Source organism: Balaenoptera physalus (genome assembly GCF_965194825.1).
Source record: "Balaenoptera physalus genome assembly, chromosome: 2".
In the NCBI taxonomy this organism is placed as follows: Eukaryota; Metazoa; Chordata; class Mammalia; order Artiodactyla; family Balaenopteridae; genus Balaenoptera; species Balaenoptera physalus.
In genome coordinates this window covers 63367865-63439592 of record NC_138883.1, presented here as the reverse complement: position 1 = coordinate 63439592, position 71728 = coordinate 63367865, and the positions used below count along the sequence as shown (strand labels likewise).

At 43.1% G+C, this 71728-nt stretch overlaps 1 protein-coding gene and 1 pseudogene across 2 annotated transcripts; both read right to left on the bottom strand.

Moving 5' to 3' along the window:
- Positions 1–15829: 15829 nt before the first annotated feature.
- NFKBIA (NFKB inhibitor alpha) lies at positions 15830–19142 on the bottom strand. The gene is made up of 6 exons (XM_082449917.1): positions 18786–19142; positions 18083–18191; positions 17535–17745; positions 17161–17249; positions 16772–17032; positions 15830–16407 (listed from the first exon to the last, which is right to left on the bottom strand). Exons 1-6 carry the CDS (start codon positions 19010–19012, stop codon positions 16360–16362), a joined length of 945 nt encoding a protein of 314 aa, XP_082306043.1. The 5' UTR covers positions 19013–19142; the 3' UTR covers positions 15830–16359.
- Positions 19143–22074: 2932 nt separating this feature from the next.
- On the bottom strand, positions 22075–37687 carry LOC309655080 (ferritin heavy chain pseudogene; annotated as a pseudogene). Its single transcript has one exon. The product of its transcript is annotated as a ferritin heavy chain pseudogene (transcript).
- Between the last annotated feature and the right edge of the window lie 34041 nt (positions 37688–71728).

Genomic DNA, 71728 nt, shown 5'->3' with positions numbered 1-71728 from the left:
AGGAGCCACGATAGACTTTTTGAAATTCCTTGCAACACTTTCAAAAAATATATATACTTAAAAAGTAACTGAAGGTGGGACTTCCATGGTGGTGCAGTGGTTGGGGGTCCAGCTGCCAATGCAGGGGACACGGGTTCAATCCCTGGTCCGGGAGGATCCCACATGCCGCGGAGCAGCTAGGCCCGTGTGCTGCGACTGCTGAGCCTGCGCTCTGGTGCCCACAAGTCATGACTGCTGAGCCTGCGTGCCACAGCTGCTGAGGCCCACGTGCCTAGAGCCCGTGCTCCGCAACTGGGAGAGTCCCCTGCGATGAGAAGCCCGCACACCACATTGAAGATTGGCCCCCGCTCGCCGCAGCTAGAGGAGACCCACATGCAGCAACGAGGACTCAACGCAGCCAAGGATAAATAAATAAATGAATAAGTTAATTAAAAAAAAAAGTAACTGAAGGAACTCCAAACATTTTCTATACTTTTAAAGTGTCTCCCAATCTTGGTTCATGATATAGTCATGTATTTTTAAAATAAATTTATTTATTTATTTATTTTTGGCTGCGTTGGGTCTTCGTTGCTGCGTGTGGGCTTTCTTTAGTTGCGGCGAGCAGTGGCTACCCTTCGTTGCGGTGCGCAGGGCTCTAGGCGCACGGGCTTCAGTAGTTGTGGCACGTGGGTTCATTAGTTGTGGCTCGCGAGCTCTAGAGTGCAGGCGCAGTAGTTGTGGTGCACAGGCTTAGTTGCTCCACGGCATGTGGGATCTTCCCGGACCAGGGCTTGAACCCATGTCCCCTGCATTGGCAGGTGGATTCTTAACCACTGCGCCACCAGGGAAGCCCTAGTCATGTATTTTCATATAGACTCGATCCTGTGTTTCTTTTTTGTTTTACTTTCTGTCTTAACATCCTACAGTATACACTGCATACATTTCCATGTGTTTCAGTTATTTGTTACTGTGTAACGAACTACTCCAACATTTAGTGGCTTAAAACAATCTTGATTTATTATTTCTCATGATCCTGTGGGTTGGCTGGGCGGTTCTTCTGCTCCATGTGGTATTACTCAGGTGGCTGCATTCAGCTGGGAGTTCAGCTGGGCACCTCTGTTCCTCTTTTTGAGCTGCCTCTTTCTTCCAGGTGTCTCCTTACTCCCACTGGCTACTCAGGGCTTCCTTAAAGCATGGCAGCTGGGTCCTGAGAGGGAGCCTTCCAAGAGGACAAATCTAAAGCACAAGCACTTATCTAGGCTGCTCTTGTATCATGCCTCCTTGAAGTCTCCTTGGCCAAAGTCAGGCACATGGCCAAGGCCAGAGAGGATGTGAGTGGGACTACACAAGGGCATAGATTCTAGGCGACGGGCTTCCTGGGAGGGCACAGTCTACCACAATGTAATAGTCTACCACAACTTCCTTCTTCTTCCAGAAGACTAGTAATAGTTATGGATTTGACATTTTCAGGCTCAATTATTTGAGAGTAAACCTGAAGTTGGCATTGTGATTTTGCAAGGATGACATTAGAATTGTGCCTCCAGGCTAGTGCTGAAGTGAGAATCACTTACTGGTGAGTGAGCCTGGCTATCTACAGAGCACCTGACTCTTACCAAGGCTTGGATGGCCTCCAGTCATCTTGGCTACAGGGTAGCTCTTGTAAAGTTGTGAGGGGCACAACTTTACAAGTTATGGGGGAGAAATCAATACTTTTTCTTTGTGGGGGAACAACAAAGGACATCATGTGAGAGACAAAAGTAGTGATGGTTGAAAAGATGCAAGAATAAGCACAAGACACACAGGGGCTCTCTGTGACGACATGATTCCGGGGGTGAGGCACTGGGTATTTCCTAACGTGCAGATCTGGAGATTAGCAAACGTCTTGAAACATATCCATTGCAAATGTCATGTGGCTACTGTCTTAATGTAATAGATCTTTTGCTGGGGGGAGGGATAAATTAGGAGTATGGGATTAACAGATATATACTACTATATATAGAATAGATAAACAACAAGGATTTACTGTGTAGCACAGAGAACTATATTCAATATCTTATAATAATCTATAATGGAAAAGAATCTGAAAAAGTGTATATATGTGTGTGTGTATATATATATATATTATATATATGTATACATATATATAACTGAATCACTTTGCTGTACACCTGAAACTAACATAGTATTGTAAATCAATTATACTTCAATAATAAATAAATAAATCTTTTGCTGATATCAATACAATTTAAATATAAAAGGAAAATAATTCACCCAGGGGCAACCCTCCCATCTCCAGATCGCCTTTCTGAATACCTTTCGAGAAAGGTACACATAGCCAGGGGCCACTCACCTGCCCAGCAGCACTCAGTGATTTACTCACAACCTTGCCATTTGTATTTTTTCCCCAGGCTGTGGTCATACTCCTACATGAATTATTGTAAGTGTAAATACAGGGTAGGCACATTTTGTATTCTCTTAAAACTTCATCATACACACCTTTCTTTTTCCTATTCCATGTCACAGTTTGCTTAACTCTTCCTCAGTAGGTGAACATCTGGGCTTTCTACACTGTTGCTATTATACATAGTACTGCTAAAACATCTTTGCAGGTCTTTTATTGTGGATTATTTCCTTGAAGGTAATACATTTATACTCCCTGACCCACATTTCTCTAAAGTGGGTCAGGAAGTATATATATACAGCTCTTTTTGCATATTTCCAAACTGTTCCTAGATCCATGCCACCAAAATACATTCCAGATGGACTGGAGTTAGATATTAAAAAATAAGCAAACAACCCCCCCATAAAATCTAAAGGAAAACAAAACAGAAAATAATATAATCGTTGGAGATGAAAAGACTTTCTAAGTTTAAAAGGGAAATAATTATGTAAGAAAAGGTTGCGAGAGCTGATTAGAAAATATTTTAAGCCACACCGAGCTGGGTAAAGACTATTTCCTGTGGCAATGAGGGAAGTACACCTCTAAACAAAGGCCGATGGCCTCTACATCCCATTGAAATCTAGGCGATGCAATCCGTTCCCAGGAATATCACAGAAGTAGTATGTACTATGTAGGACAAAATATACTCTGCTTGGAAACCAGCATGAGAATACACATGGTTTGCCTGAAATGAACAGCATGATGAAACATTCAACTAAGTCTGATGCTGTGATTATAAAGTTTTTAAAAATTCAAAGAAAACCTGGTAAAAGATGTCGATAGACAAGGTGACAATGTATTAAAATTCTTATGGTATCATTAAATGGAAAAGAAAAACAATATTATGTCAAGATAAATAAAAGATATGAGTAGACAAATCACAAATAAAAGCACAATTGATTATTAACTAACTGAAAAATAGATAATAATCAAATAAATGCACATTTAAAAGAAGACATACTTTTCCATCTATCAAATTAGCTGACTTTAAAAATGTATAACATCCAGGATTAGAACAAAGTACTGCTGTAGAATAAGTGTTCTTACTAGCCCACTGCCTGGGGGGAGGGAGGCTTGCTCTCTGAAAGGGCACTGATGCAGCAATATGTGTAAGAACTTAGCAAGCACATGCCCTTTGACCTAGTACATGCTCTTTTGAAACACCATCCCAAGTATATAACCTGAAATGCGTAAGACACTCGATATTCAACATTATTTCAAGTACTAAAAAAAAAGGAAATTAAATATCTAATATTAGAGATGTGTTAGGTAAATTACAATATTCACTTATTGAATATTAGGCCACACACTCTGCTGATTGCGATGACTCTGAGTAGGAGAAATGAAGGTATGGAGCAATGCCTAGAGCATGATGACCCTTATGTAAATGAGAATGAAGTCAACTCTTCCAAAGACTGGTACCAAGCGCTGGTTACGTTACATATAAGTATATGAAAGTTGCACAATGGTTTGGGAGCCAGAGGTGTCAGTTAAAGGGGATTTCTGTTTTACGTCCAAAGTCCCATTTCTTTCTGAAAGGAAAAAAGTACTGCAAGTAAATATCACAAAATGTGATATTCCTGGAGGGGAAATGATTTGACTGAGATGTACGAATGTAATGGAATCAAAGGAGGTGTGCTTAGGAATCCTGGGGAGGGTGGGGAAGGGGTTCTGCAGGCTGAAGAGGAGTTGGCCAGCCTCAGCCAGATGTGTGGGCTGGTGGGTGGGGGACAGAGGCCTTTCGGGTGGAGGAATCAGCAGAAGCAAGGGTGCACAGAGAGACTGAGAGGTTGGGCAGGCAGGGCCAGCTCATAAAGGGTCTTGTGCGCACCAAAAGACCTTAAGCTTCACCTCGAGGGTGCTGGAAGGCTCACTCTGTGGCTTTATGAAGGTGAACTGAGGAGGGGGGAGGGAGGGACCCAAGGAGCCAGGGACCATCCTGAGGAGTCCTAGAAGCTCAGTGGTCAGCCCACCACTCACTCACCTGGCCACTGGCAGGCTCTCCCTGTCATCTGCAAGAACATCAAATCCAGCGCAAAAGTCACAGAGCACAGAGATCCCTGGGAGACCCTTATAGGGCAGTCACATGGGAAAGCAGTATCAGGAGAGGAATAGTGGTGGTCAGAGATCTCAGCAAACTGCAGAATCAGTGGGATGGAGACGTGGGCCAAGTGGAAGCTAGGTGTCATTTTGGGGGTGTCCAGTGCCCAATCGTAAGAGCACTCTGACCTCCTTTTAGGAGATTGCCTCATCCCTACTTCCCTCAAAAAGAGCCAAGGGGGCCAAATCCTTCCAGCTCCACCCCCATCCCAGCCCAGTGGTGACAACACGGCCTCTGCCTGGCCAATTGGATGTTCTTGCCTAGGGCTTCAGATCCTGAGCCAGTGAGCTGAGGACAGTGGGTGGTTAGAAGTCATTTACAAAAGCTGGTACAGCAGGGGTGGCTGCAGCTTTGGTGTCCTGGCCGTGACCTTCTGGCTGTCTAGAGCCCTCAATTCCTGATTTCCAGAGCCTGGTCTTCCCAGTCTCTTGTCCGTTTTGTGAGCGCTTCATCCCCTGTGGGCTTCCATTAAATTCTCCTTTGCTTAAAATTAGCAAGAGCTGGTTAATGGCTCATGGACGCAAGCATGGGGCTTGAGTCAACCACTCATCCGATGAGTCGGCAGTCGGGAGCCAGCCAGAGTGCCCCACCTTCTCTCTTCACGGTACATCTCATACCTAATTCATCCCCGATGATCTCCATCCAGATCTGTGTTTCCTCACTCCTGGGCAACTACAGCAGCTTCCTAGCTGGGTTCCCTTACAGCTCAGTCTGCACCCTAAGCTCTGCGAAGTAGCACTGTTGCACTTTATCATGTGGCTTCCCTGCTCAGGGATCTAGTGTGGCTCCCTGTTGCCCATAGGTCGAGTCCAGATGTCCATAGCCTTCTGTAATCTGGTCCTGCCCATACCATCTGACAATAGGAGCCCTGTGTTTTCCTTGAGGGGCGTCAGGTGCACATCCACCTTGGCACGTCCTGCTGCTGGAAAGCCTTGTCCTTACACATCTGTCCAAACCCTGGCAAGAATTTGGGGCTGAGGGTTGGCTCTCTGGATCTGATTCAGTGCTCCCAGGAAGTTGCCTGGGTTTGGAGTGGTCCCTGACCCTCCCTGGGGGCCGCTGCTGCCATTCCTTCTGTAGAAGGCCTGGGATGGGTCAGGTGGTCATTGGTGGTTCCTCACAGTTCCAGACTGAACCAATACTATGCAAGGCCCCCTCCGCTGCCCCTTTTGTTCACCCCTTTCCTTCTTGAGGCCCCAGCCCGGTAGAGGTCATTGAGGGACCACCCAAAGGCCCTGCTTTCTCTGCCCCCTTCCTTCGTCATCACAGTCCTGTGAGCCAAGTGGACAGTTGGGCTTGTGCTGTTGGGCCTCAGAAAAAAGGAGGCAGCCATTGATCCCAGGCCCACGAAAGGCAGAGAACTCCAGCCGCGTGAGACGAGACCTGTCCGTTGTGCAGAGTCTGGGATTTGGTGGTGCTGTAGCCCACAGGACCTTCCCCCACCCTGACCCTATGTCGTGCCTCTCCATATGGTTTTCTAACTGTTGTCAGCACCCAGGTCTTCTCCCCCAAACCAAGCTCTCTGGCGGCACAGACTCGTGTGAGGTGGGCACCCACTGGGCTGGCTTTCCAGCTCACAATGGCCCTCCTTTCTGGTCATCGTCTTTGATCTTCATAGACCCTTCCAGAGTTCAGGGCAGGGCTCTCAGGGTCAGACAGGTCAAAAACATGCCCTGCTTCTCAGAATATAATTAGACCCGTCTGAGTCCTTTCCCTGGGAGTGTGTGTGTATACGTGTGTGTGTGTGTGTGTGTGTGTGTGTGAGAGAGAGAGAGAGAGAGAGAGAGAGAGAGAGGGATGAGTGCTGATTGAGAGGTAGGCTTGTCTTCATTCTGTGCCCGTCACCTGTGAGCTTGGCAGCCACAGCCAAGCAGGCTCTCCTGCTATGTGACACAGAGAGAAAAGAGGCAAAGCTCCTCCTCAGAGAGGAGCACAGGTGTTGACCCAGGTGACTTCTGATGGCCCCTGGGCCTCACCACTTCCTGAGCCTCCAGAGCCCCCGCTCCAGGGGCTTCTGTTATTTGTGACTCAGACGATGCCCATGGTCACTCTGGGTTTTATATTTGCGTCCCCTGACCCACCTTTCTCCTCAGGACTGGATTTTTGAGGCATGCTCAACTGTGGGTTAATGTTTTTGAAAACAAATTAAAAATGGGAGTAGCTTTATATTTTTTTCCTGATAATTAAAGTAATAGAGAAATGCACAAAGTAGAGAGTAAAAGAAATCTTTCTGGATTATTGTTAGTTTTTTAAGTGTGATAATGGTATTAAAGTTATGCATTTAAATATAGTCTTTGGGACTTCCCTGGTGGACCAGTGCTTAAGACTCCATGCTCCCAATGCAGGGGGCCCGGGTTCCATCCCTGGTCAGGGAACTAGATCCCGCGTGCCGCAACAAAGATTCCGCGTGCCCCAACTAAGACCCGGCACAGCCAAATAAATAAATATTTTTATAAATAAATAAATACAGTCTTTATCTTTCAGGGATAAATACTGAGGTATTTAAGGGTGGACTTATGATGACTGTGTTACTTCTAATGAGATGGAGGGAAGGAAATGAAACATAAATGAAAAATTTGCCCATGAGCTGATAACTGAAGCTGGACATGGAGGTTCCTTTTAATATTCAACATTTGTATATGTTTGAAATTCTCCATAGTAAGTTACCGAAAAACCCCCAAAAACCCAACCACCCTAGACTCCAACCACACGGAGAGAACCCCTATTAACATCTTGGGACATTTGTCACTCAAACTTGTCATCTGAACTCACTTCTAATGTTTGGGGGATGCCCTAACTTGAAGCAAAAATGCCTAGACCTTGAATCACAGGCTAATAATGGGAGGGATTGTGTGGAATCCGTTCCGGCCCCAGTGGAGTGGCCCAGGCTGTAGAGATGCGCTCACCAGCTGTTCTCTCTGACTCTCCATATTGATAGGATTACTGTGCAAACTGCTCTGTAAGGTGGTCTCTTCTTCTACTTAACAGCGTGTGGAGGCGTCCTTATGGGTATACAGACCTCCTCCCTCCTTCATTTTCTCAAACACAGTTCATGCTGCTACAGGAGCAAGGGCTCTCTCCTTCCTTGCCTTTCGCACAAGTGGGCTGGTGGAAGGAAAGAAAGGGTCTCCATGATAAAGGCTCACTTTCCTCTTAATGAGGCAGGGTGGGGACCTGGACAGCCTGCGGGTTCTCCTGATCAGCTCCCCCGCCCCCAACAGGAGGCTTCTGGCAAGGCCCAAGGAGAGGGGTGGTCCTCACGCTCTGTGGACAGGTTGTGCTTATGCCCTGAGCAGCCTGCAGCCTGGCCCACTCATGACTACCGGAGCAGAGGTGCCGCTTTCCATGGCTCCACAGGGCTGCCAGAAGTCAAGAGCCTCCAGCTCACATCCAGGCCTGGGCCCATAGCAACCTTTAGCTTCCCACCTTCGGTCAGGTGCCTCATCGATGGTGTCTCCTAGTCCAACCTTGTGGCGGCTCTTGTGGGTCAGGTCTACACCGAACCAGCTCCCCTCCCCCATCAAGGGGCCATGTCCAGAGGATGGGTGAGGGTGGAGCCCTGGGGCAAGGGACAAGGTCAGGAAGGGCACCAGGGAAGACTGGATACCCCAGTTTGTCTTTAGAGGGTCTGGTTCCTCAGGTCCTGGGTGACCCTGAGAGGCGGAGGAAGGAGGGGTGCTGCTTGGAGGGGATGCCCCGCCGTAGGCATCTTAATGTTATTGATAAGGATAATCCTAATAGCAGGAGCTGTCAGCTACTGAGCCCCTGCCACGCGTGGGGCACTTTGCCAGAGCTTTACAGACACCGTTAGTGATAGTTAAGCATCACAGCAACTCTGCGAGGCAGCTGCATCGCCCCAGTTTATAGATGAGAAACAGAAGCAGAGAGGTTAAGCACTAGCCCAGGGTCATGCGATGGTACGGATCAGGGCGCAGGGTGGGATCCGGGTTGGTATGAACCTCAAATGGCTGGGCAGTCACTCTGGAGGCTGCCTCTGCTGTGATAGCCACCAAGGGTGGTGCCTGCTGGTCCTTTGAAAAGTGCTCCTTGAAGGCCCCCTCCCCCAGGCCCCACAGACGTTCGCTCACTGTATCCATCTCCATCCCCGAGTCAGCTGGAAATGTGTTCTAAACTTAATCACAAATTGCCTTGAACAGGGTTTCCCAGCGGGCCAGGAGGAGGCGGAGTTTTCTCTCTTCTTTGCTGGTGGGTTCCTCCCATTTGCTCTCAAGAATCCTCCTGGGACAGCCCCTTAGCTGGATCAGGTGTCTGGAGCTTCTCGCACTGAAGCCCGCATGCCAAGACTGCATCCACAGCTGTGGGTGAGTTTCCTATGCACTCCATCAGTTACTTTTCAAACAGTCCTACGAGGTACCTTTCCAATTTTTCCGGTAAGGAAATTTTATAAAATAGAAGTACTAGTAGCAAATGTCTTCGCAGAGTAGAATGGGTTTATGCGGCAGCTAGAGCTACGTGAGGTTAACAACAGCAGCAGTGGACAATGGCGGTGGTTGAGGATCTTCGAACATCTTCAGCAAATGAGGAGGCTCACCCTGACCAGCCTGGTGAGAAAGAGCTTTGGAGGCAGAAGGGGTAGAGTTTGAGTCTCAGCACTGCCACTGTTCTTGGTTGCATCACCTCAGACAAGTTACTAAACTCTGAACCTCAGTTTCCTCATCTGTAAAATGGGGATAGTAATTCCACTGCCACTCTCCCCCCACCTCCCGTAGTGATCACATATGTAAAATGCCTGGCATTTAGCCACTGTTTGAGAAGTTATACCTACTATTATTAGTCACCAGTAGCTGGATTACATGGATACTTTGCAGTGGGAATTTGTGACTGTATCTAAGGCTTGTCAATCATGGGTAAAGTGATAGAACGTGTAAAACTTGCTTTTTGACCCCCCCCCCCCACGTCCTCTGGACTCCCTGTGTACAGTTTCCTCTGTAAACTCCCTGTTAGCTCGCCTACACCCCCCCACCTGTCATTGCTCATGGATTCATGTCCTGGATTTTTAATTTATCAAAATGTGCCTGTCATGTGTCCTCATATTCCTCAGGACCTTACTCTAGGCCTAATGACTAACCAATTGAGGCCAAAATTACCCCCTCCTGCCCCTAGTTTACTGTCTACATTAACATGACTTTATTCTTCCATCGTTCATTACGATAAGTAATGACATGCCAGGACACTCTTGCCCAGGCAAATAAGTTGGTTGTTCATTTCAGGAATTTCCTGAAAGACCCATCAACTCTTAATAGGAAGTATCAACAGACAATTCACGCCTGAGATACTTCAAACCCCTCACCTCAAACGCTCACCTTGCTGCTTCCAACTCCAAACTGCTATATCATGAAACTGCCCCAATCCTAATCAAGCCCCTGAATTGAAAGACCCACTTTCAGCCAAACTTGAAATTCTCATTGAGATATGTATGACCTTGCTCCTCCCCACTCAGGGTGCTGTGGGGACCACGGGTGGAGGGCCGAGTGCACAGATTCCCTGGGGACCATTGCTGCTGGACCAGGGGAGTACTGCATAGACCCCAGACAGACCCTTCCATGGTGAATCTGCCAGTGGTAGATTCCTAGTTCTAGCCTCAAAGAGGTGAAAGCTATCTATTCCATTTGACTTGTAAAATTACATGATGTTTACATATCTATAGTTTAGGCCTCGCCAAACTAGAGGTTTACTCTGTGTTTTGCGAAGAGAATAACTGAATTAAGTGCAAATACACAGAAAGGTTTCTGGAGCCCAGGCTACCTCCTTGGCTAGGCCACACGTGGCGGGCCACGTGGCGAGGTCCTGCCCTGGAGAGTCGCCTCCCAGGGATGGGGGTGGGAAGGTGTTCAAAGGAGAACTTTAAAAACCAACTTAGCAGTGAATCAACACTAGAGCATTTCACCTGAAAGAAGGTCATTCATTAATCTGTAAAAGTTGCATTTGCTTGTTTGTTTTGGGCTTCCCCGGAGATGAATATTAAATACTGCAAAGTTTTAAAAAGTCTGACCAAATGTTTAATGTGGTGACTTTGGGTAGACCTAGCCTCAATCAGAAGCAAACATAGACCACACAACTGGAAACTCCTGGAAAGAGAGACATGCCTCACTTCCTTTTATTTAGAATCATATGAAACTTGACACTGAACATCCAGAGGAGATGAATTAGGATTCGGGTCCAAGTCTGCCTGGGTCCCACGCTCTTGTTTGGTTTACTGAGGTTTCCTAAGGTCTTACATCTTGCATGCTCTGCATTATTATGTAGTTTCTACCAGACAGTCTTCCATTAAGCAGCCCGTCAGAAATTCAAACCATCCTTAGTAATATTTATCCAATTTGGAAGGATATCAGTAGCAAATGTGTAAGAAACAGATTCAGAATCGATGACTTGAAGTCATTTTAGTTAGTGGGAATCGCCATGCACATTGGAAGCTGCTTTATACCACAGATTGGGAACCTGAACCCGGAGCCCACCCAAGGCCAGAACTGGCATTTACTGGATGTGTGACCTGGGCTGAGTTTCTTAACATGGCTGTGCCTCAGCTTCCTTACAAAAGATATGAAAATAATAATAGTATTATACCTACCTCACAGGGTGGTTTGAGGATCCCCAGAGTTAATATTTGTAAACTACTTAGAATAATGTCTGGCACATAGCAAGCACTATGCACATGTGAAATACATAAAAAGTAAATTTATTCTATTATTTTATCCTATGTTATATAGTATCATAGATCAGTTAAAAGACATTTTGAATAAAATATTGTACAAAATGCAGGGACTTCCCTGGTGGTCGAATGGTAAAGAATCAACCTTACAATGTAGGGAACGCAGGTTCGATCCCCGGTCAGGGAACTAAGATCCCACATGCGGCGGGGCAACAAAGTCCGCGTGCCACAACTACTGAGCTCTTGCGCCTCAACTAGAGAGAGAAAACCCACATGCCACAACTAGAGAGAAGCCCGCTTGTTGCAACGAAGAGCCTGTGAGCTGCAACGAAAGACCCCGCATGCTTCAACAAAGATCCTGTGTGCCGCAACTAAGACCCGACGCAGCCAAAATAAAATAAAATAAATAAATAATAAATAAATCTTTAAAAAGATATATTGTACAAAATGAAAATGTGGTAACTTAGGGACTTCCCTGGCGGTCCAGTGGTTAAGACGCCACGCTTCCACTGCAGGGGGCTCGGGTTCAATCAGGGATCGTGGATTCTATCCCTGGTCAGGGAACTAAGATCCCACATGCCAGGCAGCGAGGCCAAAAAGAAAAAAAAAAAAATATGGCAACTTAAAAGCTTTTCAAAAATTTACCTTTACACAGGTGAATATTTTCCATATAGACTATATTCAATAAATTTCTAAAATTAGGAAACATGAAATGCTGGCAACATTTAAGAGGAAGTTATTCTTTATTTAAGGTCTTCCCTGATGCATTTTAGTCAGCGCTTGTTAAGGCTTCTCACATTCTCTCTTCTTTTCTTTTTTTTTTCTGTTTTTTTGGGTGGGTTTGTTTGTTTTTTGATTTTTTTTTTTTTCTTGTGAAGGCTTCTCATATTCTGATAAGGATATAGTGGGGAATTTGTCATTGGGAAGCCGACCCCTCTCCCCTCCTTCCAGGTGGAGGCCTGGTCAGGGCCCCTCCCACACGCCACAGCAACTCCATAAAAGGGAGGAATAACCTCATTTTAAAACCAGCTTTTCTTCTTAGTGAATTTTCCTTCAAATGCATTTCCTTCATGATTTTTGTCCTTTTCTTGGACCTCAGGTGATAACGCTTTTGGCCTTTGCATTGTGTCAGCTGCTTTCCTTATAACACTTACCGGGTTTGATGGCAGGTTTTTTGGCCTGGCCCCTATTTAACGTCAGTCCTCAGAATCCAGCCCTACTTTTCAAAAGACTCGCATTGCCTGATGCTGGATCATCCGCAGGAGTGGCTGCAGCAACTCTTGTCCAGGTTTGTCAGTGGTACCGAGGGGGATGGCAGAGAATGCTGGCCTTAAATAAATAGCCAACATAACATTCTCTTCAAAATGCTCCTTAGTGTTGTCCCCAGGCCAGCAGCACAGGCCTTGTCTGGGATCTTCTTAGGAATGTGAGTGTCATGCTAGCCCCAGACCAACTGAATCAGAACCTGCGTTTCAGCAAGATCTCCAGGCCACGCAAGTGCACATTCAAGTGCAGGCTGAGTTTGAGAAGCTCTGAACTAAGCCATGGACATCATTTGTCATTAATTCAGTTGCTTTCAGGCTCAGCTCTGGAATCTAGGGGCACACAGAGATGCAAAAATGAACAGCACAGCATGCTGTGGGTGCTTGGTTTAATCCCAGCCCAGACGTTAGTTTTATTCTGAGCACAGTTTTGTTTCTTGTCACTTGTTGAAAGGGGGCCATGGGTCACTTGGGATATGAGATAAGAGTTCTGGTCTGGTGGGCAAATAGCTAACTAGGGTGTAATCTCTTGGTCCCCCTCCCCTGCCGCATTCTGCATTGGGGGCCTCTGATTTGAGCTCACATCACGTCTGCGCTTTGGCTTCCCATCCTGTCTTCTAAGTGCTTGTCTTCTTCTCCACCTGAGCAAGGAGCTCTTTGAGGCAGAGGCCATGACTGGTTCCTCTTTGTGTCTCTAGGACCTGGCACAGGGGCTGGAGAATAATAGTGCTTCATCATGCGATTGAATGAATGAGACAGAGCCACTTCTCTAGGAGGGAAACACACACAGGATATCCAGCTTCAGTTTCTGTGATGCTCCCTTGAAATGGGGAAATGACCTGGGATATTCTTGTCCAGGTCCCAGAGGTTGGGGAATGGTTCTTGGGTATGTTTCTGACTACAGTTCCACTCTGACCTTTCTTGCCAAATGAAATTTCAACTACACCTAGGGCAAGCTGATGAAAATCAGGAGGAAAGGGGGCGAAGGAAGAACCCATCTCACTGACTCAGTTCTGTCACCACTTAATCACTTCCAGTAGCAATTGAACTTTCAATGCAAATGCCCCCAAGCATCCAGTTTTGACATCTTCAGGCCCCATGTGAAGGTCTTCAGATTGCTCAGACTGGAATTTATTCCCTCTTTAAAGAAAAACCCTTCCTTCTGGAAATGACTTTGGTACATGTACCTATAAAGGAAATTTATCCTGAGGATGAGTTGGGCAGAAGCAATCAAGGAACTAAATTCAAGGAAGTTGCTGATGTGACTTTTATTTCCCCCTTGTGCCACTTCCCTCTTTCCCAAGACTCCCTTACTTCTACCTGTCCTGACAGGACCTTTAGCTTCTTGGAGAAAATCAAAGTGCATAAAAGGTTCCTGGTCTGCTGAGCTGTTTTCTTTGAAAACTTTGGTTCTCATTTGCTTAGAAATTTGAAAGGAAGAAAGTCTAAGGAAGACTTTCCATGGATTAGAATGTTTGTTTTAATTCTAAAATTTTTCTTTAGGGAACTCCAGGCTCCAGCCACCCAACCAATGGCATGAAAGAAAGAGGGTAGGTTTAAAAAAAAAAAGAAAGGAGATGGAGAAACAGGAAGACAATCCAGAGAGTAAAGAAACTGGGGCCAGCGACCTCCAGGTTTAAGCAGACGATGGAATCCACCCTGAGGGTTGGGGTCCAGAAGAGCAGAAAAGCTGAATGAAGACTGGCAAGGTGGGAGGCTGGGGCCGAATGGGTCAGAAGAGGCCCCTCTGTGAGCATGGAAGGTGACACCTCTACACAAAAGCCGGTCCCCAAGGAGGCCGAGGAAGAGTGGGTCACATCCCTTTGTCCTGTTTCTCCAACCTCCAAGCACAGAACTGGAGTGACTTGTACATTCAACACCATTACAGGGGGAAAAAGAGGCATGTCTGACTGAGACGCATTAAGACACATCATTCCAAAATTGGGAGCCAATTTCCAATCTTTGTTCTTTGAGATCGGAGGTGGATATCCCTCCCCTTACCCCTCTTACCTCTTCTGTGTGTCAGTGGAGAGCTGAACCTAACATTCATGCGTTAGATCATGTAACACCTGTGTGCAGGTGCTCTGAGAGGGACAAGGAATTTTATTGAGGGTCCTGGAGCACCTGAGAGAAGCCAAGAGTGGTAGGGGACCACCACAGTGCTCAGCTCCAGATGACTGAGCTGCAGGAGGGGGACAGAACTGGCTTTGACCAGACAGTTCAGTCTACAGTGATACTCTTTATATATGAAAGACCCACGAGGTATTGGCTCCTTTTCGGTCTGAGAGGAAGGTGATCATCATATTCACTTGACTTTGACATCATTTTGTGGGTCAGGGAAAGGATAACATAATGGTAATGTTTTCTTAGGCGTAAGCCGAAGTACATGAGTTGTATTGATACCCCATTCTGCGTTTTACAGAATGCCATAAACTTCCCTGTACTCCTCTTTCTATCTAGGCAAGAGATGCATTTTAGGGATAAAAACTTTGAAAGCACCTAAACCCAAACTTCACAAGTTACTGATGTCTTGTGAAATCATCTGCTTCTGTAGAATCATTCAGTAGAATTAGACTGAGCTGATGAAAAGACTCTTCCAGCCTTTATTATCAAATTTATACTTCAACAGTAAGAGAGGTTGATTTGCAGGTGGATGGTGTTTAAAAGCTGTTAACCACCTGAAGACAAGAGTGTATCAACTAATTTAACCACCTGCCTGTCCAGCAAGGTGACCCTGAACAGGACATTCTCTCTGGACTGGTTCCTTCCCATGTGAAATATAGAATGTTGTGCAATGGCTTGTATTTTTCTTGAGTACTGTGGGCCTGGCGCTCTGCTATACTTTTTACATGGGTAGTCTTGTGCAATTTTTCAGACAGCCCAGTTTATAAACGAGGAAACAGAGGCTCAGAGGTGGGCACCTGCTAACACTTGTCAGTGCAGTCCTATTCCTAAGCCCATGTCTTCAGGAACTTCCAGTATCAGAGGGGAGATCTTTCTCAGCTCTAGAAAATGTGGATTCAGCATACTCCTCTTGGCCAAAATAATTTCCTAAAGCAGAAGTCTGGTCCTGGAATAGTTTAAATCAAGAAGATGAAAGCAGGTGACAATAAAGAACCTTCCAGCTGTAGACCAAGTGGCCCGAAAATGGTGTTTCCTATAACCATGCAACGGCCTTCCCGCCCACGCACCAGGCCCCGGCCGCCTGCAAAGCCTGACTGGGAGGCTGATGTAGACAGTGGGAGAAGCTGCTCTCTGAAAGGGTTCCGTGGCTGCCTGCGGTGAGTTCTCCCACACAACTCTCCGCCTCCACCTGGGGATCGAATGACTCTCAGTGTAGGAGGCCGACAGCAGCCCGGAGCAAGTGATCACGATAATGTTGTTTGTAAAAATCTGTTTAATAAATATACATCTTAAAAGTACCAAAATAATTACCAACAAAATACACTATGTGCACTATTTACAGGAGGGTAACACAAACCTTGACAGGTAGCGACTTTTAACCTCACCCCACTGACAGGTTTAACAACACACCTGTTACACGTTACTCCATACAACTGGGCCCAGCCATTGAATCCATGGTGATTCAACCGAAAAGCACAATAAATAAAATATAGTCCTTTCATCAAATTTTGAATAACTTTTCCTCAAAACTCCACCAAAGGTGACATTTAAAAGAGGTTTTCTCTGAATTCCAATCATCCTTCTCGCCCCTCTTCCAAAGTTCATGAAAATAACAAAATGAGGGCTAATCCACCAGAGTAAAATGTTCTGGGCCAGGCAGTGTGCAGTGTGGTTATAAGTATATCCTTTTTTTTTTTTTCCTTTTTTCTTTTTTTTTAGAAAAATAAAACTCTTTTTTTGTACAAATATACAAGTCCATGTTCTTTTAGACACTTTCCGAAGCTCATAACGTCAGGCGCTGGCCTCCAAGCACACAGTCATCATAGGGCAGCTAAAAAGAGAAAAAAAGGTAGGTTAAACTTCCAGAGCTTTGCCAAGGGTACTGGGATGATGGTGAGGGCTGCTACTGGAAATAACTCAAGTATTCTTAGACTCCCTGTAGAACCTGAATATAAATTAACTGCCTGGGCTGAGGGAGTTTTCATTTAAGGATCCTCTCCTTCAGAAAGAGCAAAAAAAAAAACCAAAAAAAAGACATACTCTTGGGATACTGCTTAGGGACACTCAAGTTTGACAGCCTCATTATGTTGAGACCCTCAGAATAAGGAGGCGCTCTGGGGGCCTGAGAAGGTAGAGGGAGAATGGCCACTCTTCTTCCTTTTTGCAGAGCCACGAACAAGTTAATCGGAACTCACCTCATCCTCTGTGAACTCTGACTCCGTGTCATAGCTCTCCTCATCCTCGCTCTCGGGTAGCATCTGAAGGTTCTCTAGGGTCAGCTGGCCCAGCTGCTGCTGTATCCGGGTGCTTGGGCGGCCCCAGGTGAGCTGGTACGGGGAGTAGCCCTGGTAGGTGACCCTGTTGACGTCGGCCCCACACTTCAACAAGAGCGACACCAGGTCGGGATTCTGCAGGTCAACCGCGAGATGGAGGGCAGTTCGGCCATTGCAGGGCTCCTGAAACCAAAAAGAATTTGAGATGCTTACGGCTGAGTGTGGGGTTTCTGCTTGCAACAAAAGCACGGGATCATATGGAGGAGGGCTGGGAGCCTGATGCACTCCATCTGAAGGTGTGAGGCACTCACCTGTGCGTTGACATCAGCACCCAAGGACACCAACAGCTCCACGATGCCCAGGTAGCCATGAATAGAGGCCAAGTGCAGACACGTGTGACCTAGGGGACCAAAAGTAAGAAAATATAACCCCTTGTTTCAACCCTCACTTCTCAAGCAGAACCTTTCACCTATTCTTTTAAGGGACAAATTCTTCTGAATTTGAAGAACCCAGAATCTGGGTTCTGAATGGACTTTAGTAAGGCATCAAATAGGCCTTTATGAATACACGTGTTCTCAACTTTTCACATGTTGAGAGTTTAAACCTTGCTTGGACTCCTTAAGTCGGCCCACCTCTCCCTTCCCCACGTCACCTGCCCTCTGATGGGCAGGGCAGCCAGACGTACCATTGTAGTTGGTGGCTTGCAGGACGGAGTGGAGGTGCTGGGTCCCGCGGGGCTGAGTCAGGACTCCCACACTGGCCAGGCAGCCCTGCTCACAGGCAAGGTGTAGGGGGGTATTTCCTCGAAAGTCTCGGAGCTCAGGATCACAGCCAGCTTCCAGAAGTGCCCCAGCGATTTCTGGCTGGTTGGTGATCACCGCCAAGTGGAGAGGAGTCTGCAGAGAGAAGAGGGACAGAAAGTATAAGCCATGGATCCAACCTACAGTCTGTGTTCCCTTGAGGCCCAAGAGAAATCCTGGTGGTGGGTACTGCTCCTCCCAGGCAGGTCCAAGGGGCAAAAGGCAAAACACCAGAGGCCCCAGGTGGGCTTCATAAAGGCCTCCCCAATCAGTGGAATTTTCTGTCCTCTCTAGGATGTTGGCTGATTCAGATGTAAAAGGTCAGGTCAGATAATGACCAGGAATTGTTAATTTAGAAATCATTGGGAGGAACTGAGCTAGATCCAGCTTTATCACGGGGTCAGAGAGGCCCGGGGCCGGGTGAGCAGCGCACCTGCTGCAGGTTGTTCTGGAAGTTGAGAAACGCCAGGTCTCCCTTCACTTGGCGGACCACTTCCATGGTCAGCACCTTCTCTTCATGGATGATGGCCAAGTGCAGGAATCTGAGGGGAAGAGAGGGAAAACCCCGCAGGGCTGGTGAGTGCGCTGCGCGAGGCCCAGGGAGGCGCGGCCCGCGGGGGATTGCGCAAGGTCGGGGTTTCTGGAGGCCGAGGCCGCGGTGTTTTCCGCGAGGTTATTATGAGCTGAGTGTTCCTGGCAGGCGCCCAGGGACTTTCCGGGCCCCCCCCCGCTTAGGCGGCGGGCGCCGGCCAGACCGCCCCGCCCTCTCGCCGGGCCGGAACGCCCTGTACTTCCCCTCCCGGCCGCTTGGCGCCTGCCAGCGGGGCAGAAACTCCCGCCCCCCTTATGCAAGCGGGGACTTCGCGTCCCCGCCGCAGCCCCGCCCCCGGCCGAGGGGACCCGCACGGGGGGTGGTGGGGGGGTGTGTATGCGCGGCTGCAAGGCAGAGCTGCTGGACCACGGCCCCGGGAACCCGCCCCGATCCCCGATTCCCCGGTCCCCGCGCGCAGCCGTGCACCTTTGCACGGCCTCCGGGTCGGTGCACGGACCCCGGTCCGCCGCCGCAGCGCAGGCCCCACGCCTCGGGCTGCAGGCCTGGCGCCCCCGGCCCCGCCACCCGGGCCCGCGACACTTACGAGTCTCCGTCCTCGGTGACCTGCTGCTTCCAAGGCTCGGCGCCACGCGGCGCCTCCTGAGGCTCGAGGCGGATCTCCCGCAGCTCTTTCACCATCTGCTCGTACTCCTCGTCCTTCATGGAGTCCAGGCCGCTGTCGTGGCGGTCGTCCAGCAGCCGCTCCTTCTTGAGCGCGTCCCGGGGGCCATCCATGGCCCACTCCTGGCCGGGCTCCGCGGGCTGGAACATGGCGCGGTGAGGGCTCGGGCGCTGCTCCCCAGGTGCGCGGGCCAAGGGCTGCGCGGCGCGCTGGCTGCTCGCGGTGTCGCGGACCGACGGGACGGCGGGTTCGGACTGTTGTGGGCTCTGCAGCGCCGCCGCGGCGCCCTATAAACGCTGGCAGGGGATTTCTCCGGGGCGGGGTCAGGCGCGGGGAATTTCCAAGCCAGTCAGACCAGAAAAGAGAACTGGCCTCGTCCTCTGCTAGGGGGAAAAAGAAGCCTAAACCCCGCGCCCGGGTTCATCAGAGAAACTCCCTGCGATGAGCCACTGGGGTCATGTACAGGGAACTTTTTGATGAACGCTGAGTGGCTGGAAAGTCCTCCCGACCGGGCCCCCTCCCCCGGTACTTCCCTGCAGCCTGCACTCAGTAATCCTGACCCTCTGCAAGAAACCTTCTTTCCCTGGGGTTTCCCATGATCGATTTGATTTGGGGTCGTCTGCTCCTGAGATCCCAAGGACGCAGGCCTGCAGGGCGGTTCTCCATTGGGGTTTGCAGACCTGCAGGTCTTTTCCGGTTTTTAAAAAATTTTTTCTTTGATCATCTGAAGACGCGAGTGGAAATGTTGGCTGGGTATAGGGATTCACTTCCCCAAACCTCTCTGCAGGAAGGACGCACTGGCGGGTGGAAGGTCGCCGGCTGCCTCTGCGTTCCTGCCCATACCAGGCTCTTGGCAGCGCAGGGACGTGTAGCCCCCCAGCCCCCCACTCAGGTAGAAGTTGTGAAAGTTTTGGCGTTGAAAACCTAAATGCTTGGGGAACCCTCAAATCATTTCCTCGGGATTAACAATCCTGCTGACTGGGGGAGGGGCAAGCACTCTGCCCTGTGTGCGGGAAAACGCTGACTATGACCTTAATATTTTTCAAGGAAAGCGAGGTGTTAATCTTTGTAGTAGAGTTGTAGACACCTTGCAATAACAAAATAATTATTGAGGTCATTTTCCCTGCTTTGCACTGTGCTGCTGCAGAAAACAGATCTTTAACCTACTTCTGGGTGCCCAGCTGGGTGACTTTCCAGAAGCATTTGGAGAAGGTGGCTGAAGAATGGGTTGAGTAGTGCCTTATCCAAGATTGGGCCTTAAGCTTGGCTAAGAAAGGAACTGCCAGGCATACTGCAGGAGCTCAAGGCAGCCCCAGCATGGCCTTCATCCTGCCCCTGCTGGCTGCTTGCTCTCCTGCCTGGGGGAGGACAGCAGCTGGACCTATCCATGCCATATGGGTAGCCACTCCAGGCTCACCATCCTCGGGTCTCATCTGCAGAAATAGAACTTATGATCTCTGCCCCACCCCCATCTCCTAGCCAATGAGAGGAATGCATTCATCTGTTTCTAGAACTGGTCCAGGCAAAATAAAGCAACTTGGGTCAGAGTTCTTCAGAATGCGCCCTAGGAAGCCTCTATAGTTTTGCAGAGATTTCTGGTGATTATTGCAAACGTCTTCAACTTGACTGGCCGTGTACTAACCAACCCTTCACCTCTCCTCATCTCCCCTTTCCCCACTCCCCTACCCTCAATATCTGAATGTAGGAAATCTGGGCCAATGGGGGTGAGAGACAAAATATGAGGGGAAAAAAAGTAAAATCAAGAAATAAACCTTCAGGGCAGTAATGGTCACATACTAAAATGAAAACTTCCCAGGGATAGACACCGTATATCTGCAGGCATGTGATATACAAATACATAATTATTAGGCAAGGCGGAATGAGAACTCTAAGTAGGAGATCTCAATTCCCAGCTCTACCTCTAATTAACTGCATATTAGTTGGAGAGATTAGCTACCTTTGCTATGGGATACCTGCTTTTATAATAAAAAGATTGGATTTAATGCTGTTTAGATTTTTTCCCCAGATTAAAAATTGTATTACTTGACCACAAATGCTTGTGTAACTTTGCTAAGGGTGACCATGTCTCTTAGAAATATCACAGTATAAATTTTTGAAGGGCTCCAACACTTTCTGCAACACATTGTTAGTTCTCAGAACTAATCTTGTAAGAACTGTTGTTCCTACTTTCCTAAAAGGAAACTGAAATGCAGAGAAATTTACCTAGGCATCCCATGGCAGTTTATCTAATTTTTATCCCAACATAGTAATCATTTGGCCAAAGCAGTCATGGTATTAACACTTTTGAAAACACCTTGTGAAAATGAGACTGAATACACTGTAATTTGGAAGATATGCAAAGTATTTTCTACTCCAGTTGTTAGGTAAAATAGAGGGTAGATGTTCCCCCATCTGGGGATATTCACACCGATAAAAATGGTACAGAAATATCAAACTCTAAATTCCCACTTACAAAGGATACCTTAGAAGAGGATTATTAGCTGCAGGTTTAAAAATGATCATTGAAAAAAAAATCATGCCTAAGTCAAAAGTATCTCAGGAATAAGTTTTCTTTGCACCTGCTGTGATGGCTTTCTGTAGCTGAAGGCCTTGGGCAATTGGTGGTCTTTATTCCTGATTGTTTAGTGTGACACCTAGTGGTAAGAGTCAGGTCCAGGCGTTCTCTGATTTATCATGGTGCTTTGGAAATTTTGGGAGGTGCTGAGCCTTGATGACCTGTCCCTGGGGTGGGGATTCCCAGGGAGGTTCCTTTTGTTTTTCTGCAACCTGGGAGACAGTTTTGAATAACATGATCCAACAGGTTTTCCCTCTATCATATGCTCTATATGGTTTAAATCAACAAACATTACAACTTGGGTGGTAGAGAACATACTTGGAAATCAGAAAACAGATGGAGCAGAAGACAGCAAAACTGATTTTTGGTTTAGAAAGACCTTTGCACACTTAGAGTTCTCCCTACCTCATTATCAAGCATTTTAGCTAATCTTGACCATTTTAAAGATGTTAAAGCCTTTTAATGTCATTTGGCTTTTTTTGGTTGGTTTTTGGCCGTGCCATGCGGCTTGCGGGATCTTAGTTCCTGGACCAGGGATCGAACCCGGGCCCTGGCAGTGAAAGCTCGGAGTCCTAACCACTGGACCGCCAGGGAATTTCCCCCCCCCCCCCTTTTTTTTTTTTTTTTTCCTAAATGCAAAAGGCAGAAGAATGAATAAGTTAACCTTGAAGCTGCACAGGATACAGCCATAGGGAAGGACAGGATGGCCAGAGATGCTCACCTGCTTCAGTGGGGGCAGGAGCACCCCTGTGGGAAAAAGCACCATCAAGGCCTGGTGTGACCGCAGGCACCTTGTGCCCTCTTCCTGGGTGGGAGATGCGCAGCGTGGACTGAACCTTCTGCCTGGGGTGCCCAGTGGCCTGGCAGCATGGAGATTTTTCTATAAGTTCAACCAGGTGGTCCAACATATTTGGCTTTTCTTAAACATCGTGGGCACGATGTCCTGTGTCAGTTGCCAAAAATTGTTTTAGCCCCAGCAAACCAAACTCCCGAAGAAGGCTGCCCGTGGCTCACTGCAGCCAGGCTGGAAGAGAGAGGAGCCATGACAGAGCCCCAGAGGGCAAGCGAGTCAGGCGCGCTGCTGACGGACGCCCCGCTGTGAAATTCTGAATTTATATTTTGCCTCCAATCCCAGGCTTAGTTTTCTTTCCTCTTGTGGTGGTTAGCAACTGCATCCGTCCACCCCCGTCAGAACCTGGGGCTCCCAAGCTCTGGAGCTTTCCCCACAGAAAAACAGCTGTCAGGACTTTCATTTGTGGTGACCTGAAAATAAGACTGTCAAAGCCTTCAGGGGTTTCTTTTGCTGCAGTAAATCCTGCAATTTAAAGGGGGTCAAAGTTTTAAAGGGTCTCATTCTCAAATACCTTCCTATAGGGGCCAGGCAGTTTTCACAGATGAGCGAAGCCGGCCATGTGAGTCCAAGAGGGCGTGGTGGCATCTCTGACTGAGAGAGTATGTCCCTCACGCTCAGCTCAGACAAGTTTTGCCAAGCAGCACCTGGAGTTCAGCACTGATAGTCTGTTGTTAAAAAAAATCGGAAAATGGATTTTGATGTGAAAAATTTCAAATCTTAAAGCATTGTAAAAAAAAACCCAAACAAAATGCATTTCTGCATCTTTTGGCTAAATCGAGCCTGCAGGCCCTGAGTGTAGAACCTCTTTTTTCAGCCAAGGTACGATGTTTTCGTGGTGCTTTGGGGGAAGGCACCTGCCTTCCCCTCCCTTGGCATCATGGGGTCTCTGCTCCTCCGTGTAACTGTAACCGGAGGCTGGGGGTAGAGTGTGCCTGTCCAGGAAGTTCCATCTGCCCCTGCAGGCGGGGCTGGAATCACTAAGCCTGGAAAAGAGAGTTCACCCTCCCCCAAAAAACGTTTCAACCCTATCCTGTAAAATAAGTGTAACAAGTTCAACAAAGTTCTGATTTTTCTTACAAAGATTACTTAGGTTCTTTTAAACACTCAAATGCTTTCAATAAACATCTCCTTGAGGTGTTCCTGCTAGGCTGGTGCCTCAACCTTGTGCCCCGTGCCAGTTGGGTAACCGGCAGCTGCCGGGGAGGGAGGGGGCCTGCACGTGTCACCTGTGACCCCAATTCCTGGCTCTTCGTTTTCGCCGTTTGTCGGCAGTAACCACGTGGTCGCTAAAGGTGTGAGGGTGATTCGTGTTCTGTTGTGTTCAGAGAGGAGTAGTTGGATTAGGAAGGGGACGGAGGCTTAAGAGCCCACTGCTTCCTCTGCATGCCAGTACGTTTGCTATTTTGTCTTGGGTGTAAATTCACTCTGAGTTCAGTCAGGGTAGGAGGAGACTTAGCGCCAGGGCACTCCGACACAAAGGCCTGGTACTCTGCAGGATTGGGCACCTACGTGAGAGGAGGTCCCTGCCCTTGGGCACCATAAGCAAGGGAGAAGCTCATGATCCCTTTCAGCATCAGAGGCAAAAGCACCACCAGAAACTATACGGGGATGTGGCTATTTCTTCCCCTCTGTGGTCTAAGGTCTTGGGAATGGTGTAGGACAAAGGTAAACAGAATCATAGCTGCATCAGAGATAATCATAGAGGAATCATAGATTCGCTTCAGTTTATAAACAGAGTGAAGACTTAGGAACCTTGATCCTCAGCCCTTTCTTGTAATCACCAAGATAATGTCTTTCCCAAACCTCCTTTTAGACCCTCTGTTCTCTGGAGTAGAGCCCCAGATTACTTGGATAAATATGAAAAATTGAGATGTGTCTTGGAGTCTTATCTCTGAGGCTGTTAATGGGGGATACCTATAAAAAAAATCGATTCTGAAAGTTATTCTTAGGCTTTTTATTTTTATTTTTTCAGTTGAAGTATAGCTGATTTACAATATTGTGTTGGTTTCAGGTGTACAGCAAAGTGATTCATGTATCTATGTATATATATATTTCAGATTATTTTCTATTATAGGTTACTACAAGATACTGAATACGTTTCCTGTGCTACACAGCAAATCCGTGTTGCTTATCTATTTTATGTATAGTAGTGTGTATCTGTTAATCCCATACTCTTAGGCTGATCTTTAAATGCTGACAGCAAATGAGAGAGTAAGAGGAAGGGTCACAAACAGAAGCCACGAGCTGAGAGAAAGGGGGAAATCGGCCTGGAACATTTTTCCTTTGTTACTGGGTCTCAGCTGTCATAGTCCAGTCCCATGACTGTCACATATTCCCTCTGGCTAAGTCACTCAGCTTGGCTCCGAAATGCTCATCATTTCCTATTTCCCACAGCTGTTTATATAGGCCATGGTTCAGGGATTATTTTACCAAGAACACTGACATTTTCAGAAAATGAGGTAGATTAATGCATCATCAAATCTTTAATGCTAATATTTGAAAATTGGGCCATTTAGAAGAGAAGTTGAAGAGCATGGGAGATAGGGAATAGGGGTGCCCCTACCTTCATTGACTGAAACTCAAGAGGCTAGGGGAATGGGGTGGGGGTAAGAGCGTGCGTGCGGGTCTTGGTAAATAATCTACATGAACACGATGATGGAGAAAGGGCAGGGAAGCACTCGTACAACCTGGTCACAACGTTGGCTCGGCTGCCTTGAAGGGCTCAGATTCACCCCCAGGTGGCCAGGGCATCAGGGCAGGAGGTAGAGAGAAGGATGAGTGTTCACAGGAGAAAGAGGAGGCTACAGACAGGGCAGGAGCATGGAGTAAGGGGGGTTAGATAGGGAGCCACAGTGGAATTTTCTTTCACGAGTGGCAGAATCCAGGCAAGATAAGGAGCGCAGTATGGATGGTACTGCCTGCAGCGACATCTTCAGGTTGTCTGTGGAATAACTGTTCTCCGAGGACTCACATTTTTTTTTTTTTAAACTATTTATTTATTTGGCTGCTTCGGGTCTTCGTTGAGGCGCGCGGGCTTCTCTCTAGTTGTGGCGTGCAGGTTTTCTCTCTCTGTAGTTGTGGCACACGGCCTCCGGAGCCTGTGAGCTCTGTAGTTTGCGGCTCGCGGGCTCTCAAGTTGAGGCGCGCGAGCTCAGTAGTTGTGGCACGCGGGCTTAGATGCCCCGACCAGGGATCAAATCTGTGTCCCCTGCGTTGGAAGGCGGATTCTTTACCACTGCACCACCAGGGAAGTTCCCACATTTTCTTAAGGAGGGGATTTCAGGAAAGATGGCTGGAGGATGTGCTCTGAGACTGGGTATTTAGGTGTGACTACGGTGCATCATTTATCACAGCCCTGGGGAGAGCTGTGAGTGTCCCCTCTCCTGAAATCCCTAGAGCTGATCCGTTCAGTTTATCCTACTTTTGAAATGACTCCAGGGGCTTCCCTGGTGGGACAGTGGTTGAGAATCTGCCTGCCAATGCAGGGGACACGGGTTCGAGCCCTGGTCTGGGAAGATCCCACATGCCACGGAGCAACTAAGCCTGTGAGCCACAACTACTGAGCCTGCGCGTCTGGAGCCTGTGCTCCGCAACAAGAGAGGCCGCGATAGTGAGAGGCCCGCGCACCGCGATGAGGAGTGGCCCCCGCTCACTGCAACTAGGGAAAGCCCTCGCACAGAAACGAAGACCCAACACAGCCAAAAATAAATAAATTAATAAATTAAATTAAAAAAAAAAAAAAAGAAAGGACTTCAGCCCATCCCGTTTCCATTTCCACTCTCCCCACATTAGTGCACCCCCTGTCTTACCGTAGTAGCCTCTCAAATTGTTATACATTTACTGAACACTTACCATGGCTGGCACTTGATATACTTTATCCTATTTAATCTTCACAACCATTCTCTTAGATGGAGATCATTATCTGTTTTGAAAGGAATTTGAGGCTCAGAAAGGTTAAGTCACTCAACCAGAAAGCCAAAGCCAGCATTTAAATCCATCACCCCATGCTACCCTTCCCATTGTTCCTCTCCACACTCTAACAGTGTGGCTTGACTGTTCCTATTTAAAAGTTTTGCAAAGGTATTGGCACAAATTATATGTTGTATTTTCTGTAGTATTAAAAAAACATAGACGTAGCACTTGCACGTGGTTGAAAAAGTGGTTAAAAATTCAAGTAATATCAAAGGGTTACAGCGATACGATTAAATCTCCTTTTGCAAACACACATTTTTGTCCTGTTATTTCCTGTAACAGGACCTCTAGTGACCTACCATGACCTGCAGGACAGAGTCTGAATTCCTCAGGCAGCATTTACAGCCCTCCAGAGTCAGAGCCCGCCCAGCTTGGCCACCCCAGTCCCCGTTTCTCCCCTGCACCAACACTCCGCTCCAGGGGCTCTGGCCTGCTCCGGGATACGTCCTCTGCCATCCCTCCCTGCCCAAGGACCAACTTCTTCCCACTTCATTGTCAGGACCTACCCTTTCCAAGAGCTCTTCCTTCTCTTCCTCTCCCTGGAGTACTCTGCCCTCTTTTGAATCCTTCTAATTCTTATGGCCTGGCTTGCACATAGGGCCTGAGGTCACACTTTGCCTTGTACTGCTTAGTTATTGTTCAGTGTCCCCTTTTGACTCTAGCTTGATGCAAGGATATGGGGTGGAATGGGCACTGCTGGGAGGGGTGGAGAAAATTCATTTCTTCTGCGTCTTTCTTGTCCGGTCCATTGTCTAAGGCATGAGTATCCTCTTTTCTTCAGACCTAACATAATTGTTCTTTGACTCTTCTTCTCTGTTAATACCTCACTTTTCATCCAATCAACACTTCTCTATCTGGAAATTATCTCAAGAGCTCATCTGGTCCAGCTTCTGCCTTGGAGTGAGGTGTTATCATTCTCATTTTACAGAGGAAGGAGGCATTGTGGGAGAAAGGCTACTAGGAGGACAGAAGGCCAAAACAGAGCCATCGTAGAACTCAGCCCATCCGGAGCATTAATAAGAGGAGTGAAGATATTACAAATAGACTTAGATTGTGCCCCACTTCTCTTCTTTCTTCTCTACAGCCTGAGAGTAACCCCTAGGGTGGGACCCAGGATAAGAAGGCAGATGACTCCTCCTCAAAACCTTCAGTACAGAGATAGGTGAGGTCCTGGAGGCCCAGGCCAAGAGATCGAAAAGTAAGTTGAGGCAGAAGCTCTAGCTTAGAGGAATCAATAAGCACTTGCCTAGAGTATCCCCTGTGGCAAAAATCCTTCAGGGACATAGGATGAGGGGAAGGAGGCGGAATGGGAATCAATCTGGTTGATTAAGAGGTTGCCCAGCAGGGCAATGCCTCATCAGAACTCCCATCAATGGATGGCAAGGCTGAAGGCCCATGGACACATGGTTGGCTGGACCCAGTGGAGGGGTAACTGTCATTCCAGGATGATCTTTCAGAGGCAGCAGCATTTTCAACACAAAATATCATACCTCAAGAGCTTGACCTAGTTTCACAAAGCATGCACCAACTATAACATAATCAGTGCTTAAAACAAAAAGCCTGTACTAAGAATGATATATGGTGTGTAGTCTATCTGACTCAGGTAACATCTACAACAATTCATTTCCCAGATGAGTCTTCCTTAAAGAGGAAATCCTAGAGAGGAGTTTAGGTTATCCAGTGCAGGCTCTAAATCTCTGATCACAGAGAACTTCATTCAAATAACACTACATGTGAACATCCACGAAATAGTTTTATAAAAGTAGCACAGGGAGGCTATTAGATGCGTTAGCTGTCAGGGCATCTTTGCAACTTTCCACTGTTAAAGGTTTTACCTTTTCACTTCAAGTCTTTATTCTCACTTCAGGTCTAGCAATTTGTCAGGCCAGACCTGGGTGATTCATATTGGTAACAGCAGGATTGAAAATTAACACAGAGATATATGGGAGGGGTGCTGTCTGTAGGGTGTTGAACTGAGGCTAAAAATAGGTGGGGGGTTCCTGGGGAAGGCTCCTTCATGGCCACAGGCACCACAAAAGGAAAACTAACCGGGGAAATCTGCCCACAAGAGAGGACAAAAGCCCCCGCCTCTGTCATCCCTTTTGCCCCACAGGAGAAGCTCGAGGTGACAGTGAATTTGGTGATTTCAAAATGTCACGGCTCCCACAGACAGGCTGCCCTTCCTTCCCACCCCAGACTTCCGATCAGAGGCTTTCCCTCTGCGTAAATTCACTTTCTTAGCTCCTGCTCCAGGATCAAGCACAGACGTCTGTCCCTAACTACCTGTACCTATGTTTAGTCAAAGGACTGGTTAAGCTAAAGGAAATGTGACATATTGACACACTTGGCTAATATGAAAAAAGAAATCTCTAGAGAAAAATGTATTATATATAGAGAAAAAAATAAACATTAATTTGTCAAGCATTTATTAAGCACTTTTGTGCCAGGCACTGCTGGGGTCTGAAGGTACAAAGAAAAGAAAATAGGCTCTTGGCTCTTAGAGAACTTATAGGCTGGTGGGGAGATAATCAGGTACAGGAGTGATTTTAGTAAGGAGGCTCACGTTGAGATGTGAACAAAGTGCTCTGGGAGTGTAGAATTGGGGATGCTAAGGCGGGCTGGGAGGGTTGGTCAAGGACAGCTTTTTTTTTTTTTAATTGAAGTATAGGTGATGTACAATATTATATAAGTTACAGGTGTAAAATATAGTGATTCACAATTTTTAAAAGTTATGCTCCATTTATAGTTATTACAAAATATTGCCTCTATTCCCTGTGTTGTATGATATATCCTTGTAGCTTATTTATTTTATACATAGTAGTTTGGACCTCTTAATCCCCTACCACTATATTGCCCCTCCCCGCTTCCCTCTCCCCACTGTAACCACTAGTTTGTTCTCTGTATCTGTGAGTCTGTTTCTTTTTCTTCTTTTTAATTTTAATTTAATTTTATTTTTGGCTGCGTTGGGTCTTTGTTGCTGTGCGCAGGCTTTCTCTAGTTGCGGTGAGCAGGGGCTACTCTTTGTTGCGGTGCGCGGGCTTCTCATTGTGGTGGCTTCTCTTGTTGTGGAGCACGGGTGCTAGGCACACGGGCTTCAGTAGTTGCAGCACGTGGACTCAGTAGTTGCGGCACACGGGCCCTAGAGCATGTGGGCTTCAGTAGTTGCAGCGTGTGGGCTCAGTAGTTTTGGCTTGTGGGCTCTAGAGCGCAGGCTCAGTAGTTGTGGCGCACGTGCTTAGTTGCTCCGTGGCATGTGTCTTTCTCTGTCTGACTTATTTCACTTAGCATATTACCCTCCAAGTCCATCCATGTTGTTGCAAATGGCAAAATTTCATTCTTTTTTCTGGCTGAGTAGTATTCCATTCTGTGTGTGTGTGTGTGTGTGTGTGTGTGTGTGTGTGTGTGTGTGTGTATCACATCTTCTTTATTCATTCATATGGACACTTAGGTTGCTTCCATATCTTGGCAATTGTAAATGATGCTGCGGTGCACATTGGGGTGCATGTATCTTTTCAAATTAGTGTTCTCATTCCTTTCGGATATATACCCAGGAGTGGAATTGCTGGGTCATATGGTAGCTATTTTTAGTTTTTTGAGGAACCTCCATACTGTTTTCCACAGTGTCTGCACCAATTTACGTTCCTACCAACAGTGTACAGGTGTTCCCTTTTCTCCACATCCTTGCCAGCATTTGTTATTTGTGTTCTTTTTGATGATGGCCATTCTGACAGGTGTGGGTGATAAAGGACGGCTTTTAAGGAACAAGTAGGAATTAGTTAGAAACGGAGGGAGAAGGACGTGCCAGGAGAAGGGAAAGTCTGTGGCAAATCATGGAGGTGTGAAACAAGCAGTTGTACGTGGCTTGGTGTGTGGGGGGAGAGATGAGAGTGTCAGGCAGGAAGGAGATGGGGCAGGGCCACGTGACCAAGCAGAGAAGCTGGGACAGCACCTTGAAAGCCATGGAGAGCCACTGGGGGATTTTATTTTATTTTTTTAAAATTTTATTTTCTTTTTTTGGCCGCCCCGCGTGGCCTGTGGGATCTTAGTTTCCCGACCAGGGATTGAACCCGGGCCCCCTGCAATGGAAGGGCAGAGTCCTAGCTACTGGACCACCAGGGAAGCCCCTGGGTGTTTTCCATGGTGGCGGCCATCAGTGTGCTTTGGAAGACTGTGTGGCAAATAGACTGAAGTGGGTTAGGCATGAAGCTGGTGACCAGTTAAAGGCAGTGACTGGAAAGTGAGGAAGAGAGATGGCTGACGAGATCCAAGAGGAAGGATCTACAGGTCTTGGTGCCTGACTGGCTGAGAGGGAAGGAGAGAGGGAGGCATCTACGAGCTCTCAGTTTCTGACCTGGGCTACTTAGTGGCAAAATCGGAGGAAGAGTGGGGTGGGGGAAGGTGATGAGTTCTCTCTTGGATGTGTTAATTTGAGGGGGTCTGGGGGTTACATAACAGGTGATTGAATGTGGGGATTTCTAAGAGAATAAAATATTTGGGAGTCATCGGCTTATTTGAGAAATAGCTAAAGTCAGGGTGAGGACAAAGCCACCCGGAATCGTGTGCAGATTTTAAGAACCAAGATGGGAACACCAGAGTTTAAGGAGTGAGCTGAGGCTAAGAAGCCAGCAGAAGAAACTAAGAACAGCCAAAGAGATGGGAGGGAAACCAGGATAGAGGGCTGTCCCAGAAGCTGAAAAAGGTGTGAGGTACAAGAATATGGTCATTGGAAGAAGTGTCCCGTGTGGCAAGATTGTGTGTCTGTGCAAACTGCTCACCAATTCAGGAAACTTGAGAAAAGAAAGCCCAGACTGAAAGAAAAGAAAGTTTTACTTAAGATAGGTTGTTGAATTACTCGCTAATATACAGTTACAAGCCTAACGAAAGGGGTCCTTCAGGGCTGTGATTGCAAGATTTACCATTAGTACATTAAAAGCATGTAAGAGGGGCTTCCCTGGTGGTGCAGTGGTTGAGAATCTGCCTGCCAATGCAGGGGACACGGGTTCGAGCCCTGGTCTGGGAAGATCCCACATGCCACGGAGCGACTAGGCCCGTGAGCCACAATTGCTGAGCCTGCGCGTCTGGAGCCCGTGCTCCGCAACAAGAAAGGCTGCGATAGTGAGAAGCCCACGCACCGCGATGAAGAGTGGCCCCTGCTTGCCGCAACTAGAGAAAGCCCTTGCACAGAAACGAAGACCCAACACAGCCATAAATAAAAAAATAAATTAAAAAAAAAAACCTTACAGATATTAAAAAAAAAAAGCATGTAAGAAAAATTTAGCAGCTCTTTCATTTTGTAAGTGAAGAGAGGGAGGTAGATGAGGTTAAGGGGTGTAACCAAGGTCGCACAATTAAATATACCAGGACTAGAATCTACATCTCTAGATAATTTAGCCCTCTGCTCTTTCCTCTACATCAGTGATTTGTTCTCAAACTGCAGCTTGTGTTAGAGTCACCAGAGGACTTTTAAAACACGGATTGCTGAGCGCCACCCCTGGAGATCTTCATTCAGCAGGTCCTAGGTGGGGCTCGAAAGTGCCTTTCTTCCAAGTTCCAGGTCCTCTATTGCTTCTGGCCGGGGACCACACTTTGAGAACCACTGCTCTAGAGGCCTCTTCATCTCTAACACTTAAAAGTACTAAGGATTCTAGAAAGCAGCTAGGTTTCTGGATGCTTAACCGTTCTCTAAGAAACCCTCCTTAGAATATTAATTTGCTTAGAAAGAATACTTTCTTCATGTGAGTCAGGGTGTCCTTCTGGAAAGTATGAATACGGAGCTGAACTTGATTCATTCAAAGTTCTGTTCTGAGTGCCCACGCTGTTCTAGACACTCTTCTAGGCATGGGAGATAACAGTCCAAAACTCTGCCCTCAGGGAGCTTACCTCGTGCAGGAGACAGAAATGTACTAGATAAATAAGTAAAATACAGAATATACTGGTGAGAGTGCTTAGGAGAAAAATAAGTCAGAGAAAGGGGTAGAAATGTCAGGGCAGGAGGACATGTTGAAATTTTAAGCAGGGTGGCTGGGAAGATGAGAGGGCAAACAGTGAAGTAAAGATCTGAAGGAAGGGAGGGAGTGAGCCGGGTGGCTGCTGAGGGGGAGAACCGCGTTCGGTGAGTGCAAAGGCCCTGAGGTGGGCGCTCTTGGACTGCAGGAGGTTAGTGTGGGTGAAGCGGGGTGAGTCATGGCAAGAGTAATAGGAAATGAAGTCAGAGATCTCAGAAGGCCAGATCAATGCCGGGATCTCAGGAATGGCTTTTTCACGTTTAGGAAATCCCTCCATAAATTGTTGCTCCATTTCTCTTATACTAAACTGTACTATCTACTTCTGAGGGGATATTAGGTCCCAAAACTTGAGCTGTGGCTCTCCCAGCACTGAAGGGTTATAGACGTTCCCTCCACAGAGTGGCTAAGGAGTTTGCTCGGCTGCTTGTTTTCCCCAAACAGTTGAATACAGACCGGTCTGCAGAGACAGTCCTAGGAGGAAATGTGTTTCTCTGACCACCTTGTCTGGGTATCTGTGCACTGTCCCATCCCCCCTTCCTCGTCCACGCCCCGTCCCCACCCCCTCCTCTTCACTCAATGCTGAGAGAATTGCCCTGGCAATGTCTGCCACATTTTTTCTGAATTACAAATGACATTGTCTGCACTTCTGGGAAAAATGGACCCCACCCACATGAGCCGTGGGCAGTGGCTCAGACCTTCAGCTTGTCCGCCTGCATTCTTTTTATGGTCAGGACTTTTCGGTCCCGGCCCACCTCACAACCACCTGTACTGGGGAAAGAAAAGACCCAGTGCATTATAGGACAGCCTAGGATGTTTGTCTTTTTGGAAGATTGCTGAACTTATATTCAAACATATAGAAGGCAGACTACTAGGCTTGATGGATCACTGTTCTAAGAAAGTTTTGCATTTTCTTATGTTCTCACACACATAGTCTGGAATAGAACTGGATCTTTTGCACAGCAAAGTGTTTGACTGTTGTCTGTAGAGTCTTGGGCTAGGTCCTACCCCAAAACATAGGACTAAAAAGATGCAGTCCTGGGCTCTAAGGGGTTATATCCTAGGCCTCTGAGACTGGAGAGGTATTTATGAGAATTAATGTTTTCATGTTGGTACAGTATGCGAGAAATATTTTCTAGCAGAACAAAAGAGAATTCTAAGCTTCCCTCACAATCTGGTTTTGAGTCTTCAGACACCACATCTGTTTCCTTGAGTGGAATATAGTTTTGAAGCCCTATTGGCAAATTATCAAGTTATCTGTGGGTAAAGATGATAAAGTATTGGATTTAAAAACAGATGAGTTTTCACCAATGACTTCTTTCTTTCCAGACTTGAATTTCAGGCTCTTAGTGGCCCACATAGAGTAGAGGGTGAGTTTCTGGAGGTGAGTTTCCCCACCTTTTTGGAACAGCTCTGCTGTCCCACCCAGAAAAATATACCATGTGCGGGCTGCTCTAAGACCCTAGGTGACTGGTCCTGCTCCTAGAGTCTGGGGGCTCTCTGGGGCAGGGACATTTTTTCGTTGATCCCTAGAATCTTAGATCGTGGGGGCTGAAGTGACCTTGAAGGTCAGTTTGTCCAACTATTCCTTTTACGTTTAAAGCATGTCTCAATATCCTCACCAAGCGGTCTGGCAACTTTGGTAAAACACCTCTAGCATTTGCACCTAGGAATGGTATTAGGTGATAGAGGAGACCCAGTTCCATTTACTGAGGAAGGCCTTTGTGCAGGAGGTGAGTTTTGATGTGGTTAATCTTCTCAGTTCAAATGTAAGTCAGTTCAATTAAAAAAGAGGAAAAGGAAACTTGGCTAATGCCGCTTTTCTTTTGCCAAATGAAACAGTATTGTAGATGGAGAATCAACAATATCTTTTTGGAAAACAGCTAAATGGCAAGCGCCCTACACTCATATTTCCCTCCTAATTAAAAAACAATCCCACAAAAATAAAAAAAAAGAAAAACAGTCCCAAATGCCAGACCACAACAGCAAAAGGCTTCATAGTGCCTCCACCCCAATAAGCCCTCGTTCCTTGTCTCCACCAACAAAAACAAATTTTATGGCCCAGTCTTTACATGAATCACTCTGTGGAAATGATAGCAAATGTAATAACCCCAGGCAGCTGCAATTATCTAAATGTCTCCCTATTAGCCATTTTAATGGTTGAAACCTTATAATCAAATCAGAGTGAATGCTAATTGAAATCTAATAGAGCTTACATCCGTGTGATTAGGTATCAGAATTTGATTCCAATATTGTTAAATTTCAGACAAGGCCCATCAAGTCACACTAAAAATAAATTTTATAACCTCAGTGGCAAAAGGAGCTGGATTCTTTCAATAAACAGGGATCAAATTCGAACTGTTTTGTACTGTGCCAGCGCCACCTACCGGGACTTAGTGGAACTGCAGAGACAATCTTTTCTTGGAAGTGGGGCGCAGCTGCTTGTCCTAATCCAAGAGGTTTTCTGAAAACTAAGCAAGAGAAACTCCCCACATTTGTAATTCTGTGATTAAATATGACTAGTGATCATGGAGAATATTAATAATGATTATTTCTGGGAGGGTGTATGTTGGCAAGAACTAAAGTTGGCTGGACTATGTGAGACCAGATAACGGAGTGCCGCTGGGTGAATGGCTGGAGAAATGAGCTTTAACACTCCCCATGTCCCAGCTGACTCCGTTCCTCCCCTCCTCTCTGCTAACGGAAGATTCACTTACTGTTTGTAATACCTCTGGAATAAATAACATGTATGGAATCTCTACTGTGGTATGAATACAGTCTCAAAATCCCGTTGAGTAATAGAAGTATAAAATGCGGTCCCTTCCTCAGAGAGTTTACAATCAGTTCTGTGAAGAGATTAGAGAAAAATACACGGTACCTTATAGTAGCAATTAAGGACTGACTTTTGTCATACAGTAGTCTGCTAAGAAACAATGCTTGGGATGTAAATTTTTTTAATTGAAGTATATTTAATTTACAATTTTGTGATAGTTTTAAGCATACAGCAAAGTGATTCAGTTATATATATATATACACACATCATATATATGTATGTGTATATATATATTCTTTTTCAGATTCTTTTCCATTATAGGTTATCACAAGATAGTGAGTATAGTTCCCTGTGCTATACAGTAGGTCTTTGTTGTTTACCTATTTTATATATAGTAGTGTGTACATGTTAATCCCAAACTCCTAATTTATCCCTGCCCCCCCCTTGCTATCCCCTTTGGTAACCATAAGTTGGATGTAAATTTTTTGAGGCTTTGCATGTATGAAATGCCTTTAATCTACACTCATGCTTGAGACAGTTTGGCTAAATAAAGTATACTTTTCTCTCACTTGGTGAATGCCTAGGGAAACTTGATTGTAAAATATATGCCCCAGGAATTTGAGAGGTAGTAGAGGGATGGTAAGTCAAATTTGTTGCTTAATTTACTAACTGCATAGAAACTTAAGGTCTGTATATCTGCATACTGGATTAGGCCTGAATTAGCCCTGATTTTTTTCAAACTTTTAAAATTGTGAAATACACATAACGTGAACATTACCATCTTAATCATGTTTGAGTAACAGTTCAGTGGTATTAATTACATTCGTATTGTTGAGCAATGATCACCGATCACCACCATCCACCTCCAGAACTCTTTTCATCTTGCAAAACTGAAACTCCACACCCATTCAACAATGACCCCTTATTTCCCTCTCCCCCCAGCCCCTGGCAACCACAATTCTACTTTCTGTCTCTACGATTTTGACTACTCCAGGTAACTCATACAAATGGAACCATACGGTATTAGTCTTTCTGTGACTGACTTAGTTCACTTAGCATAACATCCTCAAGGTTCATCCATGTTGTAGAATATGTCAGAATTTCCTTCCTTTTTAAGACGGAAAAATGTTCCCCTGTATGCATATACCACATTTTGCTTATTCATTCACCTGTTCATGGACCCTTGGGTTGCTTCCAAAATTTAGCTATTGCAAATAATGCTGCTGTGAATGTGGGTGCATAAACATATCTTTGAGACCCTGCTTTTAATTCTTTTGGGCATATACCCAGAAGTGGAATTGTTGGGTCATTTGCTAAGCCTATTTTTAATTTTTTGGGGAACCACCATACTGTTTTCCACAGTGGCTGTATCATGTTACATTCACCCCAGTAGTGCACAAGGGTTCTAATTTCTCCACATCATTGCCAACATTTATTATTTTGGATTTTTTGATAGTAGCTATGCTAATGGGTGTGAGGGGGTATCTTACTGTAGTTTTGATTTGCATTTACATAATGATTAGTGAGGTTGAGCATCTTTTCATGTGCTTATTGGCCATTCAAATATCTTCTTTGAAGAGATGTCTATTCAAGTCTTTTGCCCATTTTTGAATCAGGTTATTTGTTTTTCTGTTGTTGTTTAGTTTTAGGAGTTCTCTATATACTCTTGATATTAATCCCTTATCGATATATGATTTGCAAATATTTTCTCCCTTTCATGGATTGCATATTCACTCTGTTGAAAGTTTCTTTTTTTTTGGTGGGGGGTGTTACCAAATTGCTTTATTTGAAGGAATGGTACAAAAGAACTAAGTAGATGTTTTGGTACAACCTATAGAAAAGGTAAAGTTAACCCCTTTACCAATATGCATGCACTGCCTTGGTGACCAGGGAAGTCACTCAGTGGGTATGGGAAGCTGGTCTCAGCCTTAGCTCTTGTTATCATTGTCTCCCTGAGTGTGCTTGTCAAAGAGATACTCTTCCATGCCAGATTTGGGGGCCCCATCTTGTGCAGATCGGTTTTGTGGTCACCCAATTCTTTGGATTACACCTGCTCTTTCAGGTAATGACTCTCAATGAAGTCAACAAGTGGGGGTTGTTTGTGCAGTGGCCAGTTTGTGCAGCTCCAGTAGCAACTGATTCACGCTTCCCAAGTGTAATACACACTCCATTGCATTCACCTCGTTCTCCCAGTCCTCATGGTCTGGTTTCTTGATATCCTGGAGGAAGATGTGGTCACCTCATTGGTTCTGCAGTTTCATCAGTTTCTCAGCTGATGAGAAACCCCTCATGAGATTGGTGAAGAAACTATTTGGCAAAGTTCTTCAAAGCTACATTATTGCAATCGAAGTAATAAGACATGGATAGGTAGAGGTAGGAAGCTTAGGGCTCCAGGTTGATCTGGCAGTTGATGGTGGTCTTTGAGTCCTGGTGGTAGTTCTGGCCCACCAGTGAGGGACCTCGGTGGTCAGGGCAGGTGGCGAGGAGAGACGGTGATGGCTGCCCCGTGCTGGAGCAGCAGCGGGGGGCCGTGGGGCAGTCTGAGAGCACTGTGAGGAGGGGGCGGAGGGCTGGATTAACGCCTGTTCCGTCCAAGCACAGTTGAAGAAGGAAACCATAGTTGGTTGAAAGCGTCCTTTGATGCACAAAAATTTTCAATTTTCATGAAGTCCAACATGTCTATTTTTTTCTTTTGTTGCCTGTGTCTTTGGTGTCATATCCAATAAACCATTGCCAAATCCAGTGTTGTAAAGCTTTCGCTGTCTTCTTCTAAGAGTTTTATGATTTAGGTCTTAGGTTTAGTTCTATGATCCATATTGAGTTAATTTTTGTTAGGTAAGAGTCCAACTTCATTCTTTTACATGTGGCTATCCAGTTTTCCCAGCACCACTAGTTGAAAAGACTGTCCTTTCCCCAATGAATGGTCTTGGCACCCTTGTTGAAAATCAATTGACCATATATGCAAGGGTTTATTTCCAGGTCTCTATTCTACTCCTTTGGTCTATATGTCTATCTTTATGCCAGCACCACTGTTTGATTACTATAGCTTTGCAGTAAGTTCTGAAATCAGGAAGTATGGGACCTCCAGCTTTGTTCTTCTTTTTCAAGATGGTGTTGGCTCTTCTGGGTCCCTTGAGATTCCATATGAATTTTAGGATGGCTTTTTTCTATTTCTGAAAAAAAAATGGCATTGAGATTTTGATAGGGATTGCATTGTCTCTGTAGATCTTTTTGAATACAATGGGCATTTTAATAATATCTAGTCTTCTAATTCATGAACATGGGATGTGTTTCCATTTATTTATGGCTTCTTTAATTTCTTTCAGAAATGTTTTGTAGTTTTCATTGTATGTCTTTAACCTCCTTAGGTAAGTTAATTCCTAAATATTTTATTCTTTTTGATGCTGTTATAAGTGGAACTATTTTTACAATTTCCTTTTCAGTTTGTTCATTATTAGTGTTGAGAAATGCAACTGATTTTTCTGTGTTGGCTTTGTATCCTGCTATTTGCTGAACTCATTTATTAGTTCTAACAGTTTTTTTGAACACTCTAAGGGTTGTCTATATACAAGATCATATCATCTGTGAACAAAGATAATTTTACTTCTTCCTTTCTGATTTGGATACCTTTTATTTATTTATTTTCTTTCTATTCCTAGTTTGTTGAGAGTTTTTTTTTTTTTAATAATGAAAGGGTGTTGAATTTGTCAAATACTTTTTTTCTGCATCATTGAGATGATCATGAAGGTTTTTTTTTTCTTCATTCTGTTAATGTGCTATATTTACATTGATCAATTTTTCGTATGTTGAACCCTCCTTGTATTCCAGGAATAAATTCCACTTGGTCATGCTGTATAATACTTTCAATATGCTGCTGAATTTGGTTTGCTAGTATTTTATTGATGATTTTTGCATCAGTGTTCATAAGGGATATTGGTCTGTAGTTTTCTTGCAGTGTCTTTGTCTGATTTTGGTATTGGAGTAATGCTGGTGTCATAGAATGAGTTTGGAAGTATTCACTCCTTGTCAATTTTTGAAAAGTTTAAGAATCATTGGTATTAGTTCTTCTTTAAATGTTTGGTAGCATTCACCACTGAGCCATCAGGTCCAGGGCTTTTATATTTTGGGAGGGGAGGTTTGACTACTGATTTAATCTCCTTACTATTATAGGTCTGTTCAGATTTTCTATTCCTTTATGATTCAGACTTGGTAGGTTTTGTGTTTCTAGGAATTTGTCCATTTCATCTAGGTTATCCAATTTTTTGGCATACAATTGTTCATAGTACTTTCTTATAATTCTTTTTATTTATGTAGACTCACTAGTAATGTCCCCACTTTCATTTATTTTATTTTAGTAATTTGTGTCTTCTTTCCTTTTTCCTAGTCATTCTAGCTAAAGGTTTGCAAATTTTGTTGATGCTTTCAAAAAACTGATTTTTGGTTTCATTGATTTTTCCCTATTGTTTTCTACCCTTTATTACAGTTATCTCCACTCTAATCTTTATCACTTCCTTTCTTCTGCTAGCTTTGGATTTACTTGTTTTTTCTTTTTCTAGTTTTGTAAGTTGTAAAGTTAGATTATTGATCTGAGATCTTTCTTGTTTTTTAATGTAAGTGCTAATAGTTATAAATTTCACCCTTAGCACTGCTTTTGTTGTGTTCCATAAGTTTTGGTATGTTGTGTTTTTGTTTTCATTAGTTTCTAAGTATTTTCTAATGTCCCTTGTGATTTCTTTTTTGATTCATTTTTTTTAAAGAGTGTGTTGTTTGATTTCTACACATTTATTAATTTTCCAGTTTTCCTTCTCTTATTGATTTTGAACTTTACCTTGTGGTAGGAGAAGATATTTTATATAATATCTATCTTTTTTAGTCTATTGAGACTTAATTTGTGGCCTAACATATGATTTATCCTGGAGAATGTCCTTTGTGCACTTGAGAAGAATGTGTTTTCTGTTGTTGTTGGGTAGAGTGTTCTGTATATATCTGTTGGATCTAGTTGGTTTATTGTGTTGTTCAAGTCCTCTCCTTACTTATCTTCAACTATTTGTTCTATCAGTTATTGAGAGAGGAGTATTGAAGTCTTCAACTATTATTATGGAACTATTTTCCCCTTCCATTCTGTCAGTTCTTCTTTACATATTTTGATGCTCTGTTATTAGGTGCCTAAAACATTATAACTGTTATATCTTCTTGATGTATTCAACCATTTATTAATATACAATGTCCTTCTTTGACTCTTGCAAACTTTTTTGATTTAAAGTCTATTTTGTCTGATATTAATATTTCTACCTCTGCTCTCTTTTGGTCACTATTTGAATGGAATGTCTTTTTCCATCCTTTTACTTTCAACCTTTTGTGGCTTTGGATCTAAAATGAGTCTCTTGTAGACAGCATATAGTTGGATCATTATTTTAAATCTATTCTCTCAATCTCTGTCTTTTAATTGGAGAGTTTAATCTATTTACATTCAAAGTAATAACTGATAGAATTATTTTGCTATTTGTTTTCTATATGCCTTATACTTTTTTTGTCCCTTATTTCCCACATTGCTGTCTTCTTTTGTGTTTAGCTGATTTTTTTTTTGTAGTAAAACATCTTAATTCCCTTCTCATTTCCTTTTGTGTATATTTTAAAACTATTTTCCTTGTGGTTACCATGGAGATTACATTTGATAACCTAAATTATAACATTCTAATTTGAATTTATACCAGGTCAACTTCAGTAACATACAAAACTTTTTCTATACAGCTCGGTCCCCATTCTTTTCAGTTATTAATGTCACAAAATTACATCTTTTTACATTGTGTGTTCAAAACCAGTAACTAATAATTGTTATTTTTTTATTTTTTATTTTTTTAATTTACTTATTTTATTTATTTATTTTTGGCTGTGTTGGGTCTTTGTTGCTGCACAGGGGCTTTCTTTAGTTGCGTCGAGCGGGGGCTATTCTTTGTTGTGGTGCGTGAGCTTCTCATTGCGGTGGCTTCTCTTGTTGCGGAGCATGGGCTCTAGGTGCACAGGCTTCAGTAGTTGTGGCACGTGGGTTCAGTAGTTGTGGCTTGTGGGCTCTAGAGCACAGGCTCAATAGTTGTGGCACACGGGCTTAGTTGCTCTGTGGCATGTGGCTTCTTCCTGGATCAGGGATCGAACCTGTGTCCCCTGCATTGGCAGGCAGATTCTTATCCACTGCGCCACCAGGGAAGTCCCCAATAATTGTTATTTATAATTCATTAGTCACTTAAGTTCCATAGGAAACAAAATGTGGAGTTACAAAGCAAAGTTATAATAATACTAGCTTTTAGACTAATAATTGTTTTTTAAAAATGTATTACTTCCTTAAATCATGTAGAAAACCTAAAAATGGAGTTACAAACCACTTTTATAATAATACTAGCCCATGTATTTACCTTTACTGAGATCTTTATTTCTTTGTATGGCTTTGAGTTATGGTCCAGTGTCCTTTCATTTCGACCTGCAGGACTGCCTTTAGCATTTCCTGCAGGGCAGGACTAGTGGTAACAAACTCCCTCAGATTTTGTTTATCTGGGAATGTCTTAATTTCTCTCTCACTTTTGAAGGTTACTTTTGCCAGGTATAGGATTCCTGCTTGACAGTTTTTCTTTTAGCACTTTGACTGTATCAGTCCACTGCCTTCTGGACTTCAAGATTTCTGATGAGAAATATGCACATAATCTTATTGAGGATCACTTGTATGTGATATATTTCTTCTCTACTGCTGCTTTCAAGATTCTATCTTTGTCTTTCAACAGTTTGATCACAGTGTCCCTTGGTGTGGGTCTCTTTGAGTTTACCCAGTTGGAATTCACTGATCTTCTTGGTTGTTTATATTCATGTTTTTTTTTTTTTAATCAAACTTGAGAAGTTTTCAGCCATTATTTCTTCAAATAATCTCTTTCCCTTCTTTTGAAACTCTTATAATGTGTGTATGGTGCTTTACTTAATGGTGTCCCACAGTTCCCTTAAGTTCTGTTAACTTTCCTTTAATCTTTTTTTTTTTTCCATTCCTCAGACTTGATCATTTCCATCATCCTATCTTCAAGCTTGCTGATTCTTTCTTCTGCCTGCTCAAATCTGCCTTTGAAATTTTCATTTTAGTTATTACACTTTGTAGCTATGGAGTTTCTTTTGGGTTTCTTTTTAGGTTTTCTATCGCCTAATTGAAATTCTCCATGTCTTCTTTTAGTTCTTTGAGCATCTTTATGATAGTTTTTAAACAGTCATTGTATAGTAGGTTCACCATCTGGTTTTCCTCTGGGACAGTTCTGGTGGTGTGTTATTTTTCTTTGAGTGGGCGAACATTCCTGTTTCTTTGTATGCCTTGTGATTTTTGTTGTTGTTGTTGAAAACATGAACATTTGAATCTAATGATATGGTAACTATGGAAATCAGATTCTCTCCCTTCCCCAAGGTTTGATGGCTTTTGGTTTTGTTTTGGTTTGCTTTTTAAAAAATTGCTATAGGCTGTCTCTGCCAAAGATCAGCTTGAGATATAGACTTATGGTCTTCTCAGGTCTTTTTTAAAAAATTTTTCTCATGGTATAATTTAAAAAAATTTTTTTTTATTTTTTAAAATTGAAGTATAGTTGATTTACAATGTTGTGTTAGTTTCAGGTGTATAGCAAAGTGATTCAGACATATATATCCCTTTTTAGATTCTTTTCCCTTATAGGTTATGCCAATTCTCAGGTCTTTTTTAGTCCTTGCCTTTCCCTGGGCATGTCAGGTGACTTTCTTTTTTTAAAAAAAGATTTATTTATTTATTTGGTTGAGCTGGGTCCTAGTTGTGGCAGGCAGGCTCCTTAGTTGTAGCAGGCAGGCTCCTTTAGTTGTGGCTTGAGGGCTCCTTAGTTGCAGCTCACCAGCTCCTTAGTTGAGGCACGTGGGCTCCTTAGTTGCGGCATGCATGTGGGATCTAGTTCCCCGACCAGGTGAACCTGGGCCCCCTGCATTGCGAGTGCAGAGTCTTAACCACTGTGCCACCAGGAAAGTCCAACGTGACTTTCTGATTTCTGCTGTATATACAGTTGCTTTTTTTTTTTTTTTTTTTTTTTTTTTAACATCTTTATTGAAGTATAATTGCCTTACAATGGTGTGTTAGCTTCTGCTTTATAACAAAGTGAATCAGTTATACATATACAATATGTTCCCATTTCTCTTCCCTCTTGCATCTCCCTCCCTCCCACCCTCCCCATCCCATCCCTCTAGATGGTCACAAAGCACCGAGCTGATCTCCCTGTGCTATGCGGCTGCTTCCCACTAGTTATCTATTTTGCATTTGGTGGTGTATATATGTCCATGACACTCTCTTACCCTGTCACATCTCACCCCACCCCCTCCCCATATCCTCAAGTCCATTCTCTAGTAGGTCTGTGTCTTTATTCCCGTCTTGCCACTAGGTTCTTCATGGCCTCTTTTTTTTTTTTTTTTTTTTTCCCCTTAGATTCCGTATATATGTGTTAGCATACTGTATTTGTTTTTCTCTTTCTGACTTACTTCACTCTGTATGACAGACTCTAACTCCATCCACCTCATTACAAATACCTCCATTTCATTTCTTTTTATGGCTGAGTAATATTCCATTGTATATATGTGCCACATCTTCTTTATCCATTCATCTGTCGATGGACATTTAGATTGCTTCCATGTCCTGGCTATTGTAAATAGAGCTGCAATGAACATTTTGGTACATGACTCTTTTTGACCTATGGTTTTCTCAGGGTATATGCCCAGTAGTGGGATTGCTGGGTCGTATGGTAGTTCTATTTGTAGTTTTTTAAGGAACCTCCATACTGTTCTCCATAGTGGCTGTATCAATTTACATTCCCACCAACAGTGCAAGAGTGTTCCCTTTCCTCCACACCCTCTCCAGCATTTATTGTTTCTAGATTTTTTGATGATGGCCATTCTGACCGGTGTGAGATGATATCTCATTGTAGTTTTGATTTGCATTTCTCTAATGATTAATGATGTTGAGCATTCTTTCATGTGTCTGTAGGCCATCTGTATATCTTCTTTGGAGAAATGTCTATTTAGGTCTTCGGCCCATTTTTGGATTGGGTTATTCGTTTTTTTGTTATTGAGCTGCATGAGCTGCTTGTAAATCTTGGAGATTAATCCTTTGTCAGTTGCTTCATTTGCAAATATTTTCTCCCATTCTGATGGTTGTCTTTTGGTCTTGTTTATGGTTTCCTTTGCTGTGCAAAAGCTTTTAAGTTTCATTAGGTCCCATTTGTTTATTTGTGTTCTTATTTCCATTTCTCTGGGAGCTGGGTCAAAAAGAATCTTGCTGTGATGTATGTCATAGAGTGTTCTGCCTATGTTTTCCTCTAAGAGTTTGATAGTGTCTGCCCTTACACTTAGGTCTTTAATCCATTTTGAGTTTATTTTTGTGCATGGTGTCAGGGAGTGTTCTATTTTCATACTTTTACATGTACCTGTCCAATTTTCCCAGCACCACTTATTGAAGAGGCTGTCTTTTCTCCACTGTATATGCTTGCCTCCTTTATCAAAAATAAGGTGCCCATATGTGTGTGGGTTTATCTCTGGGCTTTCTATCCTGTTCCATTGATCTATATTTCTGTTTTTGTGCCAGTACCAAACTGTCTTGATTACTGAAGCTTTGTAATATAGTCTGAAGTCAGGGAGCCTGATTCCCCCAGCTCCATTTTTCGTTCTCAAGATTGCTTTGGCTATTCGGGGTCTTTTGTGTTTCCATACAAATTGTGAAATTTTTTGTTCTAGTTCTGTGAAAAATGCCAGTGGTAGTTTGATAGGGATTGCATTGAATCTGTAGATTGCTTTGGGTAGTAGAGTCATTTTCACAATGTTGATTCTTCCAATCCAGGAACATGGTATATCTCTCCATCTATTTGTATCATCTTTAATTTCTTTCATCAGTGTCTTATAATTTTCTGCATACAGGTCTTTTGTCTCCTTAGGTAGGTTTATTCCTAGATATTTTATTCTTTTTGTTGCAATGGTAAATGGGAGTGTTTTCTTAATTTCACTTTCAGATTTTTCGTCATTAGTGTATAGAAATGCAAGAGATTTCTGTGCATTAATTTTGTATCCTGCTACTTTACCAAATTCATTGATTAGCTCTAGGAGTTTTCTGGTAGCATCTTTAGGATTCTCTATGTATAGTATCATGTCATCTGCAAATAGTGACAGCTTTACTTCTTCTTTTCCGATTTGGATTCCTTTTATTTCTTTGTCTTCTCTGATTGCTGTGGCTAACACTTCCAAAACTATGTTGAATAATAGTGGTGAGAGTGGGCAACCTTGTCTTGTTCCTGATCTTAGTGGAAATGGTTTCAGTTTTTCACCATTGAGGACAATCTTGGCTGTGGGTTTGTCATATATGGCCTTTATTATGTTGAGGAAAGTTCCCTCTATGCCTACTTTCTGCAGGGCTTTTATCATAAATGGGTGTTGAATTTTGTCGAAAGCTTTCTCTGCATCTATTGAGATGATCATATGGTTTTTCTCCTTCAGTTTGTTAATATGATGTATCACATTGATTGATTTGCGTATATTGAAGAATCCTTGCATTCCTGGGATAAACCCCACTTGATCATGGTGTATGATCCTTTTAATGTGCTGTTGGATTCTGTTTGCTAGTATTTTGTTGAGGATTTTTGCATCTATGTTCATCAGTGATATTGGCCTGTAGTTTTCTTTCTTTGTGACATCTTTGTCTGGTTTTGGTATCAGGGTGATGGTGGCCTCGTAGAATGAGTTTGGGAGTGTTCCTCCCTCTGCAATATTTTGGAAGAGTTTGAGAAGGATAGGTGTTAGCTCTTCTCTAAATGTTTGATAGAATTCACCTGTGAAGCCATCTGGTCCTGGGCTTTTGTTTGTTGGAAGGTTTTTAATCACAGTTTCAATTTCAGTGCTTGTGATTGGTCTGTTCATATTTTCTATTTCTTCCTGGTTCAGTCTCGGCAGTTTGTGCCTTTCTAAGAATCTGTCCATTTCTTCCAGGTTGTCCATTTTATTGGCATAGAGTTGCTTGTAGTAATCTCTCATGATCTTTTGTATTTCTGCAGTGTCAGTGGTTACTTCTCCTTTTTCATTTCTAATTCTATTGATCTGAGTCTTCTCCCTTTTTCTCTTGATGAGTCTGGCTAATGGTTTATCAATTTTGTTTATCTTCTCAAAGAACCAGCTTTTAGTTTCATTGATTTTTGCTATTGTTTCCTTCATTTCTTTTTCATTTATTTCTGACCTGATCTTTATAATTTCTTTCCTTCTGCTGGCTTTGGGGTTTTTTTGTTCTTCTTTCTCTAATTGCTTTAGGTGCAAGGTTAGGTTGTTTATTCGAGATGTTTCCTGTTTCTTGAGGTAGGCTTGTATTGCTATAAACTTCCCTCTTAGCACTGCTTTTGCTGCGTCCCATAGGTTTTGGGTCGTCGTATCTCCATTGTCATTTGTTTCTAGGTATTTTTTGATTTCCCCTTTGATTTCTTCAGTGATCACTTCGTTATTAAGTAATGTATTGTGTAGCCTCCATGTGTTTGTATTTTTTACAGGTCTTTTCCTGTAATTGATATCTAGTCTCATAGCGTTGTGGTCGGAAAAGATACTTGATACGATTTCAATTTTCTTAAATTTACCAAGGCTTGATTTGTGACCCAAGATATGATCTATCCTGGAGAATGTTCCATGAGCACTTGAGAAAAATGTGTATTCTGTTGTTTTTGGATGGAATGTCCTATAAATATCAATTAAGTCTATCTTGTTTAATGTATCATTTAAAGCTTGTGTTTCCTTATTTATTTTCATTTTGGATGATCTGTCCATTGGTGAGAGTGGGGTGTTAAAGTCCCCTACTATGATTGTGTTGCTGTCGATTTCCCCTTTTATGGCTGTTAGTATTTGCCTTATGTATTGAGGTGCTCCTATGTTGGGTGCATAAATATTTACAATTGTTATACCTTCCTCTTGTATCGATCCCTTGATCATTATATAGTGTCCTTCTTTGTCTCTTGTAATAGTCTTTATTTTAAAGTCTATTTTGTCTGATATGAGAATTGCTACTCCAGCTTTCTTTTGATTTCCATTTGCATGGAATATCTTTTTCCATCCCCTCACTTTCAGTCTATATGTGTCTCTAGGTCTGAAGTGGGTCTCTTGTAGACAGCATATATATGGGTCTTGTTTTTGTATCCATTCAGCCAGCCTGTGTCTTTTGGTGGGAGCATTTAATCCATTTACATTCAAGGTAATTATCGATATGTATGTTCCTATTCCCATTTTCTTAAATGTTTTGGGTTTCTTATTGTAGGTGTTTTCCTTCTCTTGTGTTTCTTGCCTAGAGAAGTTCCTTTAGCATTTGTTGTAAAGCTGGTTTGGTGGTGCTGAACTCTCTCAGCTTTTGCTTGTCTGTAAAGGTTTTAATTTCTCCATCGAATCTGAATGAGATCCTTGCTGGGTAGTGTAATCTTGGTTGCAGGTTTTTCTCCTTCATCACTTTAAGTATATCCTGCCACTCCCTTCTGGCTTGCAGAGTTTCTGCTGAAAGATCAGATGTTAACCTTATGGGGATTCCCTTGTGTGTTATTTGTTTTTTTTCCCTTGCTGCCTTTAATATGTTTTCCTTATATTTAATTTTTGATAGTTTGATTAATATGTGTCTTGGTGTGTTTCTCCTTGGGTTTATCCTGTATGGGACTCTCTGTGCTTCCAGGACTTGATTAACTATTTCCTTTCCCATATTAGGGAAGTTTTCAACTATAATCTCTTCAAATATCTTCTCAGTCCCTTTCTTTTCCTCTTCTTCTTCTGGGACCCCTATAATTCGAATGTTGGCGCGTTTAATGTTGTCCCAGAGGTCTCTGAGACTGTCCTCAGTTCTTTTCATTCTTTTTTCTTTATCCTGCTCTGCAGTAGTTATTTCCACCATTTTATCTTCCAGGTCACTTATCCTTTCTTCTGCCTCAGTTATTCTGCTATTGATCCCATCTAGAGTATTTTTAATTTCATTTATTGTGGTTTTCATCATTGCTTGGTTCCTCTTTAGTTCTTCTACGTCCTTGTTAAATGTTTCTTGCATTTTGTCTATTCTATTTCCAAGATTTTGGATCATCCTTACTATCATTATTCTGAATTCTTTTTCAGGTAGACTACCTATTTCCTCTTCATTTGTTAAGTCTGGTATGTTCTGACCCTGCTCCTTCATCTGCTGTGTGTTTTTCTGTCGTCTCATTTTGCTTATCTTACTGTGTTTGGGGCCTCCTTTTCACAGGCTGCAGGTTCGTAGTTCCTGTTGTTTTTGGTATCTGTCCCCAGTGGCTAAGGTTGGTTCAGTGGGTTGTGTAGGCTTCCTGGTGGAGGGAACTAGTGCCTGAGCTCTGGTGGATGAGGTTGGCTCTTGTCTTTCTGGTGGGCACGTCCACGTCTGGTGGTGTATTTTGGGGTGTCTGTGGCCTTATTATGATTTTAGGCAGCCTCTCTGCTAATGGATGGGGCTGTGTTCCTATCTTGCTAGTTGTTTGGCATATGGTGTCCAGCACTGTAGCTTGTTGGTCGTTGAGTGAAGCTGGGTCTTGATGTTGAGATGGAGATCTCTGAGAGATTTTTGCCGTTTGGTATTACGTGAAGCTGGGAGGTCTCTTGTGGACCAGTGTCCTGAAGTTGGCTCTCCCACTTCAGAGGCACGGCCCTGATGCCTGGCTGGAGTACCAAGAGCCTTTCGTCCACACGGCTCAGAGTAAAAGGGAGAAAAAATAGAAAGAAAGAAAGAAAGAAAGAAAGAGGCTATAATATAGTGAAGTAAAATAAAGCTATTGTAAAGCAAAGCTATACAGACAAAATCGCACCCAGAAGCATATACATATACACTCACAAATAAAGGAAAAGGGGAAAAATTAATATATCCTGCTCCCAAAGTCCACCTCCTGAATTTGAGATGATTCGTTGTCTATTCAGGTATTCACCAGATGCAGGCACATCAAGTTGTTTGTGGAGTTTTAATCCGCTGCTTCTAAGGTTGCTGGGAGAGATTTCCCCTTATCTTCCCTGTTCGCACAGTTCCTGGGGTTCAGCTTTGGATTTGGACCCGCCTCTGCGTGTAGGTCGCCTGAGGGCGTCTATTCCCCGCACAGACAGGACGGGGTTAAAGGAGCAGCTGCTTCGGGGGCTCTGGCTCCCTCAGGCCGCGGGGAGGGAGGTGTACAGAGGAGGCGGGGTGAGCCTGCGGCGGCCGAGGCCGGCGTGACGTTGCACCAGCCTGAGGCGGGCAGTGCGTTCTCCCGGGGAACTTGTCCCCGGATCACGGGACCCTGGCAGTGGCGGGCTGCACAGGCTCCCGGGAGGGGCGATGTGGAGAGTGACTTGTGCTCACACACAGGCTTTTTGGAGGCGGCAGCAGCAGCCCCAGCGTCTCACGCCCGTCTCTGGGGTCCGTGCTGATCGCCGCGGCTCACGCCTTTCTCTGGAGTTCGTTTAGGCGGCACTCTGAATCCCCTCTCCTTGCGCGCCGCTAAACAAAGAGGCAAGAAAAAGTCCCTTGCCTCTTCGGCAGCTGCAGACCTTTTCCCGTTCTCCCTCCCAGCCAGCTGTGGTGCGCTAACCCCTTCAGGCTGTGTTCACGCCGCCAGCCCCAGTCCTCTCCCTGCGATCCAACCGAAGCCGAAACCCGAGCCTCAGCTCCCAGCCCCGCCCGCCGAGCAGACAAGCCTCTCGGGCTGGTGAGTGCTGCTCGGCGCCGAGCCTCTGTGCGGGAGTCTCTCCGTTTTTTCCTCTGTGCCCCTGTTGCTGTGGGGTCTGCGGTGATCGCCGCGGCTCGCGCCCTTCTCTGGAGTTCGTTTAGGCGGCGCTCTGAATCCCCTCTCCTTGCGCGCCGCGAAACAAAGAGGCAAGAAAAAGTCCCTTGCCTCTTCGGCAGCTGCAGACTTTTTCCCGGTCTCCCTCCCAGCCAGCTGTTGTGCGCTAATCCCTTCAGGCTGTGTTCACGCCGCCAGCCTCAGTCCTCTCCCTGCGATCCGACCGAAGCCGAGCCTCAGCTCCCAGCCCCGCCCGCCCCGGCGGGGGAGCAGACAAGCCTCTCGGGCTGGAGAGTGCTGCTCGGCGCCGAGCCTCTGTGCGGGAATCTCTCCGTTTTTCCCTCTGCGCCCCTGTTGCTGTGGGATCCGCGTTGGTAGCTGCGGCTCGCGCCCGTCTCTGAAGTTCGTTTAGGCAGCGCTCTGAATCCCCTCTCCTCGCGCACCAGGAAACAAAGAGGGAAGAAAAAGTCTCCTGCCTCTTCGGCAGCTGCAGACTTTTTCCCGGACTCCCTCTTGGCTAGCTGTGGTGCACTAACGCCTTCAGTCTGTGTTCACGCCGCCAACCCCAGTCCTCTCCCTGCGATCCGACCGAAGCCCGAGCCTCAGCTCCCAGCCCCGCCCGCCCCGGCGGGGGAGCAGACAAGCCTCTCGGGCTGGAGAGTGCTGCTCGGCGCCGAGCCTCCGTGCGGGAACCTCTCCGCTTTGCCCTCCGCACCCCTGTGGCTGCGCTCTCCTCCGTGGCTCCGAAGTTTCCCCCCTCTGCCACCCGCAGTCTCCGCCCGCGAAGGGGTTTCCTAGTGTGTGGAAATCTTTCCTCCTTCACGGCTCCCTCCCACTAGTGCAGGTGCCGTCCCTATTCTTTTGTCTCTGTTATTTCTTTTTTCTTTTGCCCTACCCAAGTACGGGGGGAGTTTCTTGCCTTTTTGGAGGTCGGACGTTTTCTGCCAGCGTTCAGTGGGTGTTCTGTAGGAGCAGTTCCACGTGTAGATGTATTTCTACTGTATCTGTGGGAAGGAAGGTGATCTCCGCGTCTTACTCTTCCGCCATCTTCCCGAGGACCCCCTATACAGTTGCTTTTGAATGTCCTGGTGTTTAATGTCTGGTTCCCAGAATGGGGGATAAGCAGTCTGTGCTATGCTGAGAGCTGAAATCAACCAACATAGCTTCCTGGAAGTTACAAACCTTCAATGGGCTCTAGAGTTACAAAATAGTTACATCAGACAGATTCTGCCACAGCAATTGTTGTCCAGGTAGGGAGACAGATTCCTGGTGCTTCTTATCTACTATCTTCCCAGAATTCTCTCTTCAGCTTTGATTTTTTTAAATTGCAATTTTCTATCCCATAGTATGTATTCTGAAATCACACCAAAATTTTAAGAACAAGACAGGAGCATAAAAATATAAATGAAAAAGTTTGGAATTGGTAGGAAAGGAAAAGAAAGGTCACCTGAAATGACAATAAAAAATTATTTCAATGCCAGCATTATGGTTTGTGGTAGGTGGAACAACGCCCTCTCCTCCCCCACAATGTCCATGTCCTAATTTCCAGATCCTGTGAAAATGTGAGGTTACATGGTAAAGGGAAATTAAGTTTTCAGGTGGAATTAAGGTTGCTAACCAAACGATCTTCAGATGGGGAGATGATCCTGGATTACCCAGGTGGACCTAATGTAATCACAGGGTTCCTTATAAATGGAAGCGGGAAGCAGAAGAGAGAGAACCAGAGAAATGGCAGTGTGAAAAGGTACTCAGGCTTGTTGCTGGCTTTGAGGGTAGAGGAATGAAGCCATAAGCCAAGGAATAAAGGTAACCTCTGGAAGCTGGAAAGAGGTGAGGAAATGGATTCTCCTCTAGGGTCTTCACAATGAACACAGCCCTGCCAACACCTTGATTTTAGCCCAGGGAGACTCATTTTGGACTTCTGACTTCCAGAACTGTTAGATAATACATTTGTATTGTTTAAGCCACTAAACTTGTGGTAATTTGTCATGGCAGCAATAGGAAAACTAAAAATTGACTGATGAGAAGGGAAGCTGAAGGTGAGGAGGCAAGTAAAGATCAAGGCACTATTATGTAGGAACAAAAGCAGTAGACATGAATTAGAAGAGCAGTTGAGGTTCTCAGTTCTGCCAGTTTCCACCTGTGTGACCCAGATCAAGTTACTTAGCCTCTCTGTGTCTCTATATCTTGATCAAGCAATAGTAATAACACTTCCTTACATGGCTGTTGTGAGGATGAAATGAGGCAATCTATGTAAGCCCTTAGCACAGTGCCTTTGGTAAGCCCTCATAATATGAGTCTCTGTTGCTACTGACACTGCTGCTCTCACAGCTTTTATGTCGTTTTTCTTTTCAGTGATTCAGTGTTTATTTACAAAATTATCTGTATAACACATACATATTTAGCCAAAATTCACTTTCCATATGAAGTGGTACAGATTAAAATTCCATTACAATTTTGTTATAATGAGGTTTTATTTAAATGAGCATTCAATTAAACCCACCCCCCTCTAATCCCATTTCAGGCGAGATGACTGCTGCGTAGCAGATGGCAGGCTTTGCCTTCCAGAGAGGAAAACCAGAGCATTTCAGGGGAAGCATTTATTCTTGAAACCCTGATTGGTGACTACAGCTCCAGGTTAGTAAAATTAAATTTGCTTCTTATTAATCATGATGATCAGGTACCAAGTTAGAGTGTTGCTCTTTTGTTAAGTTTTTGGAATGATTCAGAACATGTAGATCTGTAAGATATTAAACATGGCTCTAGTGTTTGCAATGAGGATCTTCCCAATGTAAATTTTTTACCTAATAGCTCTTCTAATTAAAGTCAGTCATTTTGTATTGTGTATACAATTCGTGCAATTACACATAATCTGAACTTTTTACTTGAAATAATTGTGTGCTCACAAAAGTTGCAAAAGTAGTAGAGAGAATTCCCATGTACCTTTCACTCAGCTTCCTCCAATGATAGCATTATCAAAATCAGCCAATTGACGCTGGTACTATGCTAACAATAACAAACTACGGTGTTTTCTCAGATTTCACAGTTCCTACAGGTACTGGTTTTTTGTTTTTTTGCTGTACAGCTCTATGAAATTTTATAAAATTGTATAGATTTGTGTAACCACTGCCACAATCATGTTACAGAACTGTTCCATTGCCACAAAGAATCGCCCTTGTACTACCCCTTATTGTCATACCTCCCTCCTGTCACCAACCCCAGGCAATGACTGATCTGTCCTCCATCACTGTAATTTTGTCATTTCTAGAATGTTATATAAATGGAATTATGCTCTATGGAAACTTTTGAGATTGGCTTTGTTCCATTCAGTATAAAGCCCTTGAGACCCATCCAGGTTGTTGCATTCGTTAATATTGTAGTATGTTCCTTTTTATTAATGAGTAATATTCTATTATATGGGTGTACTGCAGTTCATCCATCCACCTAATGAAGGATATTTGGGTTTCAAGTCATTTGCTCTTATAAATAAAACTGCTACAGGCATACCTGGGAGATACTACAGGCTCCATTCCAGGACACCACAATAAAGTGAATATTGCAATAAAGAAAGTCACATGAATTTTTTGTTTTCCAGTATGTATAAAAGTTATGTTTATACTATACTGTGGTCTATTAAATGTGCAGTAGCATTGTCTAAAAGAATACTGTGTATATCTTAATTTAAAATATACTTTATTTTAGTTAAAAATGCTATTTAGCTAAAAGATGCTAACCGTCATCTGAGCCTTCAGTGAGTCACAGTAGTAACATCAGTGATCACTGATCACAGGTCATCGTAACAAATATAATAATAATGAAAAAGTTTGAAATATTGCGAGAATTACCAAAACGTGATGTAGACACATGAAGTGAGCCAATGCTGTTGGAAAAATGGTGCTGATAGACTTGCTTGACTCAGGGTTGTCACAAACCTTCAATTTGTAAAAAATGCAATTATCTGTGAAGCACAATAAAGCAAAGCAATAAAATGAGGTATGGCTGTATAAGATTCATGTAAAAGTTTTCATGAACATAGCTTCATTTCTCTAAGATAAATACCCAGTTTTATAAGGTTTTAAGGGTTAAGTAAGATCATTAACGTTAACATACTTTGTAAATGGCAATGCTCAATTTAAGCTTAAAGTATATTACTGTGAGTTGTATTAATACTGATAAACAGTGACAAAAGGCTGAAAAATAATACGGGAAAAGAAGTGGTAAGAGTTGGTGGCAGATGGGATGGGAAGAGCGGACCCAGTTTTGGGCTTTTTCTTTTGAAGAAAATAAAATAATGTTTGTTAGATAAGCAAACATTGAGACTCTGGGGCAGTCTTTCAGACAGTGGAAATGTGGGATTGAATTAAAAACAAAAGATTGAAATATCTTGGGACATTGGCAGTGCACCAGCTTCTGGAGCATACCCACAGTTAGTGGAGGGAATATTAAAAGTAAGAAAGATGAACAGAGAGAGAAAGGCAGATTCATTTGTTCATACATCCAACAAACATTTACTGGGCCCCTGCTTTTTGCCACGCATCAGTCAAGACCCTAGATACACCAGTGATGTTTGCTACCAGACGGGGTCCCTGAATTATGAAGCTTATATGCTAGAGAGAGTGCAACACAGTAAATAGTTAATATATAAGATAATGTCAGGTAGTGATAAATGCTATTATAAAACATAAAAGAACTGAAAAGAGAATTCCAGGGAAGGAATTGGAGAGAGACTGGAGATGCTCTTTCAGAATGTATAGTCAGGAAGCCTTCCTTTTTTTTTTTTTTTTTTTTAAGCTTATTTATTTATTTATTTATTTATTTATTTATTTATTTATTTATTTATTTATTTATTTCTGCATTGGGTCTTCGTTGCTGCACACAGGCCCCCTCCAGTTGTGCCGAGTGGGGGCCACTCTTCTCCACGGTGCGTGGGCTTCTCATTGCAGTGGCCTCTCTTGTTGCGGAGCACAGGCTCCAGGCGCGCGGGCTTCAGTAGTTGTGGCATGCGGGCCCAGTAGTTGTGGTGCACGGGCTTAGTTGCTCCGCAGCATGTGGGATCCTCCCGGACCAGGGCTCGAACCTGTGTCCGCTTCACTGGCAAGTGGATTCTTAACCACTGCGCCACCAGGGAAGTCCAGGAAGACTTCTTCAAGGAGGTGATAGCTTTTGAAGTTCCTGGTGAGCTGAGGTCGTAGGAAGGTAAGAATTGAGCCAATTTCAGAGGAAGTTGTCAGAGACATTGTATACATTTGTAGGGGAGGCATATTTTTACCGCTACGCTCTTAGGGTTTTTCAACTGGGCTTGAGTATTAAACTGACAGAGGAGAGATTAACAAGAGGAAAGCATACAAATTTATATTGTTTATGTGACACCAGAGCCCTCATAACGAATGAAGACCCAAAGAAATGGCAGTACCTATTTACGTTTATATTAGTTTGAACACAGAGAGGCAAGTGTGGAAAAGTGACTGACCTCCGTGAGGAGGCCAAAGGAAGAGAAGAATAATTTTAACAGAGTCTAAGTGTACAGAATTTTCTTGGTTTCAATTTCTCATCCTTGGTGATAAGATGAGGAGGACACAGGGAGGACCTCTTTCATATAGGAATTGCATCTCCTTCTTTTAACAAAAAGAAGGAAGATCATAGTGTTTTGTTTTGTTTTGTTTTCTTGGCTGCGTTGGGTCTTTGTTGCTGCACGCAGGCTTTCTCTAGTTATGTAGAGTTGGGGCTGCTCTTCATTGCGGTGCACGGGCTTCTCATTGCAGTGGCTTCTCTTGTTACAGAGCACGGGCTCTAGAGCCCGCAGGCTTCAGTAGTTGCAGCACGTAGGCTCAGTAGTTGTGGCTCATGGGCTCAAGAGCCCAGGCTCAGTAGTTGTGGTGCATGGGCCTAGTTGCTCCATGGCATGTGGGATCTTCCCGGACCAGGGATCAAACCCATGTCCCCTGCACTGGCAGGTGGATTCTTAACCACTGCGCCACCAGGGAAGCCCTGAGGTCAGTTTTAAAGAAACAAAATATTATGGATACATTGAAGCTTCTTTTGAACCATTTCTCAGTCTCAGTTCCCTACTCCCTCACTCATATGTATCCTTCTTATCCCTGTTTTCATAATTTTGATACATAAGAATGTATCCATAAACAGTAGAGACTATTGTTTAAGATTTACATAAATGGCATATTGAATGTATTCTGTTGCAACTCGCTTTTTCACTCGTCATTATGATTTGAGATTTATTCATATTGATACATGTTGTTCATTCATGTAACTGCATTGCTTGAATGTTCTACATTTATTCATCCATTTCCTTATTGGTGGTTTCTAGTTTTTCACAATTGCAGACAATACTATGGTGAACATTTTTTGTACGTGTCCTCTTAGGTACATGCATGATGGTTTCTCTGAGGCAGTAACTCTCAAAATGTAGTGCCTGAATCAGCAACATCACCATCAGGACCACCTGGGACTTGTTAGAAATCCAGATTCCAGGGCTTTCGCCCATGTTTACTAAATCAGAACCTGGGGGTGGGGCCCAGCAGACTGTACTTTAACAGGCTTTCCAGTTATTCTGATTCAAGTTAAAGTTTGAGAATTACTGCTCTAGATATACATTTTATAGTAGAATTGCTGGGTTATAGGATATGTGTATTTCCAAATTTGTGAGATTTAGGCAAATTGCCTTGAAAGTAATTGTGCTAATTTACATTCCTAAATATCATCTCACAGTCTGTAGCTTTTCATAACTTTTTTTAAAAAATGATAACTGTTGTCATACAGAAGCTTTACATTGTAATGTAGTTGAATTTATCAAAATTTTTCTTTATGTTTTGTGGTTTTGGTCTTGTTTGTGTCTGGATGTCATAGTTTCCTAAATGGTCATCTGATCATTTAAAATTTTTACTTTTCCCATTTAGACCTTTAAACTTTCTGAAATTAATTTAAAAATAGTGGTGCTTTCTTCTGCCTGCATGTGCTGAAGAAATAGGGCTTTTGCCAACTTAAAAAAATCTGAATAGTTGCCTCAAAGGTAAAAGTATCATTATAGGTAGAAATTTGATGGGGATGGGGTGGAGGGTGGTGTGGAGAATACATGTACATGGTAAAAAAAAAAACAAAAAAATGTAAGAGCCAAGGGGTTTGCTCTAATGAAAAACACAGATTTATTTGAATTTAAGATCACAAAGGGAGAAGTTGGCACTGTGTTTTCTACGATTATTTTATTCATAGTGCTGTGCATTTCTTGAGCTTATTTGTTTTCATGCATCTTAGATGCCATTGTATATGGGGTCCTGTTAAAAACACACACAAGCTGTGAAAATTACACTATTTTAAAATATTACATTGCTTTTTGTCTGTATTTGGATTCTTAGGCCCTCAAGTGTCCCCTAAATTAATCAGCACTAATTAATAATGAACGCATGAACTTGGTATTATGCATTCTTTGATATGAGGTTCTTCGTACAAATTCCAAGAAGACAGGATTTGGGGGTAATTTGTAGTTAATTGGGAAAGAGTCTTCCAATACTTTCTTTTTTCTGATAGAAATCAGACTTATTTTATTTTGTTTATTTATTTTATTGAAGTATAGTTGATTTGCAATGTTGTGTTAATTTCTGCTGTACAGCAAAGTGATTCAGTTATATATGCATACATATATATGCATACTTTTTAATATTCTTTTCCATTATGACTTATCACAGAGTATTGAATATAGTTCCCTGTGCTATACAGTAGGACCTTGTTGTTTATCCATTCTGCATATACTAGTTTGCATCTGCTAATCCCAAACCACTCCATCCCTCTCCCACCCCCTCGGCAACCACAGGTCTGTTTTCCATGTCTGTGAGTCTGTTTCTGTTTTGCAGATAAGTTCATTTATGTCGTATTTTAGATTCCACATATAAGTGATATCATATGGTATTTGTCTTTCTCTCTCTGACTTACTTCACTTAGTATGATAATCTCTAAGTCCATCCATGTTGCTGCAAATGGCATTATTTCATTCTTTTTTATGGCTGAGTAGTATTCCATTGTATATATTTACCACATGTTTATCCATTCATCTGATGGACATTTAGGTTGTTTCCATGTTTTGGCTATTGTGAATAGTGCTGCTGTGAACATTGGGGTGCATGTATCTTTTTGAATTATAGTTTTGTCCGAAGAGTCTTCCAATACTTTTAGCTGACCCCACATGACTCCCCATTAAAATCCCAGGGCCTGAAACAGTGCTTAGCACACAGTTAATGCTTTCTAAACCCACTGATGGGTTACAGAAAGTGCTGAACTACCCAAAGTTTTTGTCTCTCTCTTACTTCTTCCTAGCAGTGCTTGTCCTGCAGAAGAAAAGCTTAGATGATACTATTTACACACACCATAGAACTACTAGTTAGGAGGCGGCTCACCTGCCGTTTTAAGTATTTAAAAATCTCAACAAATATGGTGCTTTGGAAAGATTTATTAGTGTATGATTTATACATTAATATTGTTAGGCCTAGCCTGGATTTTTTTTTTAAATTTTATTTATTTATTTATTTTTGGCTGTGTTGGGTCTTCGTTTCTGTGCGAGGGCTTTCTCTAGTTGCGGCAAGTGGGGGCCACTCTTCATCGCGGTGCGCGGGCCTCTCACTGTTGCGCCCTCTCTTGTTGCCGAGCACAGGCTCCAGACGCACAGGCTCAGTAATTGTGGCTCACGGGCCCAGTTGCTCCGCGGCATGTGGGATCTTCCCAGACCAGGGCTCGAACCCGTGTCCCCTGCATTGGCAGGCAGATTCTCAACCACTGCGCCACCAGGGAAGCCCCCTGGATTTTAATTTAAATTACTTTGTGTTAAGTTTGAAGCTGAATCCGGCCTCTGTACCCCAACGTTGAATTAAATCTTGGAGACAGAGTTTTGGGTAAAGTAGAAAAGAACAGCTTTATTGCTTTGCCAGGCAAAGGGGGCCACAGCAGGCTAGTGCCCTCAAAACTGTGTGTCCCAACCTGGAGGGGGTAGTGAGAAGTTTTTTGTTTTTTTGTTTTTTTTAACATCTTTATTGGAGTATAATTGCTTTACAAGAGAAGTTTTAGAGTATGGTTCAAAGAGGGTGTGATCAGCTCGTGGACATTCTTCCGACTGGCTGGCGGTGAGGTAAGTGGGAGTCAGCATCATCAGCCTTCAGGTTCCAACGGGTCTGGGGTCTCCTTGCTTGTGGGCAGCACACCATCATTAACAGTTAACTTCTCCCACCTGGTGTGGGTTTCAGTCTCTGCAAAACAGCTCAAAGCTATTGTTGTGTGTATCCCTTGATGGGGAACCAGGACCTGGCTCCAAGGCTGCACTATTGTTTCTCTTGACTGTTTGCTCCTCCTTTGTCTCGCATCCCCTCCCTTCCCTAATTAACAACTGCTTGAATCTGCCCTTCGGAACTCAGGGAAGGTCATGGAGGCTGAATGAAGCCCGTTTCCTGTAATCACAGAAATGGGGGACACAGGAAGGCTTTTGTGCTAAGGAGCCCCACAGGGTCCTGCTCGGTATCAGGTTCAGTTGAAAAAAATGTTTTTGTGAACTGACTGCATGCTGCACTAACCTCTAAGGGCATAGTGGTGAGTGCGACACAGTCCCTGCTTTAACGTATTCAAGATGATATCCCCTCTCTCTTATGGCAAACGAAGTCAGTCTGATTTTAGTCTGTCGCTAATATCTTTTGGGGCTGGAGGAAATGCCCTGCAAAATTTCTTACCTTAGATCTAAAAAGGTAGAAATCCTCAACCATATGCCTAAGCCGACAAGCACATAATATTCCTAGCAGGCCTTCTCGAATTGGGTAAATGATTCAACAGCAAGGGAAGCAATGTTTCAGAGGGCAAAAATGAGCTGCATGTTGGTTGGCCGTAGGAAACAGTGGGAAGCAATTATTACTGTAACTACACCAGTACACAGTACAAAGCCGGGAAGAATTTAAGAATTTTCTTTACTGGTGGGGTGGGAGTGGGGGGTGCTTCCATCTACTGGTAACCGACAAGCATTTGCTACGGTGGTCTGCTGCCTTCCTCCCACTCCAGCACACCAGCCCCTTTCCATCCAGTTCCCTTTGTGCTTTGTTTTGCTCTGCCCTCCTTGATTCAGGGCCTTGCAATATAATGCCTAGAGGTTCAGTTTTGTCACTGTAGAAATCAAATAAGCCTAGAGGTTATTTGGGTTTAATTATCATTTGTTAAAATGATCGATACAGAGGATTTAGTCATTCGAATGGGTAATGGTGGGACATTTAGGTAATTACAACTGTTGAATGTTCTCTCTTCTGCTAACTGTCTTATTGAACAAGATTTATATCTAGCTCTTGAAAAGGAGTGGTTGAAGCTGAGGGATTCACAGGCCAATGTTTCGGGAGGAAGTGGTGGAGAGAGGTCTCAGCCTAAGCCTTCACACTCCACTCTGTTTCAACCTCTTCATATTGCAGAGAATAGATGTACAGTAAACAATCCCTTGAGGCTCAGGGAAAAGACCCATGTCTGACTGTGTCTATATCTGGATACTTGTGCCCTCAAATAGCCCCCTAAATTAGTCAGCACTAATTATTAATTAACCCATGTACTTGCTATCATGTTTTCTTTGATAAATGCTCTTAGTTTATATGGCTCTCCCTTTCTCAAATAATTCTTCTCCATCCTTTCTAGTGATCCAAGTCTTACCCTTTCTTCACAGGCTGATTTCAAAATCACTTATTCATTCAAATCCCTTTACTCTTTAGTCATTCATTCAAATTTATTATTTCAACCAGCCAACCATGTGCCAGGTCCCATGATGGCCCTGGAGATTACAAAAGTGAGAAATTCAAAAACAATTTGTTAATTTGTTTCCTGACACGGCCTATGCTTTTGTTTATTGTGAAAAATTATTCCATGAGACTAGTGTTTGTGTTATTATGGTTTGCATATTACCTGGCCTTAGTCTACAGTTATCAAACATAAAATGATGATAACAATACCCAAATAAAATCCTGAAAAGTACTAAATGAGAAGAGCTGAGATTAGAAGTAGAATAAATTAAAAATGAAATGTGGCTGAGATACTGACAGGAAATAATTCACAGAGACTAAGCTGAAAGAATGAAAAGATTGACCATTTTAAAGTCTCTTTTATTTCCATGTAGCGTTAAGTCCAGGTTTGGCCATATAGATGTAGTTGTTATTCTAGACTCTATTTCCTTGATTCCTATCACCATGTCTTCATGCCACCATATAAGCAAGTCTCATAAACTCTACTACCTAAATATCTTCTGGAAACAACTCACCTCTCCTTTCACTCCTTGGGGAGTCTTCCTTGAGTGCCCCACCCTACCTCCCAAAAAACAACTGGCTGATGTAAGTGGTCCAGTAAATCCTTGAACTTGTCTCTGTCACACTGAAGTATAAATATTTGGCCACGGATAGCCTTTATTAATTTGTGAGTTCCTTAAGAGTAGGCATCATGTCTTATTTAATTTTTGTGTTCTCATCACCAGCAAAGTGCCTGGCACAAAATAAGTACTTAATAAATGTTTGCTGAATTTAAAAAATGAATTCAATAAACCAAGGAACAGTTTCCTTAAAACTCACAAGGGGGCAGCAAGGAATACAATTCTTTTCTATTGTCTGCAAAATCATGCATCTTTAGAGCTAGAAGAACATTAGATTAGTTTAATGAGAATGAACTTTTCTTCTTAGAAGGCTCAAACGTTTCTTTAGAGAAGACTTCTCTGCACTCATAGGCACCCTTTGATAGCTACCTCACTTCCAGGCTTTTAAGCACACAGTCTATTGGCCATCTTCACAAGCGTGTATTTAGCCATAGCTCTTTGCTTAGTTGCCTTAACAGATTCTCTTAAGATTACATAAAATAATATGCACTGCCCTAAATGGAATTTTTTTGAGTATAGTGTTTGTTTGGCTTATTGATTTCTTACATAATCACATAATTTCACCACTCTAATTATTTAGTATCAACTCCCCATTTTTAGATATGAAGAAATGGAGGCCTAGACAGGTTAAAGGATTTGCCTTTGTTCACATAGCAAATTAGTGGTTGAACTGGAACCGGAATCCCGGTCTTCTGACCCTGAATCTTCTACTTCCTTTTATTGTCTGAAGGTCAGGACCCAGCAAATGCTTTGGTTGGAAACAGAGGCATAAACCTGGGTACATAGCCTTTAGTACCCAATTTCTTCTAGACAAATGAGTGTTTATATTTCAGTCTCAAAGGTTAGATTTTAGCATCTAACTATAGTGAACAAATGCTTTTTGTACATGTTCTCCTTCTTTTTCTTTATTGAATAAGGTAATGCAAAACAACAAAATCTTTACAGTCTCACAAATCTGAAATAATACAGTTCCCACTAAAGGGGATGAAAAAAGTTTTCCTTGACTCTCTTAGGGTCCCTGGCTGGGTCTGAAAATTAAACTGACAAAGACAGATTAACAGGAGAAAAACATACAAATGTTATTGGATTTTTACATGTATATGGAGCCTTCACAGGAGACTAAAGACCTGCAGAAGTGACCAGAGTAGGAAGCTTTAATACTTTTTAGACAAAGAAACAATGAATTTGTGAAGAATTGACAAGACAAAGAGGTTTGGGCTAGGGGTAGTAAATGGTGAAGGAGTAATTAGGAAGTTAAGGGTTAGTTTAACAATGTTTGTTTATACAGCCTTCTTGGCCTCAAATTCTCTGTCTCTAGTGATAAGAATGTCTTCTTTCTTCCCAGCACAAGGAAGACACCTTTCATTTTTAAAATTTTTTATTATTATTTATTTATTTATTATTTTTGGCTGTGTTGGGTCTTCGTTGCTGTGCGCGGGCTTTCTCTAGTTGCAGTGAGTAGGGGCTACTCTTCGCTGCAGTGCACGGGCTTCTCTTGTTGCGGAGCATAGGCTCTAGGCGCGTGGGCTTCAGTAGTTGTGGCATGTGGGCTCAGTAGTTGTGGCTCGTGGGCTCTAGAGCACAGGCTCAGTAGTTGTGGTGCACTGGCTTAGTTGCTCGGCGGCACGTGGGATCTTCCCGGACCAGGGCTTGAACCCATGTCCCCTGTATTGGCAGGCAGATTTTTAACCACTGCACCACCAGGGAAGTCCAGGAAGACACCTTTCACATGGGAATTTTATGACTTGTTTCAGGGAAAAGGAGTGAGGGGTGGGGAGGTCAAAGTGACCTTCCTGCTTTTGCTGTTTTTTAAAATTCCTTCAGCTTAAGATATTTAATATGCCAAGATACCATATTTAGGGGTAGCATGTTCTAAACCTCATACCACTGAAACAGATATCTTGAAATATCTTTGATAAAAGGAATTTTTTACGAGTTCAATTATTTGTTCTCAAATAATCAGACCTTTGTTCTCTAGAAAAGGGTGTATTTTTCAAGTGATTTAATATATTTTTTTCTTTAAAAAAATTTTTTTTTCCTATTTAATTAATTAATTAATTTTGGCTGTGTTGGGTCTTCATTGCTGCAGGCGGGCTTTCTCTAGTTGTGGCGAGCGGGAGCTACTCTTCGTTGGGTGCGCGGATTGCTCATTGCAGTGGCTTCTCTTGTTGTGGAGCACTGGCTCTAGGTGTGCGGGCTTCAGTAGTTGCAGCACACAAGCTCAGTAGTTGTGGCTTGCAGGCTTCAGAGCGCAGGCTCAGTAGTTGCGTCGTACGGGCTTAGTTGCTCTGCGTCATGTGGAATCTTCCTGGACCAGGGCATGAACCTGTGTCCCCGTGCACTGGCAGGCGGATTCTTAACCACTGCACTACCAGGGAAGCCCTAATATATTTTCTTCTGAATATGAAAGTTATACATGCTTTTTTTTTTTTTTTTACTAAATATTCAAACATTAGAGACATATGCAACATGGATATTGACAATACTCCATGTCTGTCACCTTCAGAGGTAATCACTATCAATTAATTAGATGAGATCGGGCATATTCAGGGTGGTATGACCATAGACAACTATCAATTATTTAGTATATCCCTCTCCAGATTTTTGTCTATGTACATACTAATAGATGTTATTGCTTTCCCCACAAAAAACGGGATCATGTTATTCATATTATTTTTTCAAATTGAGGTAAAATTCCCATAACATAAAAATTCACCATTTTAACCATTTTTGAGCATTCAATTTAGTGACCATCTTCATCCAATTTAACCTCCTCCACCCTAACCCCACCTCTGGTAGCCACAAATCTGATCTCTTTTTCTATAAGTTTGTTTGTCTGTCTGTTTTTTGAAGTATAATTGACCTACAACACTATGATAGTTCCTATTGCACAACATAGTGATTTCATATTTCTATATATTACAAAATGATCACCACAATAAGTCTAGTTACCATCTGTCACCATACAAGGGTATTATATAATTACTGACTATATTCCCCACACTATATATTATACTTCATTCCGTGACTCATTTATTTAATTAAATTAATTAATTAATTTTTGGCCACGCCACATGGCTTGTGGGATCATAGTTCCCCAACCAGGGACTGAACCCAGGCCACAGCAGTGGGAACTCCCATGACTCATTTATTTTATAATTAGAAGTTTGCACCTCTTAATTTTCCTCACCTATTTCAATCATTTAGTGGCTTTCAACTTAGTAGCTTTTAGTACTTTCACAATGCTGTACAACAATCATCACTATCTAATTTTGGAACATTTTTTTACCCCAAATAATATTTTTATTTTTACAGTAACTTCAGAACATCTTAATCATCCCATAAAGAAACCCTGTACCCTGTTCATTGTGTTTTGCAGCTTGTTGTTTTATTTAATGCATCCTACTGTGTAAAGATATGTCTCATTCTTCTTAATAGCTTTATAGTATTCCATTATAAGTACAGTAGTTATTTAACCAACCTCAATGAATGGACAGTTGGGTTATACTAGATTTTAAAAATATTATAAACAATGCTATACTGACTACCCTTGACCACTTCTGTGAGACAAATTACTAGAAATAGAAATGTTGAGTCAAAGGAGATGAATATTTAAAATGTTATATAGTCTGAAGTCAGAGAAACTGATTCCTCCAGCTCTTTTTTTTTTTTTCCTCAAGATTGCTTTTGTTATTTGAGGTCTTTTGTGTTTCCATGCAAATTGTAAAATTTTTTGTTCTAGTTCTGTGAAAAATGCCATTGGTAATTTGATAGGGATTGCACTGAATCTGTAGATTGCTTTGGGTAGTATAGTCATTTTCACAATATTGATTCTTCCAATCCAAAAACATGGTATAACTCTCCATCTGTTTGTATTGTGTTTGATTTATTTCATCAGTATCTTATAGTTTTCTGCATACAAGTCTTTTACCTCCTTCGGTAGGTTTATTCCTAGGTATTTTATTCCTTTTGTTGCAATGGTAAATGGGATTGTTTCCTTCATTTCTCTTTCTGATCTTTCATTGTTAGTGTATAGGAATGCAAGAGATTTCTGTGTATTAATTTTTTTTAAATTGGGGTATAGTTGGTTTACAATGTTGTGTTAGTTTCTACTGTACAGGGAAGTGGAGTTCCCTGTGCTATACAGCATGTTCTCTGTGTGTATTAATTTTGTATCTTGTGACTTTACTAAATTCATTGATTCGCTCTAGTAGTTTTCTGGTGGCATCTTTAGGATTTTCTATGTATAGTATCATGTCATCTGAAAGCAGTGACAGTTTTACTTCTTCTTTGCCAATTTGGATTCCTTTTATTTCTTTTTCTTCTCTGATTGCTGTGGCTGGAACTTCCGAAACTATGTTGAACAGTAGTGGCGAGAGTGGGCACCCTTGTCTTGTTCCTGATTTTAGAGGAAATGCTTTCAGTTTTTCACCATTGAGAATAATGTTTGCTGTGGGTTTGTCATACACTGCGGATGAACCTTGAAAACATGTTAAGCGAGAGAAGCCAGTTACAAAAGGCCGTGTGTTCTTATGATTCTGTGTATATGAAATGTCCAGAATAGGCAAATCCACAGAGACAGAAAGCGGACAGGGACTGGGGGGTGGAGAGTGACTGCTGATGGGAACCAGGTTTCTTTAAGCAGTGATAAAAATGTCCTAAAATTAGATAGTAGTGATGGCCACACAACTCTGGCACTGGACTAAAAATGACTGAATTTTACACTTTACAGAACTGAATTTTATGGCATGTGAATTGCATCTCAATAAAGCTGTTAAAAAATTAAATAAAATGTAACATAAATTGCTACATCCCCCTCCGATAGAGTCATACAATTCCAACAAGAGTATTTTTCCATTTATGTTTTCGTACCTTCTTGCCAACAACAAGTATCATCAATTTGTGCATCTTTGGCAATCTGGTAGGTAAAAATAATCACCTTATTGTTTTTTCTTTTTTTAAATTTTATTTATTTATTTATTTATGGCTGTGTTGGGTCTTCGTTTCTGTGCGAGGGCTTTCTCTAGTTGCGGCAAGCGGGGGTCACTCTTCATCGCGGTGCGCGGGCGTCTCACTATCGCGGCCTCTCTTATTGCTGAGCACAGGCTCCAGACGCGCAGGCTCAGCAGTTGTGGCGCACGGGCTTAGTTGCTCCGCGGCATGTGGGATCTTCCCAGACCAGGGCTCGAACCTGTGTCCCCTGCATTAGCAGGCAGATTCTCAACCACCGCGCCACCAGGGAAGCCCCCCACATTATTGTTTTAAATTTTATTTGATTAATCATAAAGGAAGTCGAGCAGCTTTTCATGTTCATTAGCAATATTTGTGTGTGTGACTTGCCTGTTCATGCTCTTTGCCCATAGTTCTGTTGAGGTGTTTTTCTTTTCCTTATTGATTTTTAGGTAGTTAATAAGAAATTTTTGTTTTGAAAGATCTTTTGGGTTCTCATTTTAAATAGACTTTTTTCCTTCCCTGCCCTGGAAACACATTCTCTGATTCATCTGTGGTTAAGAGCTTCCAGGCCATTTAGTTAATGAAACCTTTCCCTGCTGAAGAGGGCTTCGTCTGTAATCATCAAAAGGACGATAATAGCCGGTTTCCGTTTCCTTTAGAGCCAACGTCTTCTCTTTCTCTCACATTAATTGCTTTGTGTTCTCCCTGCTTGATGCATTCAACCTTAGGTTTTTCATGTAGTTCTTTCTTGCTAATATCCAGCTGCATTATATTAGAGGAAACTTAATTCCTTTGGAGTTTTGAGTGTATTATATAAGGAAGCTCCATTGCATCAGTATTCCTCTCAAGATGTGTCAAATTTTTGTCTCAACCAAAGAGTACCCTTTGATGGAAACTTTGTTCTTCGGAGTCCACCTGTTCTAAAAGGTTTTTGGACTCCCAGGGTGAGGACCTCACCTCAGAGCCAGTGACGGCCATTATTTCTTTGTCAGGGTAAGAATACCTAAATCCCTGGTAAACTGGTCATACGTAATTTCCCTGAACTCCCTGCAGTGGGAATGCTTTTCTGTTTCTTAATTCAAACGGCTATCCTGGGTTTCTGTGTGCTATCAGGTACTGCTTTGCCCCAGAAGCGGCAGCAGTGACCTCTGGGGCTAGCTTGAGAAATTAATGAAGCCTTGTGGGATCCTTCACAAAGGAAAAGTTGGCATAAACGGGAGGTGTATTCTATATGGTTCTCAGGGGAGTTCAAACAAACTAAGGACGAGAAAATGCTGCCACAGCTGCTATTGCCTGTGAGTAATGTGAGGGTGAAGTGTTGATAACACACGGATCCCCAGAGAAAACTTGGAGGGTGAGAACAGTCACAATACTGCAATGCTTTTTTACGGCCTTAGCATTGATTTTCGAATAACACATTCACTTAAAGCCCAGCCTGACCACGGCATGATGCAGGATGGGTTGGTTATGCAAAGCCCACCCACAGCAGCTTTATTATCTCTACCACCAAGCATTAGTGTGAAAACAAATCAGGGATTCTAGGTCCTTTTCAGCTCCCAGCTCATAAATAAGCTTTGTCTGGAGATGGGCTGAAAGAGGCAAGCCAACAAGAATTTTCCCTTCCATGCCTTTGACAATGAATAGAATGAAGTTTTGTTCTATTTTGTTTTTATGAGGAAGCACAATATTATTGTCATCTTTCCTTACTAGCCCCTACTTACCATTCCAAAGGGAGAGCCTGTGTACTCACCTACGTGGGTTTTTAAAAATGGTTACTTATGCCACTGGCACCTTTAGAAACATGAGTGCCCACCCTTAATGGCTTCCTGAGTTATTAAGGTCTATAACTGGTGTAATCTATTTCTCATGGTCTTACATTTGTTTATTGTATAACTAACTTTCCCTCGATTATATATATTCACACATTGCTGATTAAAAAAATGTGGCAAATATAGCAAAGTACTATAAAAAAAATCAAAATCAACCACATTCTTAAAGACAACCACTATCAATATCTTGATATATATCTTTCCATGTTGTATATACATATACAGTTCTCATTATTTGTGGTAGTTATGTTCTGTAGTTACTGCAAACAATGTATTAGGGAGTATTGAACCATTGCTTCTAGGAAAAGTACTGGGTTAGGTTCCTGTTGAGCCTCTGGTCGAAACATTTTCATAATCGATCAACACATAGCCCTGTTTTATGTGTTTCTGTTTGAAGACAGTTTATTTAATACATATTGTTAATTCATTCACATTGAACTCATGGCCAACACACTAAAACTCATGCCTGAATGAACCTTATTTAATACACATATTTTCTCTGTGAGGCACATCACAGTGTTCTTGACTTGGGAACACTGGATAGCACTTCAGTGCTACCCTGGGGGTCCATTTTAAACAGTGAAATCACCAACAAAAAGCAGAAAAATGTGAGATACATGGCAGTAAATAGACTGTGGAAAAGACACTTATTTACAGTTGAGATGAAACAAGAAGGCAGTTGTCACCTTGTTGGACCTCAGCTGGGAATGTGCTCATTGGGCAACTCAAATTTTTTGCAACTTTGTGCAAGTCCACAAATGACCACAAAAAGCACTGCAATGATTGATTTTGGGGTTACAAATAAATTTTAGAGAATAGGTGAATTCACAAATACAGAATTCATGAAGAATGAGGGTCAATTATATATATATATTTTTCACTTAACAATATATAGATTTTAAGGGGTATGTAGTAGTCTAAGATATGAACACACCATGATTTATTTAACCATTTTCCTAGTCTTAGACATTTAGTTTGTTTTAAAATTTTTGCTCTTTTACTGTCATCATGTAGAGCTTTATTCATATCTGTTATTTACTTGGATATAGTCCTCTAAGAGGAACTGTGATTCTAGTCTTTAAAGGCAGAGTGTTATACAGTTATGTTTTGCATAGATAATCCAGTACATAGCCCATATTTTTATGTGCATGTGTAATAAAGTGTTAAATCAGGAGGCATAGGTGTCTAAATCCTGTATATTCCAAAGGTCTTTATGACTGGCCTTTGTCCAGCTCCTGGGAGATAACTTCTAAGCCCTTGGAATATCTGCCTGATAAGAGTGTCTTTGTATAGTGACCATAGGCCATGCTGGATAGTTTATGTTAGCAATGTGATTTATGGTGAACACCTGTTTTGGTTCAGCTGGGGTCCTGGGCCACACTGTATCACCTAGACCTCTGGGGCTGCTGGAGACTGACTAGCTAAAGTCAGTCATGTCTCCGCTCTGTGTCTACGTGATTGATTCACAATAAAAACGTTGGGCACCAAGGCTCAGGTGAGTCTCCCTGGTTGGCGATATGTTGTCACACACTGTTGCTGGGAGAGTTAAGTGCTATCTGTGTGACTTTCCTGGGAGAGGACACCTGGAAGATTGCACTTGGTTTCTACTGACTCTGCTCTATGAAACTTTTTCCTTTGCTGTAATAAACCATAACCATGAGTATAACAGCTTTTGTTTTTTTGTTTTTTAAATTGAAGTATAGTTTATTTACAATATCGTGTTAGTTTCAGGTGTACAGCACAATGATTCATATATATATGTGTGTGTGTGTGTGTGTGTATTCTTCTTTAGATTCTTTTCCTTTGTAGGTTATTACAAAATATTGAGTATATTTCCCTCTGCTATACATATAACAGCTTTTCTGAGTTCTGTGTGTCCCCCCTAGTGAATCACTGAAACTGAGGTGGTCTTGGGGATCCCCTGTGTGCAATCCATTATATATTTATATATACATGTAGGATTCTGTGTACCAAATCATGTATACTTTATTTCATGGGAGATTTAAGAGATTTCCAAGGGTAACTATGCTGTACTTGATTTTTGCCTTATTCTATTTTTAGAAATCAATCCTTATTAGCAATTCCACTATTGAACATCTTTTCAAATGCTTATTGACCATTAGAATTCCTTCCTCTGTGAGTTGTCTGTTCAGATTCTTTTTCTTGGCTGAGCTCTTCTTGAATTTAGAAAATGGTAAGCACATTCACATATACGCAAAGGAAATCAAACTTTATTTTCCTATTGGTGCATGGAGCTTGGTGCTGTCTATATAGTTTGTGATTTGCTTTATCTAAATAATCCCTAAAATTGCTCACCCCTCAGGAATACCAGATTTCTCCAATATCTAATTTTCTTCTGCTCTGCCTCTATTTTTAAGTCATGGCAGTCTCACTAATAATCTGTCTTAGGCCTTCTTTTTTCTGAGCAAAACTTTCATTCACTAAATTCATCGATTTTTTTCCTTTCTGATGTCTCTAATATATGTATCTTTGTTTACATTACCATCATGCAAACTTAGACTTTTAGACCCTCGCATTTGATAATTCTAATAACCCTCCCAGGAATTCAGTAAGTTCTACCTTCAAATCCATCCTGCAGATGCCAAATTAACCTTCTTAAAGCCGGAATTTCATGATGCCACTCTCTTGCTCAAAATCTCCTGATACTTTCTTTAGGGTCTTTCATTAGACTGGGGAACTTCTGAGTGTGCTAAGCACTCCCCATTTGGTTTAAACCTGGAATCACCTTCCAAGAGGAAAGTCCTGAAATAAGGCAGAGGTCTGTTTCTGTGTGGTTGGTCTAGATGTATTAAGCCAAGAAGTAAGTGAAATGTGGACTAGGAGGTTAAAATGGTGGGAGATATTCAAAGCCTGGTTAAGGTGGTTCAGGCACTTTATGCTAAAGCAATTATGGTATTTACTGGCAGAATCAAGCTTGAAGCAGGCCGAGAAGGGTGAGATCCATAATAGGATTGCATGTAATGGATGCCAAGTCCTAATTGTAGCATGTTTTTATATTTGGTCTTTGCTTCCAGGGGTCTCACTCCTGGTCTCTCCTTTCAGTCTTCACTGTGAATTGGGGTGGATTCTGGGTGTCTCCAACTTCATTCAAGTGAAGCCTACCAAAAAATTAGGAATATGTGTAAGGCAGGCTGCAGGTCTCCTAGGCATTACCCTCGGGGATCTATCCATTCTTGTCTGTGTATTTCATCTGGGCACATGTGTATAGACCCTGCAATGGGTAGAATATTGTGAAATATGTAGGGTTACTGAAAGAACTGGTGGACCAAGTATGCCCCCCTAACCCAAGTCCGGACTGGAGGCTGGACTTTAATGAGTAGTACATAAAAAACAATATTGCTGCTACAGGAGGCCTTAATGGCTGCCCTCAGAACCATAGTAGGTAAAATGGCTGGAGAAGGCTGCTGGGTAAATGCCAATAGCTCCAGATGGGGCCACGTTCCTGTGAAATCTCCAGCTGAGGTGATGCAGGTGCTGAGATCCCTGCTATTCTGTTCTGTAATCCACTTCTGGATGAGGACCCAATTGCCTGACTGACCGCTTCCTTCAGAAAAAGATTTGAGACTGCATTAGATGTGGATTACTGGAAGAACGGAGACAGTTGTGCCTGTTTTGACCCAACTTGCAGGAAGGCCACAATCGGTGGTGATGTCTCAGATGTTACAGGTGCCAGACCTCTTCCAGGTCGTGTTGAAGGCAGTCATCACTGTAGGAGCTCTTT

Coding starts and splice junctions, on each gene's coding strand:
- NFKBIA (XM_082449917.1), bottom strand. CDS start 19,012: ATGTTCCAGCCCGCGGAGCCCGGCCAGGAGTGGGCCATGGATGGCCCC. Junction 18,192..18,785: donor GTCACCGAGGACGGAGACTC/GTAAGTGTCGCG, acceptor TCTTCCCCTCAG/ATTCCTGCACTTGGCCATCA. Junction 17,033..17,160: donor GTGCTGATGTCAACGCACAG/GTGAGTGCCTCA, acceptor TTTTGGTTTCAG/GAGCCCTGCAATGGCCGAAC.